The following is a 72089-nucleotide window of genomic DNA, read 5'->3' as shown; positions in this document are numbered from 1 at the left end:
TAACCCTGCTAGTACCAAGATATGGTTCAAGTGTTCATGTTTTAAAAACCCATTTACTCCTTAATACTTCTCATGAAGTAAGTGTTATTGCTGTCCTCATTTTATAGATGAAAACATTGAGACAGAAGTTAAATAACTTATGCATGGTAACATTAAGTAGGGAAGTCAGGTAGTTTGGCTCCAAAACCCATGCTTTTGAGTACCACTCCATCCTGTTCTTCTCAAGTAACAGTAAGCAAAGTGGACATGGCACTTGGCCTTCACTAGTGATGGAGAAAGAAATTAACCAAACAATCAGAGTAAATATATTATTATTAAATATTATAATGGGGTAAGTCCAGGAGTAGGAACTGTAGAAACATAAAGAATATGAAAAATTGAATGAAGGCCAGCATGACTGGAACATGAAGAACTGGGGACAAATGATGCACAGTATTGCTAGAGAGAGAAGATTTTTAGATCCTCTAAGCCCTATCTTTGCTGTCCCAAAGGCAGACCTGTGTTCTGGTTCCATTTTGTCATTTTTTGGCTGTATGCTTTGGGGTAGGTACTTAATTCCTCTGAACTTGTTTCTTTATTTTACAAATAGAGATAATATTAGAATCTAACTTACCATGTTGCTGAAAGCAACAAATGAAATAATTTATCTGTGGTACTTAGCATAGTACCTGGCATGTTTAAAAACTACATAACATTTAGTTATCATAATTGTCTCAAAAACTAAAAATATTTACAACTTCCAGTTCCTTATATCTTAACTAATTCTTTTTCTTACCTTGAATTGATGTTTTATAATTTATACTCTTAATATTCATAGAGCAAGATGTGAGTTAAAATGTTTTCTCTTAAACAGAGTTTGATCTTGAAAAACATTTTAAAAGTTTAAAATTTTATTTTATTTATTTTTTTTAATTTAATTTTATTTTTAAACTTTACATAATTGTATTAGTTTTTCCAAATATCAAAATGAATCCACCACAGGTATACATGTGTTCCCCATCCTGAACCCTCCTCCCTCCTCCCTCCCCATACCATCCCTCTGGGTCGTCCCAATGTGCTGGTTTCTTGGGTGACCTGAAACCAGGTTTCAGGACAACTCTTGTTTCAGTTGTTTCTTGAGACAACTGAATTTCATAACTACATAACCTGTAGATATGCACACATGTGTACGTGTGTGTATGTGTGCAGACTTTGTATATCCCAGTGGGAAGCAAACCTGTAAGTCTGACATAGTCCAGGTCACCCGTGTTATTCCCTAGAGAACAGTTATGTTGAAGTCCCAATTCACTATCTTTACTGCTCCAGAGTTGTGAAAACAATCCAAGGAGAACCAGGCAAATGAATTTCCAAATTTAGCTTTAGTGATTGTTGAGAGAAGTGACTAGCATTCTCAGGAATGCTGTGGTTTAGTGCAGGAGATTGGCAACGTAGGTGGCACATTTTATCCTTACACAAGACTAAGGCTGTGAGTGGGATCATACAAACTCATTGGTAATACAATTCTTCATTTGTTTTGTTCCATGTAAGCAGGAGAAAGGAGAATTTATCTTTTGTGATCAAGGGAAAGGTAGCAATTATGATAAATCACTTCTCAAAAAGACAAGTGGCCTGAGCTAACCTAGTAGCAGAGGTAGTGGAAGTCTACCAGGCAACCCTGAACAAAAGGCTTTTTTAGTGGATGGAAAAATCAGATGGCTTCCTGTATAGGTTATTGCCTTACTGGGTCCACTGTAATAAAGACCTTAGGAAAAATTTATTGATAGTCAGCACAAAGTAATAGTAGGCAGAGGCAACCAACTAAGTAGGTGAGGAGGGGGAGTCCGGGGAAATACGACACTCATAGACAAGGGAGGAGTGCTAGCAAATTGGGCACCTGGGAAGATGCCATAACAAGATTTGGCCCAGGGCTGTAGCATAAAAATATATATATATATATATATAGATGCCTCATTTGGGAAAAGTTCTTCCTTTCCTGATTCCTGCTGTTGAGGAAGGCCTCTCATGAGGCTATTGCCATATGTAGTCACTTCATCTCAGGAGCCACTAGCAGCACTATGATAAAACCCACCGAAAGATGGTGTTAATTGTTTCTGACTGGGTATATGGTCTAAGCAACAAGCTGTGCAAGTTCAAGAACTTGGCGGTGCCTCCAGGAAGATTTGCTGATGCCTTGTCTCCCTTTCTAGTCTCTAAATCTTGAGTTCTGCAATGCAGCTGTTCGCATCAGCTTGTTGTCTCTATGTCACTGGACAAGTCGTGGGAGAGACCATGGAGTGCAGTTGAGGACCAGGTTCCTCAGTAACTGCTCCAAATGCAAGTATGACAAAATTTGCATTTGAAATAACCAACCAGAAACTCCTAGTATCAGCTTTAAGTAGTAAACATTTATGGAATGTTGGCATAGTTCCAATTAAAGTGTTCTATCTTTTACTTTGTTAAAGAGGAAAACTTTTTTTTCCAATGTGTTTTTGGAAATTTCTGATCGTTATCTTTACCTGTCCAAATTGTCTGTATAGAGTCAAACAGATCAGTCTTTTGCTACAGTTATTATTAGTAGTGTACTAAATGTTTAAATATCTAATGGCTTTCTAAATGCATGCATGCTTGCTCAGTCGCTTCAGTCGTATTCGACTCTTTGCGACCCTAGGGACTGTAGCCTGCCAAGCTTCTCTGTCCATGGGATTCTCCAGGTGAGAATACTGGAGTGGATTGCCGTGCCCTCCAGGGAATCTTTCCAACCAGGGTGTCTCCTGCACTATACTTTAAAAATGAATATGATTTTAACAGAAATATTCTGCTATTGGTAATATTTGATGTTCCACTAGATTGAAAATAATGGATAGTCTTGCCTTTAAAAAGGGCTGTAAGTCTATTGAGGATTTGAACTTCATTCTTTCTGAAATGTGTACTTACTGATTAATTCAATTTTGAATTGAAGTAATTTATCACTTTTATAAATTAAGTGACTTTCCCCTTTCCTCTCTCACAATGAAGTTGTTAATCTAATGGTGCTGCAATGTAATGGTCTCTCTAGAAAGAACACTTGAGGCAGTTTTATTCTGATATGCTCCTAGAGCCCAGGAAATTTCATTAATTTACAGTGCTTGTATAAGTGACCTGTAAAATTATGAAAAGAAAAAAAGCACTCTAATTTGCCACTTTGATTGGCTTTTTATTATTCTGTCCAAAAATTCATTTGAACATTCCTGATAATATTTTAAAATGAAAAAATCTTTCTTGACTCTTATCATGACTCAGTATTTCTTATGATTTGTCTGTAATTTTTTGGAATATTATTAGTGACAATGATGGTGACCATTTTTGAGGAATTGCTATATAATAGATACTATATTTAGTAATTGATACAGAGCAGCATTTAAGTACATTGGTTTTAAGTCATAAAAATGCTATTTTTCATTGCAGCTTTAAGAAGTACATCTTCATCACAGTACATAGTTTTAAGAGTGTAGCATATTCATGTTTCAGGTGAAGCCTGTGTAATCCTTTGTAACTCAGTTTCTTTATCTGAAAAATGGAGATGATAACACCTACTGTATAGGATCGTTTCTTTGATAGGGAATTTATGCACAGCAATAAGCAGAGTTTTTAAGAAATGAAATTAGTGAAAGAAAGACCAAGTCTCCTTTTTTCTATAGGTGAAATTGAGTTCAAAAGCCATTTGCTATGAAAGAGACAAAAGTGGTGTTTTGGTTTCCGTTGTTCAAATAATGACCGTACTCTTCCATTTCAGTTCTTTTACACAGCATGGCATTTGGCAAGTAGGCAATTTCAAAGTGTTAAATTACTTGTTGGAATTCACTTGTGTCTAATGATATGCTGAAAACTTGTCCAGCTCAGTATTATTAAGTTGGTTAACCATATGCCTGCTGTCTGGAGTAATTATTATATATTTTGGGCAAAAATTTATATAGCCTATATATATATATATATAGGCACTGTTAAAATACTAGAATAATTAATAAGCTTCTTCATGCTGAAACTGAATACTGTAAACAAAGAAGATATAATAATATTGCTATACTTTTTCAGTATAATTGTACTAAACCTAATTTTATTGAGACTCAAAATCACAAGAAGTACACAGATAATATTACCCCTCTTTTAGATTAAGCCTCTGAGGTTCAGAAAAATAACAACTGGTCTGTGTCATTTAAGAACTAAGCAGAGCTGACCAGTTGGCTCCATGTCCAAAGCTTCTTAGCCCCATTGTGTGTTTCTTCATTCTTGGAAGACAACCACAAGAAAGTGACAGAAAGAAACAGAGAAAATAACAAAAAACAGGGAATGGGCAGTTTTTTATATAAAATTGTAATCATTAAAACTATGAACCACGCTACCTTCAGAGTGTATACAGAACAGATACGTCGTTTGGTTCTGTTCATAGGCTTTTTAATGAGGGCAGTAGCTTTCCTCTTCCCTTCCCATCTCATAATTTGCTCAAAAACTATAGATGGCTGATCTCGAGATCAGAGGCCATCAGTGCAACATCCTAACCATGAGAAAATGTATGATGGCGTAGAAAACAAATTACACTTTATGTTTTGTACTTTTGGTTTCCCTTTGACTTTATAATTTTTGACTTCCATGATGACTGCAGACTTTTAAATGTTGAAATGTTGATTGTATATAAGCAAGACTAGGACTGTCATTAAGCAAATAAGAACAGGTACATCAATCAGTCACATTTTTTTCATTCTCCTGTTGAACTATTTTAGTTTTGATATTTAATGATATGTAAATAGAACTTGTATGAAAAGAAAATTTCCTCATTTTTAAAATAAATTTTAATGAGCTTTAAAATATTTTCACCTCAGCTTTGGTACAGACCAAGAAGAGGCAGACATTGTTTTCTGAAGTTTTATTGAAACTAAGTATATAAGGACTAAGAAAATTTAGACACACTTTAAAAACTCATTAATATTTAGATATGTATTAGAACTGTGAGCCTCATACATCTTAATTTGCATAATTAAGAAAAATAAAATTCATGACTCTTAGTACAAAATGTAAGGAATTCAGTACATCTGTACACTCCAGCTGTGTTAACTATACTGCTGCTGCTGCTGCTAAGTCGCTTCAGTCGTGTCCGACTCTGTGCGACCCCATAGACGGCAGCCCACCAGGCTCCCCCGTCCCTGGGATTCTCCAGGCAAGAACACTGGAGTGGGTTGCCATTTCCTTCTCCAATGCATGAAAGTGAAAAGTGAAAGTGAAGTCACTCAGTCATGTCCGACTCTTAGCAACCCTATGGACTGCAACCCACCAGGCCCCTCCATCCATGGGATTTTCCAGGCAAGAGTACTGGAGTGGAGACTCCTTACTATTTGTATGCATAAAAAATAGTAGATATAGATAGTATTATTATATTGTGATTACCTTTATTTTATTCCTTACATAAGGAAAGACTCTCAATTAAGATAATTATGTAAAAACCGAGGAGAGCTAACCAAACCTTCCAAGTGAGATGATGATACCTGACAAAATTTATGAAGAAGGGAGCAAGCTCAATTCCAGGGATAGATTGTTTTGGTATTGTTTCAGTTGTCAGTAGCCTAAAAGACTGCATTTGAGTGTTGTGGAGTGTTTTTGTAAGCTGACACATGCATAGCACTCTTTTGCCTCTCTTGTATGTGATGGTAGTATACTTAACTTTATCTTGATTTACGAGTGTACAAAAAATATGGAGTATAGCTATTGGGGGAAGCAATGTAATGTCAAATAATTCAATTAATTAAAGAAAAAGATCTGATCTGTGACTTGGGAAAATAGCAAAATGATCATTTGTTATTCATTATTGATCAACTGAATGTATTTGATTCATTTAAATCCAGGCTAAAGAGGAAGCAAGTGAAACAAAAGCTGAGGAGACTATAAAATAATGTCTCGAGAAGATATAAGTAAATGCAGGAATGTTAGATAGTATCTGGAAAGGAAATTAAAGGGACACTATTACATAGCCTAAGTGAGCCTAAAGAAAACCTTACATTTTATACAAAAAAAGTATGCTGTAAAATTCATTATAAATAATTTTTAAGATACAGGAAAATATAAAGAAAAGAACTGTATCATTGGTGTCAGCTCCTAAAGAAGACTTTAGTAACTGTTTTGATGTGTTTCTGTGCATAGATTGTGGTTTACATAGTTGTCATCAAACTTTACATGTAAAATTTTTTGAGCTAATTTTTCTTGGTTTATCATTAGAATAGTTTAAGGTTTTCAAATTACTCCAAGTTTAATAGGCATCTTTAATTCCTATACCATATTTCTTTGAGGATATCCACAAAGATAATTTGGTCATTCCCTTATGATTTAGATTTTTTTCTTCTTTTCACAAAGATAAATAAGGATATACCGATATACCAGTTGAATTCATTGGGGGAAATACTGAAAATTTTCTTCATATTCTTGTTCTTGACACTATTATAAGCTGTGCACTATAATCACTAGTAACCCACTCCAGTGTTCTTGCCTGGAGAATCCCAGGGACGGGGGAGCCTGGTGGGCTGCCGTCTATGGGGTCACACAGAGTCGGACACGACTGAAGCGAGTTAGCAGCAGCAGCAGCAGCAGCAGCAGCATAATCACTAGTAAGTGAAAGTACTTGTAGTGATATACCATTTAATAGTATGACTTTTTATTCTTGCTCATTTGTACAGTGATTAATTTCATCATTAGATTGCCGGGGGCATTTTCTGTCCTTATATATGTCTTATCTTGCTCTATTTTATTATTTATCTATAGTCTGTTTTGTGTTTTCTTATCCATCTATGGAGGAGCACTCTTTACTCGCACCTTTATATTTCCCACTCACTTGTATTCTGAGACTTTTCTTTGGAAAATTTGAATTTATCAAATTTGACAAGTTTTGACTTGAAATCTCTGTTCAAGATTATAACAATACTTGGTGCTCACGGAGCTTCCAGTTCTGCCAGAGGCTTAGAAAATCCATCTAGATAATTCTTAATTAGCATGAACCAGAACTTCTATACGTTCTGATGTATGTAGTCAGATTTTCCTATTTTCTTGCATTAAGACAGAAAAAAAGGGAAACTGTTTTGATATTCATCTCACTTTAGCTTTGTGTTGTTTCATTCAGCCCTCTTTGGAAAACATCCACCTACAATTACTAGTTTAAAAAAAAAAAAAACTCTGCTTAAATTTCTTTTTAAAATTTTAATTTTTTCGTAGTCATCTTTGGAAACTTTAGTTTGATCCTATTGTATGTATATATTAATTCATATATATATACATACATCATTGGGAAACAAGGAGGAAAAGCAGTACCTCTGTGCTTGTGAAGAGTCTCTGAAAAGTCATGTGTTTTTGCAAGGATCGTGTTTATGGTGCTTTTGAAATGTACATTTTTGTGACATAGAAGGATCTTCATCAAATGGCAGCAAACAGCTCAAATTTGGGGAGATAAAGCTTGGGTCAAAGTCTAATTGCATCTAAATTTAAATTGTATCAGTGGCACCAGCGACATTTCCTGGCCTATTCTGAAGGGCAGTGAGTGTCTGTTGCACAGATTGTTAGTTTTAATATGTTCAAATGTGTTTTCATTACCAATTGGCACCCAGGTGGCAAAGGCAAATCGTCTCTGGAGGCAGAACAAATGGACAAATGTGTTTTTTAGTTCCTTCTACTGGCAGCTAGTTTGATATCCCTAAGGAAATGTTTCTTGACAATAATTGTATGAAAAATACCAACATTTGATTTCCAGATATTTGACAGAATGGAAACTTCTATTTGCCAGGAAAATGACTAATGGACCTTCTAATCTCCATATTTAATAGAGGCTTTAAGAAAAGGCTATAAGGGATATAATACATGAATTGTGTCCCAAATAGTTTGTAAAGTTACTCTAACAGATACTCTGGATTTGTCAAGACCTATTTATGGGTTTTCTTTGAACTTTGGGGTTTTTTTTTTGGTTTGTTTTATTTATTTTTCCTCCATTTCTCTAACTCATCGAGTCTTCTTTGTTCTTTTCTCTTCAGTAACTTGGAAATTATACATTTAAAAAATCTCCTAGTAGTTACTGAAGATAAAATTTAAATATACTAATTTTGCTATCAAGCTAGCCTTAAATTTTGAAATTTTGAAACAGTTCAATAAATAAACTTAACACAGGGAATTAAAATTACTGTCACCAATTCTTGGAGTCTTTTTATTTTTCCAAGTAAATGTTAATGAGAAGAGTGGCAGGAATAAAAGTAACTACAACAATTGGCAGATCTAGTTATTTTTCTAGCTTTTAAAGTTTATTTTAAAGAGGAAAGGCAAAAATATAGTTCAAATAAGTACCACCCAACTAATGAAGCACATTTGAAAAAATCACAGTGACCTCAAGTCTTCTGTCACTTGATTTTGTTAGACTTTGCTCCTTTTTCTTTCTTTCTATTAGACTTGATAATACAAATAAATAAGATACACAAATTGAATGTGACTCAAGATAAAGTCTTTCCATAAGTCAGAAATCACAGTACATTCTGCAGAACTCCTTCACTGGCTCTATATAATTAACATCTCCCTATGTGTGTTTTTTCAAGTAAATGTTAATGAGAAGAGTGGCAGGAATAAAAGTAACTACAACAATTGGCAGATCTAGTTATTTTTCTAGCTGTGCGTGTGTTAGTTGCTCAGTCATGTCCAATTCTGCGGCCCTGTGTTCTGTAACCCATCAGGCTTCTCTGTCCATAAAATTTTCCAGGCAAGAATATTGGAGTGGGTATCCATTCCCTTGTCCAGGGGATCTTCCCAACCCAGGGATCAAACCCAGGTCTCCTGCACTGAGGGCAGATTCTTTACCAACTGAGCCACCAGGGAATTCCAACATCTCACTGGAAAGTTCTAGTTTTTATAAGTCTGATAATTTCTTGTGATCAACAGAAAACTATTAAGTTTGCAGTTTTATTGTATCAGAAATTAGCAGTGAATGGATATTAGTTTATTCAGCCAGTTTATAATTATTTAGTTCATTTCTTGTTAGAAATATTATCTGAGTAAACAAATTTTACTGATTTTTCCCCAAATACTTGATAAGACATAAACCTTGAAAGTGGGTTATTCAGAGCTTGTCACCTGGGTGATCTCAGAGTTGTTCCTTTTCTACTGTCAGTGTAATATAAGATCCAACAATGGCCATCCTTTGTTTTTAATACCACATTGGGTGATGGTTCTTTGTGGTAAAGAGAGGCCATTAAAAAAAAAAAATGAACATCTCAAGATACTGTACTAATTCCACATGATGAATATTCACTGCATTTGCTATTTAAACATCTCGGAGGGTTTTCAGATTCATTTCATGTAACGTAGGGAGACTAGCAAACAACATCATTCAGCTTGGAGAAAACACTGATTAAAATAACAAAAATGAAAGACAAGCCAAAAAAGGGGACAAGAAGGGTAATGCTTTCTCACAAACTTGTTTTGGAAATTTCTACAAAAACATTCTGACTATTAGTCAGCATAGCAATGTTTTTCAGATTTTTTTGGATCCTTATATATTTACCCAATAGAATCATGCTTTTATTTTTAAAAATTGGTACATGATGATAGACTTGTACTTAAAGCAGAAAGAGTAATTTCCTGGTGTCCATGCTCATTCACATTTTGTTACAGACATTTATAATTATCAGGGAAGTACAAGGTAAATGAATGTGACTTAAAAAATGGTAAGTTCTGTAGAACTATACTTGGACATTTTGAAAATATGCATTAATTGGTAGGAACACCAAACTGATAGAAATATGGAATCAATGCAAAAAAGTAAACACAATTGTGTTAGAGCTGCTTAAAAATTCATTGCAAATGTTAGAAATGTTAAGCCTTATTTTCAGTCATTCTACAAATATTCTCTGAATATGTAGAAAGATCTCGGCACTGTGCATGCCTTAGGACTAGAGAAACGAATAAGTTATGGCTTCTGTTCTTTAAGAGTTCAGTATAAATGTAGGGAAATATCAATCTCACTTAGTCTAAGTTGGAAATTTGGTACCACACTTTTAAAGACTCTTTCCTTTCAGTTCAGTTCAGTTGCTCAGTCGTGTCCAACTCTTTGCGACCCCATGAATCACAGCACACCAGGCCTCCCTGTCCATCATCAACTCCCAGAGTTTACCCAAACTCAGGTCCATCAAGTCGGTGATGCCATCCAGCCATCTCATCTTCTGTCATCCCCTTCTCCTCCTGCCCCCAATCCCTCCCAGCATCAGGGTCTTTTCCAATGAGTCAACTCTTTGCATGAGGTGGCCAAAGTATTGGAGCTTCAGCTTTAGCATCAGTCCTTCCAATGAACATCAAGGACTGAACTCCTTTAGGATGGACTGGTTGGATATCCTTGCGCTCCAAGGGACTCTCAAGAGTCTTCTCCAACACCACAGTTCAAAAGCATCAATTTTTCGGCACTCAGCTATCTTCACAGTCCAACTTTCACATCCATACATGACCATTACACGTATTTTCCCATCAATTTTCAGTTAACTTCTTTGTAGCTTTTTAAAGAGTGTTTCTTGGGCAGCATTTAGTTGAGTGTCACCTTTCTATCCAAACTGACTGTCCTTCCTTTATAATTAAAAAGGGCTTCCCTGATGGGTTAAGTGGTAAAGAATCCACCTGCAATGCTGAAGACCCAGGAGATGCAGGTTTGATTCCTGGGTCAGGAAGATCCCCTGGAGGAGGAAATGGCAACCTACTCCAGTGTTCTTGCCTGGGAAATCTCATGGACAGAGGAGCCTGGTGGGCTACAGTCCATGGTTATTGGAGTGATTATACTATTCCCATTTAATATGATTACTGGTATGTTTTGATTTAAATCTATCATCATGCTACAAATTTCCTATTTTCCTTCTGTTCTTATTCCTTTTTGTTTTTCATTGTCTTCTTTGAATTGCATATTTTTTCTTCTATTTATCTCTTATCTTACTACAACTTTTTGGGATTATGCTAGTGGTTCTTTTGAGGTTATATGATATACATAGTTAATATATCACAATCAACTTTTAATTGGTATTATGCCACTTCACAGATAATATAAGGACCTTGCAGTTAGATACGTTCATTTCTCCTTGCCTGATTTTGCACTGTCATTGCTATATATTTTATTTCTTCCTGTATTAGTGCACTGTTATTGCTTTTGCTTTAAATTCTCAATTACCTTTCAAAAATATTTAAATAATAATAAAAATAAATTTTACTTAAATCTTGAAGATACCATTTCCAGTGTTCATTCTTACTTTGTATAGATTTGTATCTCCTTCTGATACCATTTTCTTTCTGTCTGAAGAGCATCTTTAAACATTTCTTGAAGTGCAGCTCTGTTGGTAATAATTCTTTTAGATTTTGTATAATGAAAAGCTTAGTCTTCCTTAGTTTTAAAAAATATGTGCTAGAAATAAAAGTCTAGATTGAAACCCCCACCCCTCACCTCAACCACCCCAGTACTTAAAGATGTTGCTCTTCTTATTTGCATTGTGTCCAGTGAGAAATACACTGTCATCTGTATTTATTTTCATGTGTACATTTTGTGTTTTTTTCCTCTGGTTGATTTTAAGGTTATTTCTATACCACTAGTTTTCAGTAATTTCATTAATATGTGCCTTGATGTAGTTTTGTCTTTTGTGATTGCAGTTATTTGAGCTCTATGGGTCTGTGAGGGTTGTAATTTTCATCAAATTGGAAAATTTTTCAGCCATTATTTCTTCAACTATAGGTCTTTTCTGCTCTTCAACTACATGTTATTTCTCATCTTTTCTTCATGAACCATGTTATATTAAGCAACTTGAAGTTGTTTATTAACTCACTCATGCACTGTTACCATTTTTTTTAAGTCATTTTCTTCATGTGTTTCATTTTGTAGTTTTCTCCTGGCTTTCAAGTTCACGAATCTTATTTGGCTTCAATATCTGATCTGCCATTAATCGCAGTGTGTTTATTTTTGACATTATTTTCATTCTAAAAGAACAATTTGGGTCTTTTTTTCTATATCCTCCTTTTTCCCCTAGGTTTTTGAAAATGTGAATTACAGTTACAAAACTATTTTAATGTCCTTGTTTACTAGTTCTGTCATCTTTATTATTCTGTCATTTCTTTTGATTGATTTTTCTCCTTATTATGGGCCTTTTTTCTTTCTTCCTTGCCTCTCTGGTAATTTCTTACTGGAAAGTGAGAGTGAAAGTCACTCAGCCGTGTCTGACTCTTTGCAACCCCATGGACTATACAGTCCATGGAATTCTCCAGACCAGAATACTGGAGTGGATAGCCTTTCCCTTCTCCAGGGGATTTTCCCAACCCAGGAATCAAACCCAGGTCTCCCACATTGCAGGCAGATTCTTTACCAGCTGAGTCACAAGGGAAGCCCCTTCTTACTGGATGCGAGATAAATTTTATCTTATTTAGTGCTGCATATTTTTGTATTTCGGGGAAGGCGACGGCACCCCACTCCAGTACTCTTGCCTGGAAAATCCCATGGATGGAGGAGCCTGGTAGGCTGCAGTCCAGGGGGTCGCTAAGAGTCGGACACGACTGACCGAATTCCCTTTCACTTTCATGCATTGGAGAAGGAAATGGCAACCCACTCCAGCGTTCCTGCCTGGAGAACCCCAGGGACGGGGGAGCCTGGTGGACTGCCGTCTATGGGGTCGCACAGAGTCGGACACGACTGAAGTGACTTAGCAGCATTTTTGTATTTTGTTTATTTTTGTTTGTTAAGTTTATCACTTTGTCTGGAATAAGCTCAGTACTTACTCTCCCTACTTTTTTCCTGGTGATTCTTTTCTTTGTCTTCAGACAGTTTCTCCGCACAAATATGCTGATCAGTCCTCAGCTAAAGACTTGAGGGGAACCTCTGCAGGTCTTCAGAGTCTCTTGTTAGTGCCTTCCTCTTGTTTCTGGGATACTGCCCTATATATACAGTTTCTAGGATTCCCTGGACTCACAGCTGTGTCTTCTCACCTTGGGGACCCAAGATCTAACTGAATGCCTAATCTGCCTTACTTGTGATTGTTGGAAAAGAAATTTCCATTGTCAGTCTACCTTTTGTAAGTACATGTGACCATTTCATAAAAATAAATTTATAATTAAATACTTTCAGAAATAAGTAAATTTTACTTGACCCAGAAGTAGAAAACCACTGTAAGTTCTAGTTCAAGGTAGAGACATGAAGAAAATATTATCGGTTTAGTATGAAAGCAAGTTCCCGTTCATTTCAGTTCAGTTCAGTCTCTCAGTCAAATCCGACTCTTTGCAACCCCATGGACTGCAACATGCCAGGCTCCCTGTTCATCACCAACACCCGGAGTTTACCCAAAATCATGTCCATTGAGTCGGCGATGCCATCCAACCATCTCATCCTCTGTCATCGCCTTCTCCTCTGGCCCTCAATTTTTCCCAGCATCAGGCTCTTTTCCAATGAGTCAGTTCTTTGCATCAGGTGGCCTAAGTACTGGAGTTTCAGCTTTAACATCACTCCTTCAAGTGAACACTCAGGACTGATGTCCTTTAGGATGGACTGGTTGGGTCTCCTTGCACACCAAGGGACTCTCAAGAGTCTTCTCCAACACCACAGTTCAAAACTATCAATTATTCAGTGGTCAGCTTTATAGTCCAACTCTCACATCCATACATGACCACTGGAAAAACCATAGCCTTGACTAGACAGACCTTTGTTGGCAAAGTAATCTCTGCTTTTTAATATGCTATCTAGGTTGGTCATAGCTTTTCTTCCAAGGAGCAAGCATCTTTTAATTTCATGGCTGCAGTCACCATCTGCAGTGATTTTGGAGCCCCCAAAAATAAAGTCTGACACTGTTTCCACTGTTTCCCCATCTATTTGCCAGGAAGTGATGGGACCGGATGCCATGATCTTAAGTTTTCTGAATGTTGAGCTTTAAGCCAACATTTTCAGTGTCCTCTTTCACTTTCATCAAGAGGCTCTTTAGTTCTTCTTCACTTTTTGCCATAAGGGTGGTGTCATCTGCATATCTGAATTTATTGATATTTCTCTCGGCAATCTTGATTCCAGCTTGTGGTTTATCCAGCCTGGTGTTTCTCATGATGTACTCTGCATATAAGTTAAATAAGCAGGGTGACAATATACAGCCTCGACGTACTCCTTTTCCTATTTGGAACCAGTCTGTTGTTCTATGTCCATTTCTACCTGTTGCTTCCTGACCTGAATACAGGTTTTTCAAGAGGCAGGTCAGGTGGTCTGGTATTCCCATCTCTTTCAGAATTTTCCACAGATTGTTGTGATCCACATAGTCAAAGGCTTTGGCATAGTCAATAAAGCAGAAATAGATGTTTCTCTGGAAGTCTCTTGCTTTTTCAATGATCCAGTGGATGTTGGCAATTTGATCTCTTGTTCCTCTGCCTTTTCTAAAATCGGCTTGAACATCTGGACATTGATGGTTCACGTACTGTTGAAGCCTGGCTTGGAGAATTTTGAGCATTACTTTGCTAGCATGTGAGATGAGTACAATTCTGTGGTAGTTTGAGCATTCTTTGGCATTGCCTTTCTTTGGGATTGGAATCAAAACTGACCTTTTCCAGTCCTGTGGCCACTGTTGAGTTTACCAGGTTTGCTGGCATATTGAGTGCAGCACTTTCACAGCATCATCTTTCAGGATTTGAAATAGCTCAACTGGAATTCCATCACCTCTCTAGTTCCCATTAGTCATGATGAAAATGCACCTACCCATAACAAATTCTGAAGACATAAAATTGTACTACTTTTGCTCAAGGGAGATTCTGGCTATACAGTATTTAAATATATATATTTTTTATTAGTGAATATTTTAAATGATTGAGTTTGAATATTTCTTTTATGATATATATATCTGAAATAGCTTTCTAAAATGTTATAACAATATATGGTGAAAATCATTTTACTGCCATGGCCAGATTCATTTCATTAATAATTTCAAGTAAATAATTTCATATAAATGTGTTGGGAATATAAATTGCCATTAGGTATGTTGAAAACACATCTGTCCCATAACAAAAGAGTGTTTTGTAAGATTTTATTAGTCAGCCTCTACTATATTTTGGCCCTGTTCTAACTGCTCAACATAAAGCAGTGAGTAGGAAAGAGAATGTGCTTCCATAGACAGCTTGCATTATAGGAAGTCTTATGGAACTCTGTGGGAGAGGGAGAGGGTGGGGAGATTTGGGAGAATGACATTGAAACATGTATAATATTATGTATGAAACGAGTCACCAGTCCAGGTTCGATGCACGATACTGGATGCTTGGGACTGGTGCACTGGGATGACCCAGAGGGAGGGTGTGGGGAGGGAGGAGGGAGGAGGGTTCAGGATGGGGAACACAGGTATACCTGTGGCGGATTCATTTTGATATTTGGCAAAACTAATACAATATTGTAAAGTTTAAAAATAAAATTAAAAAAAAAGATAACTCATTGTTAGGGATTGTATTTTTACTTTCTTAGAGAGTGAATGTCACATATAAGAAATTTCAAGGCCATTGTTCATCATAGTGATTATGTAATTTATTTTCTAAACTAGGGCACTTTAGAGAATAAAAAAGATGCTAAAATAATTTATGTAATTAAAATTTAATGAAATATAGCTGATTTATGATATTGTTAGTTTCTGGTGTACATCGTAGTGATTCAACAGTTTTGTAGATTTTGCTCCATTTAATTACTGTAAAATATTCGCTATATCCCCTGTGCTGTAAAATATAGCCTGATAGCTTATATATGTTATTCTTAGTGGTTTATAGATCTTAATTCCTTACCCCTATCTTGCCCTCCCCAGCAGGTTGCCACTAGTTTGTTCTTTATATCTGTGAGCCTATTTCTGATTTGTTATATTAATTCATTTTTTTGATTCCACATATAAGTGATAACACACAGTATTTGTCTTTATCTGTCTGACTTATTTCTCTAAGCATAATACCCACTAAGTCCATCTGTGTTGTTTCAAATGGAAAGATTTCGTTCTCTTTATGGCTAATATTCTATTGTGTGTGTATATATTTATACCACATCTTTATCCATTCATCCATGGACACATTGGTGGCTTCCATATCTTGACTATAGTAAATAATGCTACTGTGAACATTAGAGTGCATGTGTCTTTTCAAAATTTTTCATTTTCTTCAGATAAATACTAAGGAGTGGAATTGTTGCATTATATGGGAGTTCTACTTTTAGTTTTTTTGAAGAATCTCCATAAGTTTTCTATATTGGCTGCACCAATTTACCCCCACCAACATTGTACTAGGTTTCCCTTTTCTCCACATCCTTGCCAGTATTCGTTATTTGTAGACATCTTGATGATAGCCATTCTGACAGGTTTGAGGTGTTACCTCATTTTTCTTTTGATTTGCATTTCTCTGATGATTAGTGATGTTGAGCATGTTTTCATGTGCCTGTTGGCCATCTGTATGTCTTCTTTGGAAAAACGTCTATTCAGGTCTTCTGCCCATTCTTTAACCAGGGTTTTTTTTGTTTTTTTTTTTTAATTTTGACTTGATTTATATATTTTGGGTATTATCCCCTTATTGGTCATATCATTCATAAATATTTTTCTTTCAGTATATATTTTTTTGGTATGGGGAATGGCTTTCTTTGCTGTGCAAATGCTTATAAGTTTAATTAGTTCTCATTTGTTTACTTTTGCTTATGTTTCCTTTGCCTTAGAAGGTAGATCTAGAAATTATTGCTGCAATTTATGTCAAAGAGTGCTCTGCCTAAGTTTTCTTCTAGGAATTTTATTGTTTCTGATCTTATATTTAAGTCTTTAATCCATTCTGAGTTAATTTTTTTTATATAATGTGAGAAAATGTTCTTATTCATTCTTTTACATGTAGTTGTTCAGTTTTCAGAGCAACATTCTTTGAAGAGACTATTTTTCCTCTACTGTGTATCCTTACTTTTTTATCATAATTTACCTAAGTGTGTGGGTTTACTTATGGATTTTTCCATTGATCTATATGCCTGGTTTTGTGCCAGCACCATATGGTTCTGTTTACTGTAGTTTTGTAGCATTGTCTAAAGTCAGGTAGCAATGATACTTCCAGCTTTATTCTTTGGTTATTATAGGTCTTTTGTGGTTCCATATAAATTTTAGGGATGTTTGTTTTAGTTCTGTGAAAACTGTCATGAGTATTTTGATAGAGATTACATTAAATCTATATATTTCTTTTGGTAGTATGGCAATTTTAGCAGTATTAATACTTCCAATTCATGATATGAATTATCTTTCCATTTTTTTGGTATCATCTTCAGTTTCCTTCGTCAGTGTTATAAAGTCTTTGGAATATAGGTCTTTCTCTTATTGTTTAAGTTTATTAAATATTTTATAATTTTTATGTGATTTTAAATGGGATGGTTTTCTTGCTTTCTCTTTCATTGTTAGCACTATAAAAAGCAACATATTTCTGAATATTAGACTTGTATCCTCCACCAGGGCTTCCCTGGTGGCTCAAAGGTTAAAGCGTCTGCCTCCAATGTGGGAAACCTGGGTTCAGTCCCTGGGTTGGGAAGATACCCTGGAGAAGGAAATGGTAATCCACTCTCATATTCTTGCCTGGAGAATCCCATAGATGGGGAAGCCTGGTAGGCTACAGTCCATGGGGTTGCAAAGGGTCGGACACAACTGAGTGACTTCACCATCACCATCCTCCACCTTTACTGAACTCAATTTATTCTAATAATTTTTTGGTGGAGATTTTAGGGTTTTCTCTTTCTAGTATCATGTCAGCAATGACAGTTTTACTTCTTTTTTTTTTTTTTCTAATTTGAATACCTTTTCTTTCTCATGTCTGATTGCTGTTACTGAGACTTCCAGTGTTATGTAAGATAGAAGTGGTGACAGTGTGCATCCTTCTTCATGATTTGAGAAGAAGAAATTTCAACTTTCTCCATTGAGTATATTATCTGTGCCATAAAATACCTTTATTATATTGAGATGTTCGCTTTCTTTCAACTTTGATAAGAGTTTTAATCATGAATGGATGTTGAATTAATTGGATGCCTTTTCTGCATCTCTTGAGATAATCCTGTGATCTTATCCTTTCTTTTGTTGGTGTGGTGTATCACATTGGTTGATCTGTAGGTATTGAACCATCCTTGCATCCCTGGAATACAGCTCACTAGATCATGGTGTATGATCCTTTTTGTATATTGTCAATTTGGCTTGCTGATGTTTTGATGAGGATTTTGACATCAATATTTAATAGAAATATTGGCAAGTAATTTTCCTTTTTTGTAATCTCATTGTCTGGTTTTGGTATCAGGGTAATGTTGGCTTCATAAAATAAATTTGGGGGTGTTCCATCCTCTTCAATTTTTTGGAATTGCTTGAGAAAAGGAAAATTTTAATTTTTAAATATTTCCTTATTGACTACAAAATTAGTTTTATTATATGTGTGGATCTATAAGATACTTTTTCTCAACAATTATTTTTAAATGTAATTTTCTTAAAATGAAACTAACATGCATTTATGTCCATGAAACCATTTTTTAAAATCATTAATTATCCAACATTAAAAACAGCATAATTTAAATACTTATTCTTGACACATATGCATCTACTTTAATTAGTTTGAAAACTTTATTAGTCTCTAATAGTATGTCCCTGTTATTCAGCTGGTCTTATTTTTCCAGATTATACAAATACTTTAAAAGTTTAATTTTATTGTTAGTAGTTTTGAAGATACTTGACATTTTTAATGAGCTCTTTTTTGAATACCATACTACTTTTAATGGAGAAAATATTCTGTCTGTATATGGTTTTTTGTTTAACATCCAGGCAATATTTTTTTCTAAATGGCTGATATTCTCAATTTTTATTATTTCCATATTAAAATTTACATATATTTTAACCCATGTATTTTTCCCAGTACTGCATTTTTTTGCTTCATTTAGAATATCTTTTTTCAATAAAAAAATGTTTTTCAAGACTACTTTCATAAATTCTATTTATAATCCTTCTGAAATTTTACCAAATGCATATGCAAATCATAGGCCTTCTCATGTAAATTTTTCCAATTAAAAATAGAAATTCTGTTAAAAGATTCTTCCAACAAGTCAAGATATCACACAAAATACAGTTATAAGAATTTCAGAATTCAATCTTATAAACTACATGATCTTTCATCAGTCTTTTCACTTCCTCACTTATTCCTATATAAATAATTTTTATTTTCTGATTTGCAAGTCTGTCAATAAATGTTGATAGGAATCAAAATAATGGCAGAGTGTTAAGTAAAGGAGTGAACAGGAAAATTTCTGTAGTTTGTATCTCATTGGAATAATCATTATAGAAATGAATCCTTTTATCAAAACTCATCAGTGGACACTTAAGATCTGTGTATTTTTCTCCATGTAAATTTTACCATGATCAAAAAATTCAACCAAAAAAACCCACTCCGAACTATGTGCTCATATGAGAAAAGTTTAGAAAACACACCAGAATAATTTGTATAGCCTAATATATCTTATAGAGATTAAAAATACATCACCTTAAAATAAGAATACATGTTTTATAAACACATACTGGACATGGAACAACAGACTGGTTCCAAATAGGAAAAGGAGTATGTCGAGGCTGTATATTGTCACCCTGCTTATTTAACTTATATGCAGAGTACATCATGAGAAATGCCGGGCTGGATGAAGCACAAGCTGGAATCAAGATTGCCGGGAGAAATATCAATACCCTCAGATATGCAGATGACACCACCCTTATGGCAAAAAATGAAAAAGAACTAAAGAGCCTCTTGATGAAAATGAAAAGTGAAAAAGTTGGCTTAAAGCTCAACATTCAGAAAATGAAGATCATGGCATCCGGTCCCATCACTTCATGGCAAATAGATGGGGAAACAGTGGAAACAGTGGCAGACTTTAGTTTTTTGGGCTCCAGAATCACTGCAGATAGTCGCTGCAGCCATGAAATTAAAAGACGCTTGCTCCTTGGAAGAAAAGCTATGACCAACCTAGACAGCATATTCAAAAGCAGAGACGTTACTTTGCCAATAAAGGTCCGTCTAGTCAAGGCTATGGATTTTCCAGTAGTCATGTATGAATGTGAGAGTTGGACTATAAAGAAAGCTGAGCACCGAACAACTGATGCTTTTGAACTGTGGTGTTGGAGAAGACTCTTGAGAGTCCCTTGGTCTGCAAGGATATCCAACCAGTCCATCCTAAAGGAGATCAGTCCTGAGTGTTCATTGGAAGGAGTGATGTTAAAGCTGAAACTCCAGTACTTAGGCCACCTGATGCGAAGAACTGACTCATTGGAAAAGACCCTGATGCTGGGAAAGATAGAGGGCAGGAGAATAAGGGGATGACAGAGGATGAAATGGTTGGATGGCATCACTGATTCAATGGACATGAGTTTGAGTAAACTCCAGGAGTTGGCGATGGACAGGGAGGCCTGGCATTCTGGGGTCATGGGGTCGCAAAGAGTTGGACACGACTGAACAACTGAACTGAACAAGAAAAACACAACACTCAATGGTATAGAGTGCTTGCTTGGTTGGGCAGTTTGGGTTGGAATGACTTACAGGGGAAAGCAATTAAACAATTGAAATAAAAGTTTTCTTACATTTGCTTAAGATACAACCTTCTGTACAGAAGTCCAATGTTTAAAGAAAATGTTATTAAAATTGTATGAACAATTTTTAAAAGAAGTTTCAGAAACATATTGAGAATTTGTCTGTTATTCCAGTCTACTTGAGAGTAAAATTTCATGAAACTTGGAGTGTGAACATTCTTCTCAATGTAATCAAAAGTCATAGTAGATCAATAGAATAACTCTTAGAAGATTCTAAAACACAAATGACTAATCTTTTTTAGTGAGAAAACAGAATGAGGAAAAATCTGTCAAACTATAACATGAAAATGTGGAATATCTAGATGACAGTTTTGTTTAAGCTTTCAGGCACTATTGAAGCACATTTCAACCTTAAGTGTTGATCCAGGCAGAGACCTTTGAAGTAAATTGTTTACATTGATTTGCAATCCAATAAGCCTTTGTAGTAAGCTATCCTCTTTGAATTTACAACCTTGCTTAATTCAGCAGAAAATTATTCTGTTTCAGAGACCCATGTAGATGACTTGAGCACAATTAAAAGAATTAAACTTGTGATGTTGGTGAAAGAAGGCCTGAGAATCCCTTTGATGACTAGCCGGACACATAGAGCAGTTGTTGCTTATGAAGAACTGAGTCTGACTAAAGGAGTTGAGAGGTCAGAAAGTATTTACCTCAGCACCTGTCACAGGATAGGCAGCCAAACTCTCATTCCTGTAAAACAGCAGCAAGGAAGCTTACCTCCACAAAAACTCATCTCAAGTGAGTGGATACAGAACTTAGATTCTTCTGGTGTTTAGGCACTTCTTAAGTGGCAATTTATGTACTTTCAAAAGATCCATTATGTCAGAGTAGCTTATAGCATGTAGAATTTAAAAAGGGTTCCAAGCAATATCCTAAGAATACCTAGAAGATAAGAAGCACAGCTTTTATGAAACCAAATGTGCTACTGGAAACATTTTTTAAGAGTATTAAAATTTTCTTCAAATTTACCCTCCCAAAGATAGGAAAGTGAAAATTGTTCAGTCATGTCTGACTCTTTGCGACCCCATGGACAATACAGACCATGGAATTCTTCAGGCTAGCATACTGAAAAGGGTAACCTTTGCCTTCTACAGGAGATCTTTCCAACCCTGGGATCAAACCCAGGTCTCCCGCATTACAGGCAGATTCTTTACTAGCTGAGCCACCAGAGAAGCCCAACCTTTTAGTATTTCAAGATTAAGAAAATATACAAGGTCCTTCTTTTATCATTTCTGCAGTCCTTGGTGTACTTTTCATTCTTTTCATTCTGAAAAGTCATATTTAGAACCTTCTATGTACTAAAAGAAAGGCAGTTTGTAGAGAGGTGAATATGCCCACTCAGCAGCAGACAGCCCTGAGTCTAAACTCCAGGCCTTCCATTTACTAACCTCTTAAATAGGAATACTAACAATAGTTGCCTCATAATGGTTGTTATGAGGGTTAATAAATCAATGTATGGAAAGTACTTAGAATCTGGCATGTGACAAACACTGAATAAATGTTAACTATTATTAGTATTTTGTTATTAATTCACAAATTTTCCACAATTCTAGAATGTAAGAGCAAAGCAAAGAATCTTTGATTTTTTAAGCAGGTACATACTTGAATTTATCCACTGGAATTTCCTTCAAATGTAAGAGATTCAGGAATTGGGAGATTAGGTAAATCTGCTTTTTAACTTACAAAATTTCGGCCTAAAAAACAATTACTGGTTTTTATCAGGTGATGTCAATCCTTGATGCCATCACTTTCAAGGCTTTCTTTTTGTTTTTTTGTCCCATCAAGAACATTTACTTATCTGACAAAGATATTATCTGACAAAGATAATTTCTACCTTCTTGTAAGTTAGATCCTTTGAAACTGTTGCTCCCTGGCAAAGAGACCAGTCATCGTCCACCAAACTTGACAAGGGTAATGTGATCTATGACTGGCGAAGCAGCCAATGTATTAGCTGAATGTTAAAAAAATAAATTAATAAACGCTAAGTGGTAGCATATTCAAAAGCAGAAACATTACTTTGCCAACTAAAGTCCATCTAGTCAAGGCTGTGGTTTTTCCAGTGGTCATGTATGGGTGTGAGAGTTGGACTGTGAAGAAAGCTGAGCACCGAAGAATTGATGCATTTGAACTCTGGTGTTAGAGAAGACTCTTGAGAGTCCCTTGGACTGCAAGGAGTTCCAACCAGTCCATCCTAAAGGACATCAGTCCTGGGTGCTCATTGGAAGGACTGATGCTGAAGCTGAAACTCCAATACTTTGGCCACCTCATGCAAAGAGTTGATTCATTGGAAAAGACCCTAATGCTGGGAGGGATTTGGGACAGGAGGAAAAGGGGAAGACAGAGGATGAGATGGCTGGATGGCATCACCGACTCGATGGACATGAGTTTGGGTAAGCTCTGGGAGTTGGTGATGGACAGGGAGGCCTAGCTTGCTGCGATTCATGGAGTTGCAAAGAGTCGGACACGAATGAGTGACTGAACTGAACTGAAGTGATCTTTTATGTGGGAGTTAATATATAAATAATGGATGATAAAGGTGTATTTACTCTGAGACCAGAAGGTGGCATCAGGTAAACCTGAGGCAGTCTGCAGTATCGTCTATAGTTCAACAACAAACTGGCATAAGAATACAAAAACCCCTAAACAATCTGATTTTATTTTATTTTATTTTATTTATTTTTACTTTACAATATTGTATTGGTTTTGCCATACATCAGCATGCATCCACCACGGGTGTACACGTGTTCTTCATCCTGAACCCCCCTCCGACCTCCCTCCCCATACTATCCCTCTGGGTCATCCCAGTGCACCAGCCCCAAGCTTCCTGTATCCTGCATCGTACCTGGATTGGTGATTCATTTCTTATATGATATTATACATGTTTTAATGCCATTCTCCCAAATCATCCCCGCCTCCCTCTCCCACAGAGTCCAAAAGACTGTTCTATACATTTGTGTCTCTTTTGCTGTCTCGCATACAGGGTTATCGTTACCATCTTTCTAAATCCCATATATATGCGTTAGCATACTGTATTGGTGTTTTTCTTTCTGGCTTACTTCACTCTGTATAATAGGCTCCAGTTTCATCCACCTCATTAGAACTGATTCAAATGTATTCTTTTTAATGGCTGAGTAATACTCCATTGTGTATATGTACCACTGCTTTCTTATCCATTCATCTGCTGATGGACATCTAGGTTGCTTCCATGTCCTGGCTATTATAAACAGTGCTGTGATGAACATTGGGGTACATGTGTCTCTTTCAATTCTGGTTTCATCAGTGTATATGCCCAGCAGTGGGATTGCTGGATCATAAGGCAGTTCTATTTCCAGTTTTTTAAGGAATCTCCACACTGTTCTCCATAGTGGCTGTACTAGTTTGCATTCCCACCAACAGTGTAAGAGGGTTCCCTTTTCTCCACATCCTCTCCAGCATTTATTGCTTGTAGACTTTTGGATCGCAGCCATTCTGACTGGCGTGAAATGGTACCTCATTGTGGTTTTGATTTGCATTTCTCTGATAATGAGTGATGTTGAGCATCTTTTCATGTGTTTGTTAGCCCTCTGTATGTCTTCTTTGGAGAAATGTCTATTTAGTTCTTTGGCCCATTTTTTGATTGGGTCATTTATTTTTCTGGAATTGAGCTGCAGGAGTTGCTTGTATATTTCTGAGATTAATTCTTTGTCAGTTGCTTCATTTGCTATTATTTTCTCCCATTCTGAAGGCTGTCTTTTCACCTTGCTTATAGTTTCTTTTGTTATGCAGAAGCTTTTAAGTTTAATTAGATCCCATTTGTTTATTTTTGCTTTTATTTCCAATATTCTGGGAGGTGGGTCATAGAGGATCCTGCTGTGAACTGAATAGACTTTTTTCAAAGAAGAAATACAGTAGGCCAACAGATACATGAAAAGGTGCTCAACATTAGAAATCATCGAGGAAATGCAAATTAAATCCACATGAACTATCACCTCCCACTTGTTAGACTGGCACATTTGTTGTCACAAAAGCAAGAAATAAGTGCTGGGGAGGATGTGGAAGAAAAGGGACTAACTCTTGTGCCCTCTTGGTGGGAATGCAGATTGATGCAGCCCATGGATAGCAATACAGAATATCCTCAAGAACTAAAATAGAACTAAATAACTAAATGGCAGTTCCACTTGTGGGTATATGTCAAAAGATTTGAAAACAGGATATCAAGCAAATACCTGCACTCCATGCTCATTGCGGCATGATTATTCACAACCACCTGATGCTCTACAGTCCCCTGTGCTGTGTTACACAAGGAGTAATTTTCTACATTAACTGTGCTTTTCACTGGGATGAACTTTGGGGCAGATTAGCTCTCTTTCACCATCACAGTTTGTAATTTTATGTTGCCATTACGCAGAAGCCAACACGACATTTTAGGTTGGTAACTGGGGACAAGATAAAATCTGCATGCCAATTGCTAAGGAACATAAAATACTCAGATGATGCCTGGATTCAAAGTTCTGGCTAAAAAAAATTCTGGTTTTGGTTGTTAGGTAGCAGAGTTTGTAAAGGCAAAATTGATAGAGAACCAATAAATTTCAGGAGTTGGATTGTCAGAGAAATCTGAGGCAGGCATCCAAGGCTTCTGATTGCTCAATACCTCTGCTGTTTTTTAGGCCATAAACCAGGCAGCAACAACATCTGGACTGCTGAACTGGCATGGTCACCAGCAGCGGTAGTCTTTATAGTATACCTCTCTCTAGTATCAGAAAGAGATATTTACAGGAAGCAGAGCAAGAGGCAGCCAGTTAGGCAGAATAAGTAACTTGTACTACTTCCAGAGTAGGAAACCTCTGCTTCTCGGGCCCATCTGGATATGATGTAAATCCTGGACCCAAATCACTACTACCAGGACCTATTCCTCCATTTCTAAATAAGAACTTCTCAATCTTTCCTCCCATTGTGGTTTGAATTAACGGGGTCCTAAGAAACCATTTCTGAATCTGTTCAATTAGAGATCCTGAATTTGGAACTGGGGAGAAGGCAGTGGCACCCCACTCCAGTACTCTTGCCTGGAAAATCCCATGGATGGAGGAGCCTGGTAGGCTGCAGTCCATGGGGTCGCTGAGGATCGGACATGACTGAGTGACTTCACTTTCACTTTTCACTGTCATGCATTGGAGAAGGCAATGGCAACCCACTCCAGTGTTCTTGCCTGGAGAATCCCAGGGACTGGGGAGCCTAGTGGGCTGCCGTCTATGGAGTCGCACAGAGTCGGACACAACTGAAGTGACTTAGCAGCAGCAGAGGAACATGTGTTATTGGATAATAACTAGATACAACTGGATAGAGAAACTGGTTGTTACCCTTTGATGGGGGAATAACTGTACTTTCATTTATACATTGAAGTTAGTTGGGACATTTTTGAAATTACAGGTATGCTTGTAAGGTTCAAGGAGGAAAGAGAAATTGAAAAGACACAATTTAGACAGTTCAGCATTTCCAGAAACAATCAGAACCCACACACAAATTAAGAAAATGGAATCAAAATCATATCAGTTCTCTCTCATATCATACATCAGTGGAATTCAAATTTAAATTCCATTAGAAATTACAATGAAACTTGATCAGCTGATTTTAAAAAAGAAAATAGTAAACTGTGTAAGAATGCCAAATTTTTCACCGTTAAAAAAGTTAATAGCTTTATTTAAATATATTGACATATGATAAATTGCAAATTTGAAGTGCATATTTTGATACATTTTGACATAGGTACATACCTGTGAAATAACCACCATCAAGACAATGAACATATTCATCATCCACAAAGGTTTCTTCCTTTCTGTAGTTTTGTCTCCCTCCCAAACCTCCCTGCCCCTTGCTAAGTATAGATTTCTATTAATAAGTTGCTTTTTTTTTTTAGTACTTCAAAGATGTTGCTCCACTATGACCAGGTTCATATTGCTTCAGATAAGAAATATTTTGTCATCCTTATCTCTATTCGTTTGTATGTAATGTGTCTTTTTTCTCTGGCTGCTTTTAATATTTTTGCCTTTATCACTGGTTTTGAGCAGTTTGATCATGATATGCTCTGGTGCCGTTTTTAAAATGTTTCTTTTGCCTTTGTAAAACTTCACGCTGTGCACTATACTTTTCATAAAATTAGTAAAAAATTGAGCCATTATTCTTCATATGTTTTTTCTGTACCTCCTGTTTCTTCTCTACTTCTGGGACTTTAATCACACATACATTAGGTTGCTTGAAGTTGTCACATAGCTCGCTAATTCTCCTCATTATTTTAGACTTTCTGCTCTCTTTTTCGTATTTTGTAATCTCTGTTGCTATGTCTTCAAGTTCATCAATTATTTGTGCTGCAATATCCAGTCAGCCATCAATCGCATCCAGAGGATTTTTCATTTCTGACATAATTTTAAGCTCTGGGATTTTGGTTTGGAGTTTTTTGGATCTTTTTTATATTTTCCATGTCTCTATTCAACATGCTCAGTTTTTTACTGAACTTATTAACCATGTGGAATATAGTTATGACAACCAACTTTATATCACTGTTAATTTTAATATGTTTTCTTATTTGCTTTTTTTTTTTAAGGCAGAGGTTGCATCCATTTGTTTCACTTTTATTTTTTTCTCTGTGAACGGGTGAAGGGATAGAAGAAGAAGTATGCTGGTGAACAGAAGTAGGTTCAGCAGCTTTGGAAATATGAGGACATCTTCCTCCATCTGGGTAGTGGCCATCTGGTTAGACACGCCCTCAGTTTTGTGTTCTGCGTTAGAGTTGGAAGGGAGACATTCCATAGGCAAGTGGAGAAGCTGCAGGAAAGAGCCCAGTCCTTCCACTAAGAGGGCCTCACTGGGTACGGCAAAGATGTGTCATCCCCTTTGGAGGACCCAAAGCAGGATGCCTGCTTCCCCTGCTTTACAACCTGTAGGCTCACCGGAATATCCAAAGATATTATAGCAATCTCCATACCACAGGAGGAGCTCTTGGTTCTGGTAGGTCTCCTTACAGCTTTCATAAAAGATCTGCCCTTGACATAGTCTGGCCACAAGGTTCTTCTCCAGCTGGCACAGCTGACATAGGATGTCCAGTTCCTTGCACCTCATTTTCCATCAATAAAGTGGCTCAAATGACCATCTTCAAAGATCTCCCATGTATTAAGGACTTGTGTCTTGACTTCACTGGTGTTGACCACTTTATGCTGAAAGGTCCCAAACCTGATTCCTTTGGCCCCCAAGCTACTATAGAATACCCCTAAATCTGTGACTTCACCGAACTTCCATCTGCTGGAGGTGGAGACCTTCTGGTAGCTGAAGGGAGTCGTTATTCAGAGTCTGAGGAGGAAAATCAGACCTGGAGCTGTCGGTGGGGATCAGGAGGCTGGAAATTGCATGGTGCAGGTGAGCTGAAAGCTGCGGGCTGGGGATGACCCAGTATAGACCTACGTGCAGGTCTTCCTGGGTAAAGTGGTAGCGGTGAGATGCCCTCCCCTCAGTTCACGAGTTTGGGGCTGGAGAATTCCATCAACAGAGGAGCCTGGTGGGCTACAGTCCATGCGATCACAAAACTAGACCTAAGGACTGCACAGCTAACACTTTGACTTTCCAGAGCTCACTGGGGGACTCAGGTAACAGCAGGGAGGGCTTTGGCCTCTCAGGTAATAGCAAAGCATCCCTGGGCAGCAGCAAAATGAAAATTTCAGGTTCCCAGCACTGTCCACCATCACAGTGGCCGCCAGTGTGTCCCAAGTCTTCGCTGGTGGTGACTGCCATTCTGGAAGTGTGCCACCTCCTTGGGGAGGTGAGGAATTGGGTACCAAGTTGGCAGCTTGCTGTACCAGGGCAGGTCATAGAGTGGCTCCCTTGGCAAGGTCAGGCCAGTGCACACAGCAAGGAAGATGCTGTCCAGAAGCCTATGTGGACAGGGACTGCAACTGTGAGAAAGGTTGGAAACCCTCCTCTTTGGGGGTCAGGGCGTACCTGTAGTGGCCATAGTTGGGGGTGGACGGTAAAGGTGCATAGTATGCAGCTAGGTGTTGGGAGCTTCTCTGGAGCCAGTCAGGCAGGAAGCACCCCTTGTCCTAGGGTCCAGCCTCCCCTGGTGGCCACAAGGCCACCCCAGACCACCCCAGCATGGCGAGTCCCTGCCCGGAAAGCTTGCCACCTCAGGTGTGCTGGGCTTTTCAGACCTTGTTGTTTGCTTTTTATTAGTATTATTTTTCCCCCCTAATTTGGGGTTGTCTTTTCCTGGGTTTCCCCAATGTCAGACATTGAGAATTTTGCCTTAAGTGCTGGACATTTTTGCATTGATAACGTGTATGATTGAGCTTTGTTCTGAGATGAGATTAAGTTACTTGGAATAGTTTCTACTTTTGAGACTTGTTAGTAACAGAGTAGTGTTTGGGCTAACTATAGCCACTCAGTTCCCATTTCCACCATCTCAGGTCAGGAAATCGCCCAGGCTCTGCCTGGGTTTTTCCTCCCTGTTCTGTTGCCTGGAACATTCAAGGTCATAAACCTGTGACAGTGGTAAGCCTAAATTTGTTTCCTTTCTCTCAGTGATCATTTTCCTTTTTCAATGTCTTAAAGACTATTATTTGTGTATTTTGTCCAGTATTTCTTCTGGAAGAGTAAATCCAGTCTCTGTTCTAGCTCAGTTTAAAGTAGAAAGCAACTGAGATGATTTACAGCGAAATGTTTGAGAGAATTTTCTCTAATATAAAATAATTAAAGCACTGGTTATTTGGTACAGATGTAAAAAACTGATCATTTTGACAGAAAGTGACCTATCTATATGGAAAGTTAGTTATAAAAATAATTTTAACTCTTTTGAATTGACAGAGAACCTTTAAGCTACCTAAAGGTAGTGCTGAAAATTCTGATAAGTATTTGGCAAAACCACAGTTAAAGATCTTCACTTGAGTCGTAAAAATAAATTCTAGTTGAATTAAAGTTCTGAAACATAAAATTACTTTTAAAGAAAATAAATCAAAATAATCTGGGGACTGTGGGTTATGGAAGCTCTCTGTAAACCAAAATTAGAAGCCATAAAGTTAAATTGATAAATTTGACTATATAACATTTTTAAAGTCTCTGCAACCAATACACTTCACTATAAGCAGTGTTAGAAAGCAAGATGTTAGAAAGCAAGATGGAAAAGAATATACAAACAGTGAACACTGGATTAATAGTAAAATATGTAAATGGTAGCCAAATAATGAAAATCACAGACTAATGGAAAACAGGGAAGAAAATATAAACACAATTTATACAATTTCTTGTTATACACCCAGTTTTAATACTATACTCAGAAGAAGGAATAAACGAGTATTTTCATTGCAGTATTGTTTATTACTGTAAAATTGGAAGCAGCCTGTATGTCCATTAGTGGGAAAATAAACTGCAAATAGATTATGGTATATACAGCCATGACATACTATATATCAGGTTTGAAAATGACATGGCAAACTCTCCAAGGGACTTATTGTGGTGGGCGAGAGGGAGAGGGATGGAAGCAATTTTTATATTACATGAAGTGTGACTTTTCTGTGAAAAACACAAAGATATACATGCATGCATCAACATTGTATGTTTCTCTAAAAACTTAAGTGTGTATGTGTATTTAAAGAAAAAAAAAAAAAAAAAGAGCCTGTAGCTATAATCTGATAAACTGGTATAAAAGCAGGGATTGCTTGTGGTAGTTGAGGTAGGTTTTTACTTTCATCTATTTCACCTCCTAACACTGAGAGTGCATTCTTCATTCCTTGTAATAATTGTGTAAATAATGCTGAACAAACACTTAAATGAATTGTATATTTGGAAGGAAGTATGTATATAGCAGTTTGTGTGTGCATGCAAGGGCGCCGGTCAGTGGAACGCAGTGGGTACCTGCTGTTACTGTAGCACAGTATCCCTTCTTTTTCCAGTTTATAGAGTCTTTTAGTTCCCTTTTTGTTTTATTTTTGTTTTGCTTAAGCTAGTTGAAATTGAGTTTGTATCACTTGCAACAACGAATTCTTGATTTTCTCACAAGGGCATTTTTTTGTTCTATTGTTCATTTTGTTTTAAAAAGTACATAAAAACAGCATGTTACTGTATAAACTCCTGCTTCTCTTCAGGAAATGAGTCACTAACCATGTATGGGACATAATTTTAATATCATGGAATTAGAAGGGTAGATTGGGGAAGGAATGGTGCTTTGGAAATTTGCTTTTAGAAATGTATTCATTATACAGAGTGAAGTAAGCCAGAAAGAAAAACACCAATACAGTATACTAATGCATATATATGGAATTTAGAAAGATGGTAACAATAACCCTGTGTATGAGACAGCAAAAGAGACACTGATGTATAGATCAGTCTTATGGACTCTGTGGGAGAGGGAGAGGGTGGGGAGATTTGGGAGAATGGCATTGAAACATGTGTAATATCATGTATGAGACGAGTCGCCAGTCCAGGTTCGATGCACGATACTGGATGCTTGGGGCTGGTGCACTGGGACGACCCAGAGGGAGGGTATGGGGAGGGAGGAGGGAGGAGGGTTCAGGATGGGGAACACAGGTATACCTGTGGTGGATTCATTTCGATATTTGGCAAAACTAATACAATATTGTAAAGTTTAAAAATAAAATTAAAAAAAAATGTATTCATGATTAAATAAGAAGATTTTGTTTCTATATTATGTGGGTGAGGCTACAGATCTGAGCCATATGGAATTAAAATGATATATTAATAAATTTAAAGGTGTTAGGTAGTTAGAATAGGAAAAAGGAGTCCAAAATGGTGGTGACTAAAAGACAAAGAAGGGAGAAGCCTGCAAAAATGGAACAAAGGAAGGTCTGAGGACCAGAGTGAGAACTTCAGGCGAAACAAACACACCCGCTTCTTGGCCAGCCCAGTTTGCATAGGGCAGGCTCAAGGGGTGATGGGGAGGAGACAAACATATAAAAAGAAGGAAGCCAAGATGGATTGAGGCCTCTTTTGGGTCGGTCCGCCCTCATGCCTAAGGTTGTATTTTCCTTTGCTTGCCAAATAAAACCGAGCTGTAACACTGGTCTGCTGCTTCAAGTTTTTGCTGCAGTGAGACAGAACCAAGGAAATTACGCACTCCCCCAACATATCTGGTGCCATGACTCAGATTTAACCTGGCTGAAACAACCTCGGTTTGGCCCCTACGAGGCAGAGGCCAAGCACAGCAGAAGCCCAACTTTGTGAAAGCTCCTGCAGTGGAAGCTGATCGCAAAGAAAACCCAGTGCAGTGAAAGTGAGAAGAAGCCCAGCATGCGGGGAACCAGGACTGCAATAACAAATTTGACATCAAGCTCACACAGCTCAGTCTCAGATTCCAGTAGACCTCCGGTTAAGGTAGGAGGTCCTTGCTCATATGGCTGGAAGGACATATGGCTAGCAAAATCTTAATTCCTTTACAATCTCTTGATTCTTGTTTCTTGAAACCCCTGCAGACAGGTGAGTGGCAGTGGGTGCAGTGAGGGACTCTGGCAGGGGTTACTCCCCAATGTGTCCCAAAGGCTCTACTATCGGCTGCTCCTTAGTAGCTGTTGCCCAAGTGCGTGAGGGTTCCTCTTTCCTTAATCTTTGTGCCAAGGATCAGGCCAATGAAAATTGTGAGCACAGGTCAGGTACTTAGCAGTTTTTCTGGCAGATTATGAAGGGGTTTCCTCGGCATGTTTTTCTCACTGCATTTTCCTTCAGTCCTTCAGCTCCTCTCTCCATCTATGCCACTGCTTACAAAATATTGGGCAGGTCATCATCTCTCCTGAAGGGGAAAAGTTGTGTTTGAAACTGTTTACCTAAGATTAGGACCCAAACCCACGTGGCAGGGACTCTGTGCTATGCTTAGCCACTTAGTCGTATTCTGCTGGGTCTTGAGCCCAGCCAAAACCCTGGGTGCCTGATTTTAGGATCTAATGAAGCTCAGGTTCTTGATGTCTCATTGCAAAAAAAATTCAGTGAGAAACACAGCAATAGGTAAGAGGTGGATTTGTTCGGATTCAGAGAGAAGCACACTCCAAGAGTGTGGGCCATCACTGAGGGCGAGTGCGATGGACATGGAATGTGGTGAGGTTGGTTTTTTATGGGCTGGGTGATTTCATATGCTAATGAGTGGGAGGTTCATTCCAACTCCTTTTGACAGTGTCTTGGAACTGTCCTGGCACCTCTGGTTGTGTCATTTAGCTTGCAGATTGAGGATCAAGGTTTAGTTGAATTTGCCTGGTCATCTTGGGCCCATTTGATTTTTAATCTGTTTATGTTATGCCCTTGGGCTATGTCATTCTTTCAAAAGTTGTGCCCTGCCCTCTTCCCTCCTATTTCATGCTCTTTTCCTGAGCCCCTTCCTGGCCCACAGTGTTTCCTCTACAATCTTCTGGAGGGACAAACATAAAATAGCTGGCCCTTGGGAGGGAAATACTGTATAATATCCAATCCTTCTAGATATTCAGGCCTTCATCTTCCATGTTTCCTACAACATGTGCAACAACAGCATCTCTCAGTGAACCCTCTAGGGCGGGTGTCAGGCACACAGTGCTAGAAGTCCATCTGTTGGTGGCATCCCTTCAAGGGCAATTGGGCTTCCAGGGATAATTTTTGCCACTTGGGAATTAGCCCTGCAGGCCATTTGGGCCCAAACCCTTACTAACCTTCTCCTAAAGTCACAAACATACCCCTCGGATCAAATCGCCACTCCACTTTTATTGAACATCTGGTCTGTTGTCTCTTACTGATTTGTTCCTAAACCACTTCCTAACTCCTACAACCAGGACCCTGCTGCCTTGTAGACAACATCGCTCCACCCTGCTTATTATTAAATACTCTTAATGCCCCTAACAGGACCAAATAACCCACTCCTTTGTCATTACTTCTGTTATTACCTAAAGTGGATCTATGACAATAAAATGTTTACCATTGGAAACACCCTAAACTGCTTTTGTGGAGGACTAGGGAAGAAATCAGTTACCTACATTCCCTCAGAGCAATAAGAGGATAAGGCTTATGGCTGTTGCACCAGGTTCCCAGTCTCAGGGCGCAGGCTTGGATTGCTTTACATCATGGTTTCTATTCCCATCCATGGTGGACAAACTAGCAATGAGTAAGATTGCTGCTGCTACTGCTGCTAAGTCGCTTCAGTCGTGTCCGACTCTGTGTGACCCCACAGACAGCAGCCTACCAGGCTTCCCCGTCCCTGGGATTCTCCAGGCAAGAACACTGGAGTGGGTTGCCATTTCCTTCTCCAATGCATGAAAGTGAAAAGTGAAAGTGAAGTCACTCAGTCGTGTCTGACTCTAGCGACCTCATGGACTGCAGCCTACCAGGCTCCTCCGTCCATGGGATTTTCTAGGCAAAAGTACTGGAGTGGGGTGCCATTGCCTTCTCCGATGAGTAAGATTACAATCCCTTAATTCTGCCCAGCACTAGTCACACTGGAGACCTTGGGGATGCCCAACTCCAGCGTGGGGGTCCCAGGAGGTCGACCTGCCTTGACCTGTCTAAGGATCTGGTCCTCAGGTGGTTGTCATGCCTCAACCTGCTTGGGGATCCACCTGCCCAGGGGTCCCAGGAGGTCAGCATGCCTTGACCTGCCTAGGGACCCAATTCTGAGGAGGCTGACCTGCCTCAACCTGCCTAGGGATTCGATCTCCAGATAATTGTGATGCCTCAACCTGTCTGGGGATCTGCATCCTGATTCAGGGACACCCAGCTCTCAGGTTGCAACAGTACTGGGTAGGATAAGCTTCAGAAAGACTCACCCCTAAGGAAGCCCACCCATGGAAATAGAAGGATGCCTATTAGTTGTGGGACTGTGCCTGGTCTCAGCAGTAACTCAGAAGCCTAATGAGAATCCCATTGCCTTTCTGGAACATCTAAAAAGGGACCTTCAAAAGTTTACCAATCTGAACTTAGACTCTTATGAGGGACAGCTGATTTTAAAGGACAAATTCCTGTCCCAATGTGCATCAGACATCAGGATAAACTTACAACAGCTACAGCAGCAGGACCCTGCTGCTTCTTTAGATGAGATGGTCCAGACAGCCACCAATACCTTTTATAACAAAGAACAGGAGAGGGAGGCCAAGGGCCCAGGAAAGGGAGAGAATGAAAGAGACGAGGCATGCCCAGATGCTGGCCGCCTTCCAGGGAAGTCCTATGGCAAACCCCAAGTCCTCAAAGGACAGGCACAAGGCAAATGTCTAATCTGTATACAGGCCAAAGAGTGTCCAAACCATGGCTGCTGCTGCTGCTAAGTCACTTCAGTTGTGTCCGACTCTGTGCGACCCCAGAGGCAGCCCACCAGGCTCCCCCGTCCCTGGGATTCTCCAGGCAAGGACACTGGAGTGGGTTGCCATTTCCTTCTCCAATGCATGAAAGTGAAAAGTGAAAGTGAAGTTGCTCAGTTGTGTCCGACTCTTAGCGACCCCATGGACTGCAGCCCACCAGGCTCCTCCGTCCATGGGATTTTCCAGGCAAGAGTGCTGGAGTGGGGTGCCGTTGCCTTCTCTGCCAAACCATAGCAAGTCTCCTTAAATGGCTTGCTACAAATGCCATCAACTGGGACATTGGGCGGCACTCTGCCCTTGGGACCCAAAAGCCTCAAGGTCAGGCACCAAGCCTTCCCTCACAGTGGTTCAACAGGACTGAAGTGGCCCACTCCAGCCAACCCGACTGTCACAGATAACCATCACAGGGCTGGAGCCAAGGGTACAACTGCATGTGGCAGGTAGATCCGAGAATTTCTTGTTTGATACAGGGGCTACCTACTGTGTCCTGACCTCCTTCTCCAGAGCCTTCTCCTCCCAAACCTGTACCGTTTTGGGTGCTACAGGAGAGACAATTACAAACAGATGCACCAGAGCACTTTGTTGTTGGGATGGACAAATATTTTCCCACCAGTTTCTGGTGGTCCCTGAGTGTCCTACTCCCTTATTAGGAAGCGATCTTTCCCTGCCTTCAAAATCTTGCAGCTACTGCAGTCCTGATAGAAGATGCTATAAAACTCTCTGGGGGCAAACTATTTTTGCCAGCCACCAAGTAAAACAACTCCTGAATCAGAGAGGCCATTTATGGATGTCTGATCAAAGGATTCTCAGATATCAAGTAGTGCTGATGGAAAATCCAGGCCTGACTGTATCCCCTTGTGAGGTTCTTAACCCAGCTATGTTCCTGCCTACCCCTGAGGGCTCTCTCCCCTTTTACTCTTGCCTAGAAACTTTAGGCCACTGTACAAAACCCCGAGAGGGATTGTCAAAAGATCCTCTGACCAATCCTGAGGAAATCTGGTACACTGATGGGAGCAGCTTTGTCTTGGATGGAAAAAGAAGAGCTGGATATGCAGTAGTCTCTAACTTTGAGACCATAGAGGCTAAACCTTTGCCACCAGGTACTTCAGCCCAATTGGCTGAGCTCACAGCCCTGACTCGAGCTTTAGAGCTGGGAAAAGGAAAAAGAGTAGCCATTTACACTGACTCCAAGTATGCCTTTCTGGTGCTACATGCACATGCTGCTATTTGGAAAGAAAAGGGCCACTTGGCCATGTGAGGGTCCCCAGTCAAATATGGTGATCAAAGCCTTAGGCTCTTGAAGGCAGTCCATCTGCCCGCCGAGGTTTCAGTCTCCCATTGTAAAGGACACCAAAAAGGGAGCACGGAAGTGGCACGAGGGAACCAAGTAGCTGATCAGGCAGCTGAGAGAGCAGCAGTACAGAACAATGACCTAATAGGGTTTGCCACCTTAGTTCCACAGACTAATTTGCTAGAAACTCCTTCATATACTGAAGGTGAGACTCTTAAAGCTATGAGCGAGGGCTTTCAAGAAGATCATATGGGGTGTTCCAAAAGGAGGGGCTCCCTTTTCTGCCTGGGAACCTCCAATGGAAGTTGGTTAACTCCTTACATGCCACCACTCCAAAAATTACTAGAAAGGTCCTTCAGAGGAACAAGCCTCCAAATGACTATAAGGCAAATTGTCTCCTCTTTTTCCACTTTCCAGTTAAACAACCTCCAAGGAGCTCGAAGACCCCAGCTAGCCCAGCCCATCCAATGGCATGGACCCAACCCAGGAAAGGACTGGCAGATGGACTTCACCCAGATGCCAGTTTCTCAAGGGTATAAATACGTACCAGTCATGATAGATACATTCACAGGATGGACTGAAGGCTTTCCCACTCAGACTGAGAAGGCTGAGGAGGTGGTAAAAAAAACTGCTTCATGAAATCATTCCAAGATTTGGTCTGCCCAAGTCGTTATAAAGTGACAATGGGACATCATTTACTTCTAAGGTCACCCAAGGGGTCTCTAAAGCATTGGGCATTCCTTATTGTTTCCAACTGTCTGGAGGCCTCAGTCTTCAGGAAAAGTAGAAAGAGCCAACCAATTCTTAAAATCAGCGATAAAAAAGATAACCCAGGAGACCTCCCTGGGATAGAAGAAGGCTTTACCAACAGCTCTCCTCTTCACCCATATTGCCCCTAAGGAACAGGTTGGTCTTAGTCCTTATGAGATGCTATCTGGGAGACCTGTGGTTTGTGTCAGTGACCTCTTCCTAGATCCAGAGGCTCAGACCCTCTGGTCTTAAACCATGGCCATTGGGCAATTCCAACAGGATATATGCTTGTGTAATGTCAACCAGGACTCAAAAGATTCTAAAGAGCCACCACTATATGCTCCAGGGACTCAAGTCCTAATTAAAGTCTGGAAAGACGGGTCCCCAAAGGCTCAACTCCAGCTCGCGTGGAAGGGCCCCTACCCTGCAATACTTTCTACCCCCACATCAGTCGAGGTACCAGGACACAATTCCTGGATTCACTATTCATGAGTCCAGCCATGGAAGAAAACAGAAGAGGACACTCTACACCTGTGAGGCCCTGGGAGAGCCAAATGCCTGTTCAGAACCAAAAATGAGTGCTATTCTAATGAACACCCCCAAAATTAAGTTTCTAGGGATAGGATTCCTCAGGATAGCTCTAAAGAGCCAACGCAACTTGGCAGGGGTTGTCCTCCAAAATAGGAGATAGATCTGCTGATTCCTAAACAAGGAGGGACTTGAGCCATCATGAATAAGACGTGTTGTTTCTGGGTAAATACCTCCAGCTAAGTTAAAGAAAGTCTCACAGTCCTCAAGAAAAACATTTAGATCCTATGGGATCTCAAAGAATGAGCTGGAGAGTTCTCAGTGTGGGAAAACCAATAAATCACACCCTTTTTTGGCTCCATCTTGAATTTAGAACCAATTGAGAAATAAGACATGGAAGAGAGAATGACAGAGATCAAATACTGGTTTTAGTATTAATAAAGCTAATTAGAGGCTATGACTTTCATTTGCTGACCAAAAGATTTGCTAAAACTTACCAAGGGAAACTTTGAGTTAACCAGATATACTGTTATACTGATATACTGACCCGGAATAACTGTCCTGAGTGGGAAAAAAAGAAAATTAATCCCCAGAGCCCATAGATGTTTAATAGATGAGCTCTGCTAATTAAAATACATGAGTCAATGCCCTTGCCCAGTCAACCACAAACACTTCCTCTGTATGAGGTGGAATAAAGGAAGGGATGAGCAAAGAGGATTGGGTATACAGGGATGAAGAAGGAAGACTGGGTATTATAGGGTTATTGTCACTCTGTATGGAAAAACAAAACCAGAGGAATGGAGGTTCCTTCCTAATACTGCATATTAGTCATTACATGAAACCTCTTTAGAGATGAAGTGCCTATCTAAATGTTGCTGTACGCTATAATCAAGATAGTTTTAACTTAGTGGTCAAAAATCTGTGATAATCCCTTGTGCCTATATAGAAAGTGGTATAATCATCCTTAGAATATAAAAAATGAACTATTAAGACACATTAATCAGCCGTTTGGTGGTCTGTATAAGCATTGAAGTATTAATCATGTCTGCCTTTCAAATAGACTTTATTTAATAATCTGATCCCAAACTTCCAAAAATGTGCATTTCTCCTACAGTTAATACTGAGTAACTCTAAGGTACTATGCAGAAACAACAACCAAAAAAAGCAGTTCTGATATGTACACTCTGCAAACAAGAAAACTTGGCCTTTTTTCCAGGCTAAAATTTAAAAGATATTATTTTAAGGTTGATATGTGAGCAATTGGGAAAGGAAACAGGATCATTAAAGCCAGCATGGCCTCATTAAAACAAGTTATATCAGAGTAACTACAGTTTTTTTTTCCTTTTTTTTTTCCTGACAATGTTACAATTGGTTATAGAACTGCTAAGAACAATAATAATAGAAATAATAATTGGAAGGAAAACAATAAAAATTGCAATGTTCACTTTTCTTTGAGTTCTTGTCACATAAATTAATAGATTTAACCTCGAGAAAAATGCTGCCTAATACATAATAACACCCGGAATAAAATAAGCTATTTTATGACTGTTGCCATTGTTTTAAAAGAAGCTTTAGATAAAATATCCTGGGTGTTTCCCAGGTGGCACAGTGGTAAAAGAATCCGTCTGCCAGTGTAGGAGATGTAAGAGACTCAGATTTGATTCCTGGGCCGGGAAGATCCCCTGGAGTGGAAAATGACAACCCGCTCCAGTATTCTTGCCTGGAAAATTCCAGGACAGAGGAGCTTGGGTGACTACAGTACATGGGATTGCAAAGAGTCAGACATGACTGAGCAACTGAGCACATATACACAGGGTGCTATAGGCTAAATATTTTTGTGCCCCTGAAGTTCAAACATTGAACTCCTACTGCCCAATGTTATAGTTAGTATTAGGGGTCGGCACATTTGAGAGGTGATTAAATCATGGGGGCAGATCCCTCATGAATGAAATTAATGCACTTTGAAAATGAGTTCCCTTGCCTGTTCTGCCAAGTGAAGACAGAGGGAAAAGTTGATAGTCTACAAACTGGAAGGGGGCTTTCACCAGGTACAGAATGTGCCAGCTCCCTGATCTTGGACATCCCAACCTCCACAACTGTAAGAAATAAATTTCTGTTGTTTATAAGTTACCCAGTTTATGATATTTTGTTATAGTTGTCCAAACTATCACATTTTGGAAAGTTTTCAATATTGTCTAAACTGATTAAATGGTGAATTTGTAACTGAGTTGATATCAGAAGAATTTAGTGTAAAGAAATGTTTTCAGCAACATAGAAAATGTCTGTGATCTAGATTTTTTTTTATTAAACATTTTCATTAATGATTTTCTGAAGGCACATCTATATTCATTACTAGAAGAAGTAAAACAGAAGGGTAGCAGATCAGGACCCCAAAGATTTTGTCATTCTAGAATAGGCTAAATGGAATGAAATAAAATACAATAGGTATATTGAAGAATAGTATGCTCAAGTGAAAAAGACACACAGAACACTGTCCATGTGCATTAAGTGGGGAAGCATTAGTTAGCATCAGTGTCAGAGGCTTAGATACTAGATGAAAAGAAAGCTTATTATGAGTCAAAGTGTCAGATGACTTGTCAGTAAAACAAAGCAGCCCTGTGTTTCACCAAATTCGAATTTGTTATATATGTTAGAGGTACAGAATGAGCATCAGTTGAAAGAGGTTGAGGGAAAACCAATTTTTGCTCAGTCACTAAAATTGATCTTTCTAATGATCAGTTGGAGCTAACCAAAAGGGGATGCTCAGCCTTGAGAAATAGTTTAGTCTCAATGTTTGAAGTATTTTCAGCAATAGCTTGAGATCCTGTAGAATCAGAGTTTCATAATCAGAGATAACAAACAGAAGGGGAGGTTTAGAAAATATGAATAGCTAGAACCCTCTCCTTTATAATCTGACCCAACAAGCCTGGGATGAACCCAGGCATCTCATCTGGATTTTCTTTTTTTATTTTCTCACTTTTCTTCTTTTTTCAACAGTGTTCCTGCTGATAACCCAGGCTTGAGTATTTGATCTTGACTATGGATCAAACAAGACTTTCCTAAAGCATTTAACACTCTTGATTGAGATCTGAAACATAAGTATTAAAGAGGAGTAAGACAACTGTTCCAGGCTGATGGAGTAGCACACACTAAAGTTTCGCGATGCAAAAAGCAGAATAGGACAAGTAATTCAGTGAAAGCCAGGGTGGCCAGAAATTGGAGCATGAAGGAGAAAATAGTGAGATGAGACTGAAGAGGTATATAGGAATAAGACCACCTATGGCCTTGTAGCTCTTAGTAATTTTGATATTTGTCTAACAGTGGGAAGCCACTGAACATTACCAAATAGCAGAGCGACATGATTCTCTTATAGTTTTGAATGGATTATTCATATCTTCAGGGTGGTAAGAAGATGAGAGAGGGACAAAAGATGATACCAGAAATTCAGGTAGGAGGCTGTCTCAGAATCAGAGATTCTTAATCTCAATTAAGAGATTAATGTTATCTGGCAAGGTAATAGAGGGAATGAGAAGAAGTAGATATATTCAAAAGATATTTATAAAGTAATGCCACCAGGATTATTCAACATTAAAACAGTACACAACAGTAAAAGGTTGAATATAGGATTGGAATAGTAGGAAATTTCAAGAATGTGTTCATTTATTTATGGAGTCACTACCATTTGCTGGGCATTCTTCAGTAGCTGAGGATATACCAGTGAACAGGATCGACAAGGTCTCTGCTCTTGTGAAGCTTACAGTCCATTGGAAGAGACAAAGAGATAAACAAGAAATGAATAAAATATATGAAAATGATATTTATTTTGAGGAAAATAAAATACAGTGATAATAGTGCCTGAAGAAATATTTTTACTTAGAAGTGTCTAGGGAGTAGGTAAGAGTTAAGTTGACGTATTAATGACAAAAATGACCCAGTCACAAGAAATAGAGTTGGAGTATTCCAGATCACAATAAAAAAGCCAGTGAAGATGCTGTAATTAAAAAAAAAAAAAAGAAAAGAAAACACCTAATATCATCAAGTAAATAAAGGCCACTTTGTCTGGAAACTGGTGAACAAAAGGGTAATAAAAGAAATGAAGTTGGAGAGGCAGGCATGGCTAAATTGTGTCAGACCTGGTGTACCAAATTCAACAATTTACATTTTATGCAGTGCCTAGGAAAAGGCATAAAATTGTTTTGAAAAGCAAGGTGATTAGATTCCATTTGCAGATGGAAGATGGTGGTCGTGACTAGTATGTCATTGATGAAGATGGAGAAAACAAATACACATTTCGGGTTGTTTTTGAGGTAAACAAGGAAGGATTTACTGTTGGATTAGATATTATCAAGAAAGAGATCCCTCTCTATTTTTGGTTGAACAACTGCATAGGTCATGTTCTTAGATGGAAGGAATAGACCTGGGGAGGAATAGATTTTCCAAGGATAGAAGGGAGAGAAAAGAATTTTTGATCATCCAAAATTGGGTTTGTTGTTTTAAGATACCTAGTAAATATCCATGTGTACATGCAATTTTAATGAGGGTTGGGAATATTCTGTCATTTGCACATCTACATAGATAGTGGTTCCATTTATTCAGAAAAGAAATTCTGTCTAAAGTTTAACTGAATGACAACTTGTGGTCCAGTGGGGTGAAAGTGTTAGCGGCTTAGTCACGTCTGCCTCTTAGTGACCCCGTGGACTGTAGCCCACCAGGCTCCTCTGTCCATGGAATTCTCCAGGCAAGAATACTGGAGTGGGTTGCCATTCCCTTCTGCAGGGGATCTTCCTGACCCAGGGATTGAACTCTGTTCTCCTGCATTGCAGGGAGATTCTTTACCATCTGAGCCACTGGGGAAGCCTAGTCCAATGTGACAGTAAGTAACAAAAGCAAAGTATTATAAGCTACTGAATTCATCAGCCACAGCCCTCCTATAGTGCTTTCCTGGAGAAAGAAGACTACTGTTCCTTTGGAGATGTTAACTTACTGTTTCTATTAATTAATTTCTCCTCTAACCTTTATTAGGGCTTCTCAAGTGGCAGAGAATCCACCTGCCAATGCAGGAGACACAAGAAATGCGGGTTTGAGCCATGGGTTGGGAAGATACCCAGAGGAGGAAGTGGCAACCCTCTCGAGTATTCTTGCCTGAAAATTCCATGGACAGAGGTGGGCTACAGTCCATGGGATCACAAAGTCAGATGGCGGAGCACACACACACTCACACTCACATACACACACACACACACACACACCCTTTATTATTTCTTTCCTTCTGCTTACTTTAGTCTCTTTGGTTTCTTAGTGTCTTACGTAGAAGTTTAGGTTATTGATTTGGATCTTCCTTAACATAGGCATATAGCTATACATTTCTTTCTAAGCAATGTATTTGTTGTGTCTTGTTTTCGTTTATCTCAGTGTATTTTCTGATTTCCCTTTTGAGTTCTTTTTTAACCCATTGGTTATTTAGGAGTGTGTTGTTTAAACATATTAATGAGTTTTCCAAATTTTCTCTTACTACTGATTTCTAATTCCGTTCCATTGTGGTAGGAGAACACATTTTGTATTGTTCTAGCCTTTTAAGTTTATTGAGTTTTGGATTATGGCCTAGCATATAGATTATCCTGGAGAATATTAAATCTGCATATATCCTCTTGCTGTTGTGTGGAGTGCTAAATAAATATCTGTTAGATCTAGCTGGCTCAGAGTTGCTAAAGTCTTTTATTTTCTTGTGGGATCTTCTGTCTAGTTGTTTTGGCCTAGTTGTCTGTAGTTATAAGAGAGAACTCTTATAAATTACCCAGCCTACTGGTTTGAAAGTGAAAGTGAAAGTTGCTCAGTCGTGTCCCACTATTTGAGACCCTATGGAATACACAGTCCATGGAATTCTCCAGGCCAGAATACTGGAGTGGGTAGCCTTTCCCTTCTCCAAGGGGTCTTCCCAACCCAGGGATTGAACCCAGGTCTCCCGCATTGCAGACAGATTCTTTACTAACTGAGCCGCAAAGGAAGCCTAAGGATACTGGGGTGGGTAGCCTATACTGCCTCCAGTGGATCTTCCTGACCCAGGAATCAAACCCAGGTCTCCTGCATTCCAGGCGGATTCTTTATCAACTGAGCTTAAATTTCCTCCCAGTTGCCTTTCACTGCAACTTCCACAGATTTTGAGAATGCCCTTAGGCTTGATTTTCTCCAGCGAAATCAGTTCAGGAAGTGATTCAGTGATTCGGAGCTGTTTTACAGTTTGTCCACCCCAGGCAAAATCTCTAACCTTGGGCTCAAGAGTTAAACTGTGAACAGTGGTATGCTTCTCTTTGAGTGACCCTTCTCCCTCTAGGATTGGAATCCTAAGAAGTCAGGGTAGAGGAGACAGAAGTCCTCAGGTGCTTATCTCACCTAACATGGGACTACTGCTTCATGAACCAGGGCAAAGATAAAAAGAGCCTCCACTTTCAGGCTGACAGTATCATGTAGTAAAGACTTTGTACCATGAGTGAGGGCTGCCCCTCAATGACATTCATCCAGGATATAGCTTCAACAACAGGTAGCTAGGGGGTGGGGTGAAATGTCTTACTCTACCCTGAGGGGAAATTGCTTTGTGACAGGGAGCTGGGGACAAGGAGCCCTGTGTTCGAAGCTGCAGCAGTTTGGAATGGAGTCCCCACCTTGCTCATTTGGGAGGTGTAGTAGTGAGTACTCTTCTTCGAATACCACAAACTCTTGTACTTTCATTTAAACCAAAATTTCAAATTTTTCTTTAGTTGATGTTTCTTCATTTACTGTTTGCCTTTAGGTCCATTTCCGTAGTTTCGTTTTTTTAAAAAATGTTTTTGTTCAATATAGTTTTCACTATATTCAATGGGGTGCAGGTCAGCACAGCTTCTCAGTTGTCATGTAGACAGTCAATCTCCAATAATCTCCAAGGTTTTAAGCCCTTTTTAACTGTGGTGTTCAATGTTTATGGCTATAATTCTGTAGGAGTTGTCTGAATAAATGTTGCTTGGCCCTCAGATGAAATAAGAATTCTCTTCTTGGTTAAACAAAGTTAAATTGAATTTGTTTTCAGTCACTTAGCATAAGTCTGGGGTGGTTCATATTATTTGAATTTCTGCCTCATCACCTTAATGGAACTGACACGTATGTGCTTTCTTTCAGTCTTGGTATATTGGCTGGAAAGAGATTTGCAAATTGCAGCCAAAACAGACCTTTCCTTCCTTGATCTAAAATTCTTGCTAAAATTGACTTCTCTTTCTAGATTTTTGTAGTTGATTCCTGCCAAGTGTTTTATTGAGAAAAATAATGCTAAAGTAGGCAAGTTTCTTCTACTTTAGTCCTTGACCATAAACCCGAGGAGTCAATTAAGAATATGTTTGGCTTATTGATAATCAATTGCCCCTACCAAAAATGTGGCTGAATTGCAGGCTCATCTTGCAGGGAGTTAACAGTAGTGTCTTCAAAAAGAAGCCAGCAGCACAATGTCAGAATCATCATGATCACTTGTCCTCTGTCAGGGAGAGTCTCCTCCATACAAGGACCATTGTCACTGAATACATGAGAATGACATCCTGGCTTCAGAGATTGTACAACATAGTAGAGAGAACACTGGAAATCTGTGTTTTCACTCTACATTTGAAATTAACTCTGTGACCTCTAGAAAGTCATTCAAACTTGTAGATCTGTTTCTTCATCTTTGATGTGAAGGTGTTGAGTGAGAGGATCCTGTCAGCCCAGTAGTTTATGATCACATGTAACGTTAGTTGCTGTGGTGGAGCACTGGAAAATAGTACCAATGGCCCCTAAGCACAGACTGGAAAGATATAATATGATAACAAAAAGAATATTTAAACATACACGGGAGTATGGTACATGTTAAATAAACATTATAGAAAATAATTCTCTCATGGACAATTAATTATGTCCTGGATGTAAATCACCTATAAGCTCCAGTTCTCTGTTTAGCTTTCATTACTAACAACTAGTTAAATTATCAGAGAAGTCACTTTCCCAATTACAAAATGTGAGGTCTGAGGAAATCCCCAATTTAGGGGGACAGAGAGTCCTGATAAGGCATAACATTTCAGAATATGCAAGTAAACTGAGGTATGTAATTGTAGTGACTTAGAAGCAGAATTTTAATTCAAGAATCTAAATGCAGTGAAACACCTAGCTACAGCGTCATTCAATACCAACACCTTAGCCAATAACACATTTAAAATGAAGCAGCAAAAAGAATTGATTTCTAACTGCAACTACCTTGGGTTTCTCTTTGATTGGTTTAGTGGAGCAGGTACCACAGAATCAAACAAATAATTGCCGACATCCTCAATGAGCAGCTTCCTGTACCTCCAAGCTGTCAGAAGTGGAAATAGTTGCTCTTATGGGTAATGGCATATATGGAACCATTTGTCTGCTTTGAAAGCTTTATGAATCATTTTCAAGTGCTTTCCTTGATACTTTGTGATACCGGCTATTACAGCTGTTCTCTCCTTGTTGACTTCCTTTTCTGTGCTCATTTTAACATGCGACTAAGTGTACTAAGTGTGCCATAGTAAGTCACTTTTCATAATTAGGTTAAGAGGAAACCATTTTAGTGCTTTTCCTGTAATTTATTTTCTGAATAATATGAGAGAGAGATTTGAATGTGGTACAAATTTTTTAGATGTTAAAAGCCAGTGTAGTTGACTCATGCAGTTAGAGGAATTTGATGCTAGGATCTAATATAAAACTTTTTATTGCATGTATACTATAATTTACATAACAAAAACATTTTTGTGGAACTATTATCTATCTTATAATACCCTAAGAGCTTATAAGCAATTAAACAAGGACAGAAATAAATGAGCTAGAAACAATGAGTAAAGCCTATCTTTTAAAATAGAAACTTGCCAACATCTGTATTTTGTTTTGAGTATCTGCCCTATATGCTGCAGGAAAAATACCCCACTCATTTGGAAGTAAAATCCTGAGTCAAGTTGATTATTCACTGTATATGTTTTTTTAATAGTACTTTTATTTTTTTTTAAGTTAATAGTTTGAATTCAGTTAAGTTAGTATGTTCTGAGTATGAAAAAAGAAAGAGAATGAAAGTGAAGTCACTCAGTCATGTCCAACTCTTTGAGACCCCATGGACTGTAGCCTGGCAGGCTCCTCTGTCCATGGGATTTTCCAGGCTAGAATACTGGAGTGGGTTGCCATTTCCTTCTCCAGGGGATCTTCCCAACCAAGGAATCAAACCCAGGTCTCCAGCATTGGAGGCAGGCTCTACTATCTGAGCCACCAGGGAATCCCATTCTGAGTATGAAGGCACACTTTTTTGTGTCTGCAGAAATTCAAAATATATAGACTAATGTAAAGATACAGTTCCATTGGCCTATAAGATCAAATGTCTAAAAATGGAGTTTTAACATGTTTTATAATAAAGCTCTAGACTGCCTTACTGCAGGCAACTCATTCTAGATGCTTTCAGGAAATTCAGTTCATTTCAAGGATTTCTTGGCCAAATTTAAATTCAGTCCTTCTTCTGTTAAATTTATTCCTACGTCTTTTATTGTTTCTGATGCTGTTGTAAATAGAATAGTTTCCCTAATTGTTATTTTTATTATTCTGGGAGTCATTCTTGGTGGTCTTAGACCCAACTCATTCAGTTCTTTGAATGTTAATTTGATTATTTTCATTAAACCCCTTCCTTTTTAAATACCTTGAGTGATATCTATTCCCAGCAGTGAATTCTAAATGATAAATGATGGCATTGTTGTGTTGTAATTCATGAGTGATATTAGATTAATCTGTAATATTGAGAAGATGTTGACTTGTAGGAATTTGGATTCTATCTCACTTAAGACAATGGGAAAATAACAGCCCATTGATTTCATGCATATGTGTTAAGTATTGCCTGGAAGATGTGACGTGAAGAAACTTATTTCAAGATGCAGACAGTATCATATCAAACCAGTGGTAAAATTCATTTAAATGTTTTTAAATGGACCTATGTTGGAAGAATTTAATCATGTGGCAACTATTCTCATATGTCCTGTGAATACAAGGAATGTTTATACTCTTTGATGTTTAGGAAAAGACTGGATGCTGTAAATTGAAGACACTTGATCTTATAAATAAGCTTAGGAAAGCTGAACTTACTTGAAGATGAAACAGCTGTTTGGCTATATAGGATAATTTCAAATCTTTCACTTTATACTAAGAGAAAAATATAGAATGAAAGGTTAGAAATCCAAAGCTGTATTTTATTTAGTTAAAACATTTTACAGGCCAGATAATTTTAAGCTAAAAAGTTGGATCACATTGTGCTCAGGAGCTTTCCCTACCATGCTTCAGGAGTTTTTATAAGATATCTAGTAGATTTAATGACAGGCTTCCCTTGCAGCTCAGATAGTAAAGAATCTGCCTGCAATGCAGGAGAACTGAGTTCAATCTCTGGGTCAGGAAGATCGCCTGCAGAAGGGAATGGCAATGTACACTCCAGGATTCTTGCCTAGAGAATTCCATGGACAGACAAGCCTGACAGGCTACAGTCCACAGGGTCCCAAAGAATCAGACATGACTGACTATTACTTACACATATGTTTATCCTTAAAATGTGGAAACTGTCAGATTTCATTTTCTTGGGCTGCAAAATCAATGTGGATGGTGACTGTAGCCACAAAATTAAATGATGCTAGCTCCTTGGAAGAATAGCTATGACAAACCTAGACAGTGTATTAAAAAGCAGAGACATCACTTTGCCAACAAAGTTCCATACAGTCAAAGCTACAGTTTTTCCAATAGCTGTGTATGGATGTGAGAGTTAGACCATAAAGAAGGCTGAGCACCAAAGAACTGATCCTTTTGAACTGTGGTGTTGGAGAAGACTCTTGAGAGTCCCTTGGACTGCAAGATCAAACCAGTTAATCCTAAAGGAAATCAACCCTGAATATTCATTGGAAGGACTGATGTTGAAGCTGAAGCTCCAATACTGTGGCCACCTGATATGAAGAGCCGACTCACTGGAAAAGATCCTAATGCTAGGAAAGATTGAGTACAAGAGAAGGGGATGGCAGAGGATGAGATGGTTGGATTCCATCACTTACTCAATGGAAATGAGTTTGAGCAAACTGCGGGAGATGGTGAAGGACAGGGATGCTGCAGTTCATGGAGTCACAGTCAGACATGACTTAACAACTGAACAACAACCAGTTATCCTCTGGTTATAGTCTTCTTTTATTTTTTTTTAATCCTGTCTTCTCATTCATGTACAAATGTTGATAAGATTGGTGAGGTTATCATTTATGTTGCATACTAAAGTTTCTATTAACATACTTTTTAAAGCAAAAAATAACAGTCAAATATCAGTTTTAGGATCTCAGATGTTTCTCAAAGGGAAAGAATGGTATTAAATCTTAAGACAGTTTTTAAAAAGTACTAACTAAAATGGTATGAATATTAGCTTGATTTTTATACCACTTATGACCTGTAAAAGATTTGATTGACCTGCCTTTTTAAACATGAATCAGAAAAGCAGAGAACATAAACTGTAAATATGTTTGTGTTTACAGAGAACATAATCATGTAAACATGATTTACAGTGTTGTGTTAGTTTCAGGTGTATAGAAAAGTGATTCAGTTTTCATATTATTTTCCCTTATTGTTTATTTCAGAATATTGAGTATGGTTCCCTATGCTATGTAGTAGGTCCTTGTTTGTTATCTATTTTATATATAGTAATATGTATATATTAATCCCAAACTCCTAATGTATTCATCCCCTCTTCTCTCTTTCGTAACTATAAGTTTGTTTTCTCTATCTATGGGTCTATTTCTGTTTCGTATATAAGTTCGTTTTTATCATGTTTTTTAATATTCCACATGGAAAAGGTATCATGGTATTTGTCCTTGGCTTACTTCACTTAATATGATCATCTCTAGGTTCATCCATGCTGCAAATGGCAGTATTTCATTTAGTTTAATGGCTGAGTAATATTCCATTGTGTAAATACACCACATCGCCTTTATTCACCCCTTGAGGGTCATTTAGGTTGTTTCCACATCTTGGCTATTGTAAATAGTGCTGCAGTGAACACTGAGGTGCATGTATCTTTTCAAATTACAGTTTTATCCAGATTCATGCTTGAAGGATCACAGGGTAACTCTAATTTTAGTTTTTAAGGAAGCTCCATACTATTATCCATAGTGGCTATAGCAATTTATATTCCCATGAACAGCATGAGGAGTTTTCTCTGATACATGTTATGAGATCCTGGTTAAGGACCTGTAAAACTTGCAAAAATGTGGACCCCCCCCCCAACCCCCCAATACTGAGTCCTCCTGGACTTCTAAACTATAAAACTTGTCCACTCTGAGCCTCTCGCAATTTGTCAGCTACAGTTATTTTCCTATCAGAAACTGGTTCCCAGAGAGGTTTCAGCTCATGAGTTCTACTCATGTGAGTTGTGATTCTCTGTATGTTCTTGTTAGTCTCTCCAGTTTTGAGAGCAGCAGTTTGCCTGGTGACCTCACTTCTCTTATGGCTCTAAGAATAAGTTTTGAATTTTCAGTGTTCATCTTTTTACTTCTTATAATGGAGTGGCAAGTTCTAAACTCACTACATGAGAAATCAGAGCCTGTATCATATTTGAAATCCTCAGATTTGGGATCTTTTTGTGAAGATTTGATTGATAGAGTGAGCTCCTGATAAGGTAGTTTTGTTAACCGTAGCCTAAGTTTCCAGGGAAAAAAAAAAAGGAAAAAAGAAGCCAAGAAGCAGTGAACAATTATGTCAAGCAGGAAAGGCGTTGCTAGTTTTCAGAATGGCAGAAGGAGTGTGAAGTTTGGGGTTCTCTGAGTAATCCGCATACACCTGCATGTCTCCATTTTAATACCAAGGATGCCACTCTTCCAACCATCGTTCTGATTCTCCCATAAGATCCCAGGTGATATTTCAAATTAAGTTGATATAATTTAGCAGTTTACAAAAAAATAGGATTTTTTTGTTTTTGTTTTTATTTACTTAAGCACTGTGAAAGAAAGAAATTTGGAGGTTTGTTTCTTATCGCTCTATTTGTCAGTGTGTTTCTGTACTCTCTCCAGTATAGAGAGGAAGAGCCTTGTTCCTTTTTTACTGTTCATAGGTAGCAATTACAAGGTCTAAAAGTCTTATTACGGGTTGCCAGAGTTGCATGACCAAGTGTTAATTCTCATTTCCTTCAAGTTCTGCTTTCTTCTGAAACTCTTGGTACCAATTACTACATAAGTGAATTTTCTTCATTTCAAATGGCACAACCTGTTATAGGTAGTTCAAATGGAAAATAATGTCATTTTCAGATCAGGCTATATGTCAGGACTGAACAGTCAGATTTGGAGGCGTTGTAAGGAGCAGCATGGACAAATTATTTCATGGAGGAAATCCTGCTATCCCATTGGACACAATGTGATATCAGTTGGAGCCTTCCTGCTATCACCTAAGAATACAGTCACCAGAGTGTGTCTTTGTATTCTCAGCTCTTGATGTTTAAACTTCTGCTTTTTCTCTCACTGAAGACTGGTGAAGACTGGTCTTCTCTGCCAGCCTATTAGAAGGTTTTGACTGCTTCTGCACATTGTCTATTTCCAGGTCTTATAAGGCTGTATCTGTATGGCAGAGCCTGCATCACATACATGGCTGAAAGGGAGTGAGTTGGGGATTTCTGCTTTGGGGATACAGATTCAGAGACAAAAAACTCTCCAAGCATAAAAGGGATGTACAAAAGGTTTAAAGCAGTTGAAAAGCATAATATTTGTCTCCTGTATGTACCATTTTCTAACATAAAATTAGCTACTCAGGATATTATTCTTCATCATGACTTTCTTGTACAGCTCTCCCCATTCTGCTCCCCTGTAGTTTGTAGATGGTGAGAAGAGGAAGATAAGAGTTATCCTCCTTTTTTTCTTGATGAGAAGAGGATAAGAATTTATCTCTAAGACTGTTCACCATATACATCTAATTATTTGTTGCAGTAACTCTACTTTCTTTTTAAAGTATTCTTAAAATTTAAGACTTCCCTCATCCATTTTGGACCAATTATTTTTCAGGCTTATTGCCCAGCTGTCTTTCCTCACATTTCTTCCATTTGCTCTTGTGGTCCTGTGTCTGTCATGTTCCTTTCTGTCCTATCCTGTATCTGTCCTGTTTCTTGGATTTTGTATACCTTCTATCTTGGATATCTGCTTTTATAGAATGTACTCAATAAGTTTCCTCAAAGAGTACTTGGGAGGGAAACTTTCTGAATTCTTAATATGTCTTGAAATAATTTCATTTTTCCCTTTAACTTGATTAAAAATTTGTCTTTTTATAAAATTCTAGATACAAAATTCTTTTCCCTCAGAGCTGCTAGAGAAGAGAGACAACATAAATTATATACATTTATATACACATACATACCTATATATACATATACATATTTATCACAGGTAATTGGCTTACATAATCAGACTGGTTAAATAGTCTTTTTAAAATGGTATCTGTCTTCACATCTATTACTAGAGCTTGAAGTTCATAGTCAGGCAGTTAGGAAGGGAAAATCACAAGTGTGAGGTGGAACCCGGTGAAAAAGTGCTGAAACCCCTGGAAGATGGACTGAAACTCATGTCCATTCTTGTTGTCTCTGATGTTAGTGAAAATTGTATCCTGCAGAAGGGATTATAGAGCTAAATACACACCTGGCCAAAACCCAGAAAAAAACTGAAGATGAATCCAGAAAAAGTAGAGAATTGGAGGTTAAATTCCTGCCTTGTACCTTTGAGATGAACCAGCCAATCAGCTATATGAGTAAGTTACAAAATAGCTGCCTGTGTTCCTAGTTCTTTCCAGTCTTGAAAGAGTCTTCTTCTGGTTTGCCCTAATAGGAAACTTACAAAAAGGAGAATTCTGGGTAATACAGTTTTCATCTTAGCCAAGTGACCCATTACATAGCCATCACAGTTTCCCCCAAAAGATAAATAATTTATCCTGAACTTTTATCCACCACAGGTAGAAAAAAGAACTTAGCAAAAGGCCATTAATATGATTTCTCCACATGTCTAGCAGAATAGTTAATGCCAAAGTTTTCTGTATGGATTTGTTTAATTCTGGCTTTTAAAATATTCATCAATGGAAATCTTTTTTGTTGAATCCTTTTTTGTATCAGTAACTTTTGAATTATACAGCTTCCATTGGTTCAAAACCTTGAGCAAAACCAGGTTGTTAGCATACAAAATTTTTCTGCTTTTTATTTGCTGTGGTAGAAGAGCCATCTTTTGATTTATCTAAAAGTGTCATCACATTATTATCAGATAATTTAAAATCACATTAAATTACAATCTCTTTAGTTAAGATACTAGTCCTGATTTTTCCTGCTCTGATGGTGTCATAAGCACCAAGACTTTGTAGAAGTATTGATAATTAGACTCACAGCTGGGTCTTGTCAACACAATCAAAGACTAATAAAAGTGAATTAAAGCCGAAAGCAATGGTTGGAATGGTTCTGGAATCATTCTGCTACTGCTCATATAGCCAAAACCATTACGTGGTGCTCCAAATGTGTAGTCCAAAATGGAAGGGAAATGAGACTCAGCTGGTTTTCAAGACACACGGGGGGCTTGGTGAAAGCATTGTAAACGAACCAGTGGACTAGTGGAGTCTATCACAAAATGTAAGACATTTTTTCCTAAAACAAAGGACCTGGCAGAGGAAGTGCCAAAATTGCTGTTCTTTAATAATGAGATGGAGCTGATAGTTTGTTCAATTTACACATCAATTTGTTCAAAAGCGTTTTCTGAAAGGCAAGAATGTTTGAATACTAATCACTACTATTTGGAAGGTGCCTAAATCTTCAGTCAGAGTGTACTGTGAGGAGATTAAAATGTTCTTAATTTGGTAAAGGCTGAATTTACATTAGTGGATTTGGAAAATAAAATGTATTCTCCTATGGATAAGGCTGTCATTGAAATATCAACATGATTATTTTAAGGCCTTGACTTGTCACCTCTTGTGTTGGTTTTGATGCCAAAAAAATAAAAAAAAAAAACAAATTTGAGTTACCCCTTGCCCTGTAGGTTCTAGATAGATTTAATTGTACAAAAAATAACTTGTATGCTTTTACAAAAGTGATTTTATGGCTCATTCTCTCAAGAGAACTATTTTAGTTGGTATTATGAAGCTAAATTTCTTGGAAAGTCTCTGACTATGCTAACATAGTAACTAATACATTTGTTTAGGGGGAAATAGAGCAAACCAGGTGTTAAGCTACATTCAAAATAGCTAGTGGAGAATGGGAACTTTAGTATATTTACCCTCACCAGACTAATTAGAAACTATATTTTATTTATTTCAGTATTTTTATGGGTAACTCTTTTCTTATAAATTTATGATTCAGATGGATGGAGTGTCTCTAGAGGGGGTTCAGGATGTCACCAAATCAATTTGAATTTTATAAATACATTTATACTATTAAAGGTATAATTTAAAACATAAATGTGCTATGTAGCATGGTTTAGCATATTAAAGATGATCAGTATGCTAATTTTATGATAGATTTATTCATATTTATGCAGTTTTCAAGGACAAAAATCTTTTCTTGCCAATTCTTCTTAACTGAAGAATATCCTAAGATTTCAAGATAGATGATTAAAAACATTGTACCATAACCATCCATTTGCCCATGTGAGTAAGTCCAAATTTTAAATGCCTGTGTTCATCAAAAACTCACCTTGTCATTTCATTTACTTTCTGAATAAGTAAGTAGTATCGATATATCCTACATTGTTAAATAATATTAATAAAATTTTGCTTTTTTCTCTTGATTTTTGGGATCCCACTCAACATTTTTTCTAAAATAGGATTTATGCTGGTGGGGACTGAAAATTTATATTTCAAACTCTGTTAATGTTGAGTAAGTCACTTATTCCTTTTTGTGCTCTGGACAAGAAAAAGCCTCTCTTCCTGATTCCTTATGCCTTCATGGCACTGGTTATACCCTCCATAATAAACTATAGCCCTTTACATCCTTTATAGCTATACAGTAGTAGGCCAGCTAACCAGGGCTAGCAAATCAGTTTTGAATAACTGAGAGCGTTAGTGAAGAGGGGAGGCCATATTAACCTGAGAGCTCTTTTGCGTAGGCATAGGCATCCACCCAGTGCCCACAGAAAAGTCAGGAGATTGGAAATTGCCCTCTCTACCATGCAGGTGTGCAAATGATTATCAGTTGCCACTTGAGTCACACAAAATATCAACTGCTTTTCTAAATACTACTTTCACATAAATGAAACCATAAGGGCCTTGAGAGAGGATTTCCTCATACCTTTCCAACCCCAGGACCTAGATGAAAAAATACTGCTTCCACGGAACGGCAGATCAGAAGACTTCTGGTTGAGGGAGAAGGAGGAAAATCACTTGGTTTCAGGCTCTGCCATAAACAAAAAAGAAATCTGTTCAATTAGAGCAGGAAATCTTGTGTCCAAAACCCAGCACAAATACAAGAGCTCAGTTCAGTTCAGTTCAGTCACTCAGTCGTGTCCGACTCTTTGCGACCCCATGAATCGCAGCATGCCAGGCCTCCCTGTCCATCACCAACTCCCGGAGTTCACTCAGACTCACATCCATCAAGTGAGTAATGCCATCCAGCCATCCCATCCTCTGTCATCTCCTTCTCCTCCTGCCCCCAATCCCTCCCAGCATCAGAGTTTTTTTCCAGTGAGTCAACTCTTCGCATGAGGTGGCCAAAGTACTGGAGTTTCAGCTTTAGCATCATTCCTTCCAAAGAAATCCCAGGGCTGACCTTCAGAATGAACTGGATGGATCTCCTTGCAGTCCAAGGGACTCTCAAGAGTCTTCTCCAACACCACAGTTCAAAAGCATCAATTCTTTGGTGCTCAGCTTTCTTCACAGTCCAACTCTCACATCCATACAAGACCAATGGAAAAACCATAGCCTTGACTAGACGGACCTTTATTGACAAAGTAATGTCTCTGCTTTTGAATATGCTGTCTAGGTTGGTCATAACTTTCCTTCCAAGGAGTAAGCATCTTTTAATTTCATGGCTGCAGTCACCATCTGCAGTGATTTTGGAGCCCCAAAAAATAAAGTCTGACACTGTTTCCACTGTTTCCCCATCTATTTGCCATGAAGTGATGGGACCAGATGCCATGATCTTCGTTTTCTGAATATTGAGCTTTAAGCCAACTTTTTCAGTCTCCTCTTTCACTTTCATCAAGAGGCTTTTTAGTTCCTCTTCACTTTCTGCCATAAGGGTGGTGTCATCTGCATATCTGAGGTGATTGATATTTCTCCCGGCAATCTTGATTCCAGCTTGTGCTTCTTCCAGCCCAGCATTTCTCATGATGTACTCTGCATAGAAGTTAAGTAAGCAGGGTGACAATATATAAGAGGTGACATACTCCTCTTCCTATTTGGAACCAGTCTGTTGTTCCATATCTAGTTCTAACTGTTGCTTCCTGAACTGCATATAGGTTTCTCAAGAGGCAGGTCAGGTGGTCTGTTATTCCCATCTCTTTCAGAATTTTCCACAGTTTATTGTGATCCACACAGTCAAAGGCTTTGGCATAGTCAATAAAGCAGAAATAGATGTTTTTTCTGGAACTCTCTTGCTTTTTCCATGATCCAGCGGATGTTGGCAATTTGATCTCTGGTTCCTCTGCCTTTTCTAAAGCCAGGTTGAACATCTGGAAGTTCACGGTTCACGTATTGCTGAAGACTGGCTTAGAGAATTTTGAGCATTATGTTACTTGTAGTTTTAGCATTCTTTGGCATTGCCTTTCTTTGGGATTAGAATGAAAACTGACCTTTTCCAGTCCTGTGGCCACTGCTAGTTTTTCCAAATTTGCTGGCATATTGAGTGCAGGACTTTCACAACATCATCTTTCAGGATTTGAAATAGCTCAACTGGAATTATATCACCTCCACTAGCTTTGTTAGTAGTGATGCTTCCTAAGGCCCACTTGACTTCACATTCCAGGATGTCTGGCTCTAGGTGAGTGATCACACCATTGTGATTATCTGGGTCATGAAGATCTTTTTGTACAGTTCTTCTGTGTATTCTTGCCACCTCTTCTTAATATCTTCTGCTTCTGTTAGATCCATACCATTTCTGTCCTTTATTGTGCCCATCTTTGCATGAAATGTTCCCTTGGTATCTCTAATTTTCTTGAAAATATCTCTAGTATTTCCCTCTATTGTTTCCCTCTATTTCTTTGCATTGATTGCTGAGGAAGGCTTTCTTATCTCTCCTTGCTATTCTTTGGAACTCTGCATTCAGATGGGTATATCTTTCCTTTTCTCCTTTGCTTTTCGCTTTCCTTCTTTTCACAGCTATTTGTAAGGCCTCCTCAGACATCCATTTTGCCTTTTTGCATTTCTTTTTCTTGGGGATGTTCTTGATTCCTGTCTCCTGTATAATGCCACGAACCTCCATCCATAGTTCATCAGGCACTCTATCATATCTAGTCCCTTAAATCTAGTTCTCCCTTCCACTGTATAATCATAAGGGATTTGATTTAGGTCATACCTGAATGGTCTAGTCGTTTTCTCCATTTTCTTCAATTTCAGTCTGAATTTGGCAATAAGGAGTTCATGATCTGAGCCATAGTCAGCTCCTGGTCTTGTTTTTGCTGACTGTATAGAGCTTCTCCATTTTTGGCTGCAAAGAATATAATCAATATGATTTCGGTGTTGACCATCTGGTGATGTCCATGTGTACAGTCTTCTCTTGTGTTGTTGGAAGGGAGTGTTTTCTATGACCAGTGTATCCTCTTGGCAGAACTCTATATAGAACTGTTGAAACACAGGCCTTAATGACTCATTAAAGCAGATGGGTTTAATTGACATTTACAGAGCATTCCATCCAAAAGCAGCAGAATACAATATTCTTTTCAAGTGCACGTGAAACATTCTCTAGGATAGATCACATGCTGAGCCATAAAGCAAGCTTAGGTAAATTTAAGAAAACTGAAATCACATCAAGTATCTTTACTGACCACAGTGCTATGAGATCAGAAATTACAACTGTACTTTAAAAACAAAAAACAGAAACACATGGAGGCTAAACAGTATGCTACTAAAACAACAAATGGATCACTGAAGAAATCAAAAAATAACCTAGAGACAAATGAAAATGAAAACATAATGATCCAAAATCTGTGGGATGCAGCAAAAGCAGTGCTAAGAAGGGAGTTTATAGCAATATGATCTTAGGAAATAAGAAAAAATTCCAAATAAAAAACTAACCTTATACCTAAAGCAACTAGAGAAAGACGACCAAACAAAATACACAGTTTACAGAAGGAAAGAAATCATAAAGATCAGAGCAAGGAAAAATAAATGAAATAAGAGACAAAACAGTAGAAAAAGATCAATGAAACTAAAAGGTAGTTCATTGAAAAGATAGACAAAACAGATAAAACTTTAGCAGGTTCATCAAGAAAGCACTAGGGAAGATAAAATCAAGGTAAATATAAAAGACATTTTTCTTCTCATTACTGTGAAAGGTAATTAACAATTTAAAAGTTTAAAAAGAACAATGTATGTGAGGGCTATGTAATAAGAGTGAATGGGTATTTTGTTTAGTAGCAAGATTATTAATATGTTAGCTGGTTGCTCCACCCCATGTAATTGCCCCAGATTTCAAATCCTCAGTGAGGCTTTGAATAGTTAAAATTTTATTGGATTTTAGTTGATTTTCAATGTTGCATTAGCTTCAGGTATACAGCAAGTGGGTCAGTTACACATATACTTATATCCACTTTTTGATTCTGTTCGCATATAACTCATTACAGACTATCAGGTACAGTTTCCTGTGCTCTATCAGTTCTTATCAGTTAACCTGTTTTATATATAGTAGTGGGTAGGTTTATCAACCAATCTTTATTTGTCATATGAATAATTACAGCCTTAACTACTCTTTGTAGCACTTCTTCCCCTAAGAATTTTGTTATTAAGATATCTTCAATATAGTGTGTTGAATTGTTTTGGATAATTATCAATTGCAAATTGTTGCCTACTTGATTATGATAGCATACTGATAAAGTCAAATAACCCTGTGGCAAAACATACATGTATATTGAACACCATTTAATAAAAATCCATACTGTGTTTGGAGGGACTCTGAGACAGAAATGGAAAAAAAAAGATAATTGTCAAACCTGCTTAGTATATCTACCAACTTGCCCTGTTGTGCTTCTTTTGTAGTCTTTATTATGTGACTACAACTGAATTAACAGGAACCACTGTGATTCATCCCTGTAGTCTACCTCCTGTCTCCAGAAGGTGCCTTGAGTTCCGACAATACAGGACTGTTAGAGAGTTTTTGGAATCAGTATTCTACTTCCAGGCATTTTCCCAGTTAGGGCAGTTATCTGTTGTTCTCATCTGAAAATCCATATTTCGTACACAAGGAACTTGGAATAAAGTCATTAGCATGTTTCTAAGGAGATCAAGTGCCCCTTCTCCATTTGCTACTGTGGAGTAACGCACATATCTCTGCTTTATCCTTGCTTCCTTCCTCCATGTCTCCCCTCTTTACCCCTTCTTCGCCTTAATCTTTCCTTTTCTCTCTCTACTCTCTCTCGTTTGCTCTTTCCTCTCTGTGTCTCATCATTCTAGTACAGTGGGTAAACTTTGAGATACCAGTCTGAAGATCCCTGGCAGACACAGGGAAATCTCACCAGTTCCCCCCCACCCCCGCCCCATATCCAGCTGTTGTACATGCATGAAGCTATGGCTTTGTCCTTCATTCTCTCCTTTTCATCTGTAACTAGAAGGATGAAACCAAATGATGTATTTTTCATATAACAAGGGTACAAATTTTTTTTTTTTTTCCTTTTTCTTTCTCTTTGCCAAACACTAACACCTTTCCTACATGCTAGTGTAATTTTCTTTGGCAAGTTTAAGCTCTGGTTTGCACTTAGCTGCACACTTTCAGATGTATTTTTGTCACGGAAGTGTGGTTTCGCTTTAGAGAGACCATCCATCCTAGTGATCAGGAGCTGAGGCCGGGACCCCGTTTTTCTATTCCAGCTCTTTCTGGAGCATTTTCAGCAGTTTTATTCCTCACTTATTATTTGTCTGCATTCTGCCAAGAGTTTTAGAAACTATTGTCAAAAATTTATTTAACTCCCAGGACACCATAGAACATAGTCTGTGTTGTGATGTCCATTTTGTACTTGGATGAGTTAAGTAAGTTGCTGAAGATCACACAGTCAATAGAAGATTTTAGGGGAAATGGCATTTTTGTCCCCGAAAATCCATTTACCTCTCTCTAGTAATCGAATTTAACTTTCAGATCATGTAATTTTTAAGCTCTGTAAGCCTGTCATCTTCATGGCTGGATTTTACTCTTGGGAGAATATGGAGCTTTAACCATTTTCCAGCAAATAAACAAAATCATAGTGGGAAAGAGAGAGAAACATGCCAAATGGTGAAGAAAATTCAGTCTTGTTAACCCTATTTGATCCCTGAATTCAGCTAACCCTAACTCCCTCCGGGACTTGTTTTTAGCTTTTTGAATATAACTGACAAATGAAAATTGTTTATATTTAACATGTGTAAACATGTTTTGATACACATATCTATCATCTCACATAGGTACCTTTTTTGTTGTTTTTGAGCATTAAAATGTCTTAGGAAATTTCAAGTATATAATACAGTACAGTTAACTATGGTCACCATGCTGTACATTAGATCTCCTAAATTTATTCATTTTGCAGCCAAACTGTGAAAATATGGTAAATATGCAATGGAATATTATTCAACTTAAAAAAAGAAGGAAATCCTACCATTTGTAAGAATATGGGTGAACCTGAAGGACATTATGCCTAGTAAGATAAGACTGAGGAAGACAAATACCGTATGACTTCATTTATATGTAGAATCTTAAAAAAAAAAAAAAGCCAGAAAGAAAAACACCAATACAGTATACTAATGCATATATATGGAATTTAGAAAGATAGTAACGACAACCCTGTATGTGAGACAGCAAAAGAGACACAGATGTATAGAACAGTCTTTTGGACTCTGTGGGAGAGGGCGAGGGTGGGATGATTTGGGAGAATGGCATTGAAACATGTATAATACCATATAAGAAATGAATCGCCAGTCCAGGTTCAATGCAGGATAGAAGTTGCTTGGGGCTGCTGCACTGGTATGACCCAGAGGGATGGTACAGGGAGGGAGGCGGGAGGGGGGTTCAGGCTGGGGAGCACGTGTACACCCGTGGCGAATTCATGTTGATGTATGGCAAAACCAATACAATATTGTAAAGTAATTAACTTCCAATTAAATAAATTTAATTAAAAAAATCAAATTCATAGAAGCAGAAAGTAGAACGTGCATGCCAGGGCCTAGGGGAGGGGGTGAGGGGTGGAATAAATGTTGACCAAAGGGAATAAAGTTTCAGCTATGCTAAATTTTTAAAAATTATTTGCACAAACAGATTTTTAAAAATTGCTTGAGACAGTGCACTAAGTCGTGTCTGACTCTTGCGACCCCATGGACTGTAGCCTGCCAGGTTCCTCTGTCTATGGGATTCTCCAGGCAAGAATACTGGAGTGGGTTGCCATTTCCTTCTCCAGGGGATCTTCCCAACCCAGGAATTGAACCCAGGTCTCCAGCATTGCAGGCAGATTCTTTACCGACTGGGGTGGTGGGGGTGTTGTAAGAACAAGAAAGCAAATAGAACAGGGTGGACAAAGAGTGGAATGATTAAGATTAATGGGGGCTCTAACTGGATCCATTCTGCCATGGCTCCCTGGCCCTTGCAGGCTCTCAACAATCACATGAGATTTTAGGAATGCACCACACAGAACTGATTAGTGAAAGGATATACCACATAGAACTGATTTGTTAAATATCAGCCCTCCCTTACCCTCTGCCTCCAACATACTCCCTAGAGTACTACAGGCAGGGAAGACCTAAACTATTGGGAGGAATCCCTAACACTTTTCCAGAGTAGAATTCGGCTGAATCCAAAAAGGGTCCTTCTTTGAAGGGTTTTGGGAAACTAGACACTGCAATTTTATTAGTATCAGCGACGTTTGTTTGGAGCAAATTCAGCTCCAGGAGCTGCACGGTTGAATGCAGGAGGGGTTCCACCAATTGCCCCAATTCCTGCTTAGACTCGTTTAAACTGTATTTTCTGTCGCTTGTAATGATCCAGTATTGGAGCCAGAATTTGAACCCAGATCTGCATGGCTCCAAACTTTTACTATAATCCATATGCTATAATACCTCTCAATGAGTGTTATACTGAGGACACTGGAAGTTCAAGGGAATCTTTGCCAATATCTTGCGACTTAAAAGTGAAAGATACTCTATAGTTTCCTTCACTATTAAAGAGAATTTTGTCTTGTACAAATTCAAATGCATCCAGTGTGACAATATGTTGAGGAAGTACAAAATAAGATCTTTCTCAGAGAGAGATGAGTGAATTTTTCATTATGAATGCCATTATAAATTTTCTGTAGATTTGAGGTATATTTTACTTTAAAAGCCTTCCATGAAGAGAGATCTCAGTGTCCTTCTCATCTTTTCCCCAAAAGAATCCTCTGAAATGTCACCATTTTTCCCTAGGTCAAATTATATAAATGTTTCTTAAAAAGAGTTACACATATGGCCCATTTGTTTTACTTCTTTTTTGTAATGCCAAATCAATATATTCTAGTGATGGGACAAATGACTCTAGTGTATCTAGGAAGGTCGTCTTTGTTAATTCACAACAAATAAAAACACACGCCATGACCAGTCAGCACTTATAAAGTCTAAGTAAATGCAAATAAAATTACTGCTTAGCTGAATACTTAGGCCATTTTGGATTGCTGGAGTGAATCAAAGAATACTTACAATGTAAGCTCATTTGGTTCACAAGAGAGGTGAGCTGATTTAATTCGAGTGTTCTCCGATTCATTTAAACCTCATTCTCCTTTTCTTACTTTGGATTACTAGATGCTATTGCTAATTCCATTTGGTAAACCGCATCTAGTTTTGTAAATTAACTTTTTTTGTGAACTGTATCTTCTATTAAAAAATCTGTTAACTATAAATCCACTTGAATCTTGGGAAATCATTAAAAATGTTTGGTCCTTAGAAGTATTTCTTATCTCTATCTACAATATCTCACAATCTACAAAATAAGTTAGAAACTTCTGTATGATTTTAACCATTATGATGGTTTATATATGATAGCTTACATGTGATTTTTATATTTGATTATAAAATATGATGAAATTCATTGCAGGGTTAATAGATACCATGACTGAGTTTTAATTTTATAGTTTGGGACTTTTAAGGGAGACAGAAAAAACTTTAATTTCTTATTCTGCCATATAATGTTTCCCTTATTGTGACAAAATATATTATTTTGTATTACAAACACTGCCCTAAGAAGGAGTTTCTCTTTTTTCTATAAAATATATCTAAGTTTTCACAAGGAATGTTGGTTATTACATATGTATCTCCTGGCTTTAAGATTTTCAGTTCCAGAATCCCGTGATTACTCTATCTAAACCCATTTGGGAAAAATACCTAAATCTCCATTTAAGAAATTACTTAGGACTTTACACTAAATGACATTATGGCAGTGTGTTAACTTTACCACTTACCTTACTTCTGTTCTCTTAGATCATAGTTGTGAATGTAGACTGGGATTTTGAGCTCGTTGTTTAGGCGGATACAAGTCATGATCCACCTCTCCTCATTTTGTCTGCCCCTGCCATGCTGAAACCGTGACCAGGTGGTGCAGTAGTAAAGAATCTGCCTGCCAGTGTAGGAGATAAAGAAGGTGCAGGTTCAGTCCCTGATTCAGGGAGGAGTCCCTGGAGGAGGAAATGGCAAGCCACTTTAATATTCTTGCCTAGAGAATCCCATGGACAGAGGAGCCTGGCAGGCTATAGTCCGTGGGGTCTCAAAGAGTCAGCTATTACTAAATGACTGAGCATATACAGACACACCCCCCAAGAGCTTGGTGGCCAACACTTCATGGGTCATTGAATTTGCTACTGCTAAGCAGAGATGCTCTAGAGTGTCATGAGTAGTAACTGAGCATGGTTTACATGTTCTTTTTAATATAGAGGAATAAGAAATATATTATTTTGTGTCCTGAAATTTTTGATTCATATCAAGTAGAAAAATCACAATGAGGTTTGTCCCAGAATGAGGAGCAGTTTTGAAACAGAAAGATTAAAATCCAAAATGTCTTTCTATAATGAAATTCTTTCACAACATCATTTTTTAGGATTTGAAATAGCTCAACTGGAATTCCATCACCTCCACTAGCTTTGTTCACAGTGATGCTTCCTAAGGCCCACTTGACTTCATATTCCAGGATGTCTGGCTCTAGGTGAGTGATTGCACCATCGTGATTATCTGAGTTATGAAGATCTGTTTTGTACAGTTCTTCTGTGTATTCTTACCACCTCTTCTTATATCTTCTGCTTCTATCAGGTCCATACCATTTCTGTCATTTATTGAGCCCAACTTTGCATGAAATGTTCCCTTGGTATCTCTAATTTTCTTGAAGAGATCTCTAGTCTTTCCCATTTTATTGTTTTCCTCTATTTCTTTGCACTGATCACTGAAGAAGGCTTTCTTATCTCTCCTTGCTATTCTTTGAAACTCTGCATTCAGATGGGTATATCTTTCCTTTTCTCCTTTGCTTTTCGCTTCTCTTCTTTTCACAGCTATTAGTAACACCTCCGCAGACAACCATTTTGCTTTTTTTGCATTTCTTTTTCTTGGGGATGGTTTTGATCCCTGTTTCCTGTACAATAACACAAACCTGCGACCATATTTCATCAGGCACTATATCAGATCTAGTCCCTTAAATCTATTTCTCACTTCCACTGTATAATCATAAGGGATTTGATTTAGGTCATACCTGAATGGTCTAGTGGTTTTCCCTACTTTCTTCAATTTCGCTAACTATATAGAGCTTCTCCATCTTTGGCTGCAAAGAATATAATCAATCTAATTTTGGTGTTGACCATCTGGTGATGTCCATGTGTAGAGTCTTCTCTTGTGTTGTTGAAAGAAGGTGTTTGCTATGACCAATGCATTCTTATGGCAGAAATCTGTTAGCCTTTGCCGTTCTTCATTCTGTACTCCAAGGCCAAATTTGCCTGTTACTCCAGGTGTTTCCTGACTTCCTACTTTTGCATTCCAGTACCCTGTAATGAAAAGGACATCTTTTGGGGGTGTTAGGTCTAGAAGTTCTTGTAAGTCTTCATAGAACCATTCAACTTCAGCTTCTTCAGCATTATTGGTCAGGGCATAGACTTGGATTACTGTGATATTGAATGGTTTCTGGAAATGAACAGAGATCATTCAGTCATTTTTGAGACTGCATCCAAGCACTGTATTTCAGACTCTTTTGTTTATTGTGATGGCTACTCCATGTCTTCTAAGGGATTCTTGCCCACAGTAGTAGATATAATGGTCATCTGAGTTAAATTTACCCATTCCAGTCCATTTTAGTTGGCTGATTCCTAAAATATCTACATTTACTCTTGCCATCTCCTGTTTGAAACTTCCAATTTGCCTTGATTCATGGACCTAACATTCCAGGTTCCTATGCAATATTGCTCTTTATAGCATCGGACCTTGCTTCCATCACCAGTCACATCCACAACTGGATATTGTTTTTGCTTTGGCTCCGTCTCTTCATTCTTTCTAGGGCTTCCCTCATAGCTAAGTCGGTAAAGAATCTGCCTGCAATGCAGGAGACCTGGGTTCAATTCCTGGGTTGGGAAGATACCCTGCAGAAGGAAATGGAAATCCACTCCAGTATTCTTGCCTGGAAAATCTCATGGACAGAGGAGCCTGGCGGGCTACAGTCCATGGGGTCACAAGAGTCGGACACGACTTAACGACTTCACCACCGCCACCACTTTCATTCTTTCTGGAGTTATTTCTCCACTGTTCTCCAATAGTGTATTGGGCACCTACTGAATTGGGGAGTTTATCTTTCATTGTCCTATCTTTTTGTCTTTTCATACTGTTCATGGGGTTCTCAAGGCAGGAATACTGAAGTGATTTGGTATTCCCTTCTTCAGTGGACCGCATTTTGTCAGAACTCTCCACCATGACCTGTCCATCTTGAGTGATCCTACGTTGAATGGCTCAGTTTCCTTAGACAAGGCTGTGGTCCATGTGATTAGATCGGTTAGTTTTCTGTGATAGTGGTTTTCAATCTGTCTACCCTCTGATGGAGAAGGATAAGAGGCTTATGAAAGCTTCCTGATGGAATAGACTGACTGAGGGGGATACTGGGTCTTCTTCTGATGGGTGGGGCCATGCTCAGTAAATTTTTAATCCAATTTTATGTTGATGGGTGGAGCTGTGTTCCCTCCCTACTATTTACCTGGGGCCAAACTATGGTGGAGGTTAATGAAGATAAGGTGACCACCCTCAAAAGATCCCATGCATGTACTGCTAGAGTCCAGGCCCCCAACCTTGCAGCAGGCCACCACAGACCCACGCCTCCGTCGGAGACTCCCGGACAAACCACACGCAAGTCTGGGACAGTCTCCTGTGGGGTCACTGTTCCTTTCTCCTGGGTCCTGGTGCACAAGGTTCTGTTGTGCCCTCCAAGAGTCTATTCCCAGTCCTGTGTAAGTTTTGGCAGCTCTATGGTGGGGTAAATGGCGACCTCCTCCAAGAGGACTTATGCCATACCCACAGCCAGAGCCCCTGGCCCTGTGGCAGTCCACTGCTGACCCATACCTCCACAGGAGATGATCAAACACAGTTCTGTGTTAGTCTCTGTGGGGTCCCTGGGTCCTGGTGCACACAAGATTGGTTTGAGCCCTGTGAGTGTCTCTGGCCGGAAAGGAGTTTGATTCTAAATGCAAATTCGCCCCTCCTGCCATCTTGCTGGGGCTTCTCCATTGCCCTTGGATGTGGGGTATCTCCTCACAGCCACTCCAGCACCTACCATCTTAGTGGAGTTTCTCTAATCTTGGACATGGGGTATTTCCACATGGCTGGTCCAGCGAAGTGCAGCCGCCTGCTCCTGTTCTTGGAAGAGGAATATCTATTCACGGCTGCTCCAGTGAAGCGCAGGCACTGCTCCTGACCTTGGATGTGGGGTATCTCCTGATGGCCGCTGCTCCTGATCTTGGACACGGGGTATCTTCTCTCAGCTGCTTGCCGCTCCAGGTCGGGAAGCAACAGTGAGAACTGGACATGGAACAACAGACTGGTCCCAAATAGGAAAAGGAGTACGTCAAGGCTGTATATTGTCACCCTGCTTATTTAACTTACATGCAGAGTACATCATGAGAAACGCTGGGCTGGAGGAAGCACAAGGTGGAGTCAAAATTGCTGGGATAAATATCAATAACCTCAGATATGCAGATGACATGACCCTTATGGCAGAAAGTGAAGAACTAAAGAGCCTCTTGATGAAAGTGAAAGAGGAGAGTGAAAAAGTTGGCTTAAAGCTCAGCATTCAAAAACAAAGATCATGACATCCGGTCCCATCACTTCATGGCAAATAGATGAGGAAACAGTGGAAACAGTGGCAGACTTTATCTTTTGGGGCTCTAAAATCACTGCAGATAGTGAATGTATGAAAATAAAAGATGCTTGTTCCTTGGAAGAAAAGCTATGACCAACTTAGTATAAAGCAGAGACATTGCCAGTTTTCTCAAGAGAAGACTCTTGAGAGTCCCCTGGACTGCAAGGAGATCCAACCAGTCCATCCTAAAGGAAATCAGTCCTGAATGTTCATTGGAAGGAGTGATGTTGAAGTTGAAACTCCAATACTTTGGCGACCTAATGAGAAGAGCTGACTCATTTGAAAAGACCCTGATGCTGGGAAAGAGTGAAGGCCGGAGGAGAAGGGGAAAACAGAGGATGAGATGGTTGGATGGCATCACCGACTCAATGGACATGAGTTTGAGCAAGCTCCGGAAGTTGGTGATGGACAGGGAGGCCTAGAGTGCTGCAGTCCATGGGGTCACAGAGAGCTGGACATGACTGAGCAACTGAATTGAATGTAATTTTTTTTATTATAAACACTACTTTGCCTCATAATAATACAATTGTTTGCTAGGTTCTATAGAAGAGAAAAAAATAAATGTGTAAATGTTAAGATGTATCGCATTTCATACCTTGTCTAGAATGATTTGTTCTCACGTGTTTTTGCTGGCACTCTTTCCCCAGGAGATTGAATTGTAGAGGTAGCACTGATTGGAATGAATTTCCATTTTAACTTAAGGACAGATTCTTCTGTCTTGTAATTAATAACTGCCCAGTATGCACTGAGTCTACCCCAAAAATGAAAAAAAAAGGATTTAGACTTAAAATTCTTTCCGTTTCTATCACCTGAAATTTTTATCCAGAAGAAAAATCTTATTAAGACCTGAGTTTTATTTGATCTATTGTGTTTTTTAATTTAACCCAAAACCAAACTATGAAAAATAAGCATGTCTAGAGTAGCTTTTACTTTTCTCAGAAATTTTGACTATTCTTTCATGAGATTGGAAAAATTTGAAATACTCTTTCACACCTCATTTCAAAAATAAGCAAATGCTATTTACAAACATATTTTTGATCAATAATCCACTGGCAAATAGAAGTCACTTTTAAATTATGAGGTTAAATGTGAAATTAATAGATGAAATTTGATATTTCAAGCAGTTCATTTTTCTGAAATTAATTGTAAAGATCAACCGAGTTTGAAAGTAGCAAGTGTCTTTTGCCATCTAAGGATTGACATTTTGGAAACCTTTGTTCTTATCTGGTATATCAGAGATTACTAAGGTCTGCAGAGTAGTGTTATATTGAATTATATATTACCTTCACCATTTTCCAGAATTATTGAGATATAATTGACAAGTAAAAATATATATTTGAATTATACAACTTGATGTTTTGGTATATGTAAACATTGTGAAATAATTCCCACAATCAAGTTAATTAGTATGTCCATCACATCAAATAGTTACTATTTTTTGTGGTGAGAATACTTAAGATCAATTTTCTTAGCAGGTGGTGCTCATGGTAAAGAACCTGCCTGCCAGTGCAGGAGACATAAGAGATGCAGATTCAGTCCCTGGGTCAGGATGATCCTCTGGAGAAGGAAATGGCAACCCACTCGAGTATTCTTGCCTGGAGAATCCCGTGGACAGAGGAACCTGGCAGGCTACAGACCATAGGATGGCAAAGAGTGAGACATGACTGAAGTGACTTAGCACAGCACAGATTTTCTTAGAAAATTTCAAGTATACAATAGAGTATTATTAATATTCACTGTAGTCACCATGCTATATCTTAGATCCCCAGAATTTGCTCATCTTTTGAACAGTATCTCCCCATTTCCCAATACCCTGCAACCCCTGACAATCACAATTCTATTCTTTGGTCCTGTAAATTCAACTCTTTAAGATTCCACATATAAATGAGATGATACAATGTTTGTATTTCTATGGTTGGCTTATTTCACTTAACATAATGTCTGCCAGGGTCATCTGTGTTGTCACAAATGGCAAGATATTTCTCTGTCTGAATAATATTCCTCTGTGTGTGTGTGTGTGCATGCGTGTGCATGCACACACATGTGCAGGCATGTGCCAGATTTTCCTGTCCCTATTTTTCATTCATCTTTCCAGGGATGCTGATGTTTGCACATCTTGGCTATTGCAAGTGATGTTGAAATGAACCTGGTAATGTAGATATTTTTTGAGATACTCATTTCATTTCCTTTGATTATATACCCAGAAGTAGGATTGCTAGACCATATGGTGGTTTTGTTTTCAAGTTTTTGAGAAATACTCATACTGTTTTTCATTATGGTCATTCCACTTTACCATCACCATTGAACTTAAAATTGTATTGATTGATTCTTTCTTTGTTTAAATACTAATACTTATATTCCAACTTGTCTGAATATTATTTTAAGAGGAAACATTAATATCAGTATGATTTACATTAAAGTATTTTTTCAAAGTACTTCAGAGGGCTATATATTGGTAAATGTACCCCAGATCTGCTTATTTGATAACAAATATTACTTGAGTACCTATTATGTTCCAAGAACCATGCTAGTTGAAGTAAATGTAGTAGTGAATCAAAAAGGTGTGGTTCCTGTTCTCACAGAATATAAGAAAAAGCATAATAGCTAGCAAATGAAAGAGACTTTATACATTGTGGTAAATTCTATGAAAGCAATGAAAAAATGGGTATGGGGTGAAATGGTTACTTATATGAGAAAAAAACTTATTTGAGAAGTGCATGTTTAAATTGAAAATTAAATAGTTAGAAGGTGATAGTCATGTAAAAACTGGAGTGGATGACAACAAAAGAACTCAGGAAAGAAAACTGTGGCAGGAGCATAGTGATCAGGGAAGGTGTATTAAATGATAAGGATGGAGAAATAAATCAGGGTGAATGCAGGAAGGATCAGGAGGTGCAGGAAGTCATTGGAATTTTTATTCCAAGTGTGATGGAAGACTTTAAGGGGTTTCAAGTAACAAATGAGCAGGATCTTCTTTACATTTTAAGATAATATATAGGGAAAGCTTACTAGTCACAAAGGGAGCAGCTGAGGGGTGGCTGCAAAAATTCAGATTAGAGATACGATTGATAGATGCCATAGGTATGGACATAGGAAGGTAGAGTTACTCATATTTTCAAGGTAGATTAAAACTTGATGGAAAATTGGATGTAAAAGTAAGCAGGGGTTGACAACCAACTGGACAAAAGTAGACTTCTGCCTTAAAAAACTAGGTATATGGTGGACCATTTACTGATACGTGGATATTTGAATGAAAATGAAGGGTTCTCTTATACATATTGAGTTTGACAAATTTGAGGCATTAAATTATAAATAAATGCTAAGAATTCATGTAGAAATGACAATTTTGAACTCAGGAATGATTTGGGCTACAAAAACATTGTTTGGTATAGTAGTAAGTAAGTTGCTTTTTCAGAATTACCTGTTTTCTTTATTTCCAAACAATATTATTGTCTCCTGTATCCCACTGTCAACTGATTTAATCAGATAATTGGCTAATATTTGGTTCTCAGGAGTTAAAATGGCATCTCAAAGCAGGTATTTGCTTGTTCTGATCTGCATGGCTCCAGTTGTGTTACCTCATATAGGCAACCATGATCCACCTCAAGCCCTGAGTCCTCCAAAGTCCTCTCTACCTTTTACTTATTTAAATCCAGCTTTCAAGACCCACACAAGCATTTACCCTTCCTGAAACCAAATTGAAACCAAATTGTACTTATGTCCTTCTTCCTAAATTTTCCAAGGCCCTTGCTGAGTACTTATTTAATTATTGCTCCTTTTTGTTTTCCTAAATGTGTTTGATTTAATTTTCTAGGAAATCTTTATAATTTGGATAATGACTTCCAACTCATTATTTCTCTTGGAACCTACATAACAAGCACAGTATGAGTTTAGAAAGATGTTCAACAAAGAGTAACTGAACAGAACTTTAACAGATGCTTATTACAAATATTAAATGGAGTGATATTTAGGCAGAAAGTTCACATTATTGTAATTGGTAGAAATAAATATGTAGCAGTTGATAGGCTTCTTGACACTTTTTTCATTAAAACTGTGTTTGTGGTTACTTAACATTTTCACAAGGACAGTTTTACACAGAATTATACAGAATAATGCAAGGCACTGTTTGATGCAAAACAGTACAAGATACGCAAAAATGAAGTTTTTCCATTATTTTTTATGGTAGATAATGAAATTATGCTACCCAGTATAAAGTCTCTATAGAATAGCCTGAAAGATAAACTTCCATTACACCATTGCTTTTTTTTCTGTTATCAAGTATCTTCTTGATTCTGAGGACTTGTTGAGTTCAATAATTAATCAGAATTTTTGGAATTATTAATTTTATCTTAATCTAGCCGTATTTTTCTTTTCCCTTGTACTCATATGCCAGTTGAACAAATAAGAGTATCATACCAAGAAAACTCTCAATTATTCTGTAAAACATATTTAGAATAGCAGCTTTCTGTAACAAGGATACTACACAATAAATTTATTTGGGTCACTCACTAATCAGCTGAAATGAGAGTCTTAAATTTTGTTTAGATAATATGTGATCACTATTTAGATCAAAAGAAATCATTAACATCTGTCACGTGATACTTTAGTATATGCACAGGGAAAGGCATGAGGGATACAGAAATGGAATAAAATATTTTATCAGCACTCAAGAGCTCAAAGGGAAAACAGATAAGCAAACAACTGTAGTATCATATAAGTGCAATAATAGAAACATGTATAAATTAAGAAATAAGCAGTATGCCCAGGAAGCTAGCCTTGAAAAGTAAGTCAGAATTCACCAGGAGAATAAGGAGAACTGGAGATGGGGAGCAACATGAGCAAATGTGTAGATATGGCCACATAAGAAAAGCTGCTCCTGGGCCCACTTTCCTTCTTTTCCCTCCCGCACCTATACAACCTTATCCAGCTCCATTCTTTCATACGGCGTCTCTTCCTTAGTCATTCCTATAACCTAAGGATGACCACACTGGAGATGTGATCTACATTCTGGAAGGTGGGCCTGGGGAACGCTTGGTACAGGCCTTGGATATAGGCTTGGCACCATTTGGGCAGGGAATTCCAGCATCTCAGGCACCAAAAACATGGTGAAGAAG

General features: G+C 38.2%; 1 pseudogene; it reads right to left on the bottom strand.

The window, feature by feature from the left end:
* Positions 1 to 27427: 27427 nt before the first annotated feature.
* On the bottom strand, positions 27428 to 59437 carry LOC147368926 (PR domain zinc finger protein 14-like; annotated as a pseudogene).
* Positions 59438 to 72089: the final 12652 nt, after the last annotated feature.

The sequence above is a fragment of the Bos grunniens genome, chromosome 7 (assembly GCF_055505025.1).
Source record: "Bos grunniens cultivar Pamir isolate PY7600 chromosome 7, Bosgru_T2T1.0, whole genome shotgun sequence".
NCBI lineage: Eukaryota > Metazoa > Chordata > Mammalia > Artiodactyla > Bovidae > Bos > Bos grunniens.
The sequence above is the reverse complement of the archived record's forward strand: the minus strand, read 5'-3'. Positions and strand labels throughout refer to the sequence as shown.